General features: G+C 32.2%; 4 protein-coding genes and 1 long non-coding RNA gene across 6 annotated transcripts; 1 reads left to right on the top strand and 4 right to left on the bottom strand.

Moving 5' to 3' along the window:
• The first annotated feature begins 14,536 nt into the window (after positions 1–14,536).
• LOC134725169 (uncharacterized) lies at positions 14,537–47,884 on the top strand. Of its 2 annotated transcripts, none has more exons than XM_063588776.1 (2): positions 14,537–14,610; positions 45,274–47,884. In XM_063588776.1, exon 2 carries the CDS (start codon positions 46,527–46,529, stop codon positions 47,820–47,822), a length of 1,296 nt encoding a protein of 431 aa, XP_063444846.1. In that variant the 5' UTR covers positions 14,537–14,610; positions 45,274–46,526; the 3' UTR covers positions 47,823–47,884. The 2 variants fall into 2 exon arrangements, with proteins under 2 accessions (XP_063444846.1, XP_063444845.1); XM_063588775.1 differs by lacking the exon at positions 14,537–14,610 and adding an exon at positions 15,909–16,030.
• Positions 19,722–33,114, bottom strand: LOC134725170 (uncharacterized). Its single transcript, XR_010108522.1, has 6 exons — positions 31,090–33,114; positions 27,436–28,280; positions 24,960–25,019; positions 23,988–24,044; positions 21,793–22,468; positions 19,722–20,397 (listed from the first exon to the last, which is right to left on the bottom strand). It is a non-coding gene; the product is annotated as an uncharacterized LOC134725170 (long non-coding RNA).
• On the bottom strand, positions 34,610–35,647 carry LOC134726438 (uncharacterized). The gene has a single exon (XM_063590840.1). It carries the CDS (start codon positions 35,645–35,647, stop codon positions 34,610–34,612), a length of 1,038 nt encoding a protein of 345 aa, XP_063446910.1.
• Positions 36,170–41,541, bottom strand: LOC134726439 (uncharacterized). Its single transcript, XM_063590842.1, has 3 exons — positions 41,131–41,541; positions 40,337–40,465; positions 36,170–36,793 (listed from the first exon to the last, which is right to left on the bottom strand). The coding sequence occupies exons 1-3, from the start codon at positions 41,386–41,388 to the stop codon at positions 36,170–36,172; spliced, it is 1,011 nt and encodes a 336-aa protein (XP_063446912.1). The 5' UTR covers positions 41,389–41,541.
• A 10,609-nt stretch (positions 47,885–58,493) lies between the features above and the next one.
• Positions 58,494–59,282, bottom strand: LOC134726440 (beta-1,3-galactosyl-O-glycosyl-glycoprotein beta-1,6-N-acetylglucosaminyltransferase-like; the record flags this gene model as incomplete). The annotated part of the gene is given in 1 exon segment (XM_063590843.1): positions 58,494–59,282. A coding segment is annotated over 1 exon segment (789 nt), but the record flags the coding sequence as incomplete, so codon positions are not given.
• Between the last annotated feature and the right edge of the window lie 12,807 nt (positions 59,283–72,089).

Raw genomic sequence — 72,089 nt, forward strand, 5'->3', positions numbered from 1 at the left:
TTTCTTATTACAGCTTGCATTAAATAATGCTTTGCAGCTCAGACAACACTTTTTGTTTATTTAATTTAGTCATTTACCCAATTTTATTTTAATAAATCAATATTGAAATTACTTTTAAATTTGAATTTTTATATCCAAAATAATAGTATATCCTGCTGTTTCATATTATTTAAAATTATAATTTGTTTTGAAAAAGTTATCAAAATTTTAATCATGATAATTTGTGAAGATTATCATAAAATTATATCATTATACCAATGACAGATTAAATATCATCCCCAGGGCAATAAACTATTGTGTCTTAATTTGTATATTAGCTACATCATGTATATAATAATTTCTTATTAATATATATATACCTATCAGATATCCAGTGTTAACATCCTGATTATTACCTATTTTAATGTCACATTTGCATGGTCATATTCAGTAAATACAAATATTTTATTTGTTTATGTTTTTTTAAATATTTTGAGCTTCATAAAATACTTTAAAAAGGTTTATCATTTATGCCATGTTAACATAAAAAAAAATGCATACAGACATGACAGATAGATTGTTTTGTTATGTTTTCCTGACATATTGAATTTTAACATAAAATAATTATCATGTTTATGTAGAAAATGCAAAAAATCAGCAATCGTTTGTGAATGCACATAATCAAAGGAGGTGTGGGATATATCAATGATGCATCAACCCAACAGTTAGGCAACTATAAAGTAACCAAAACACAATTGAATGCGTGTCAAAAAATATGACTCATGATTAGAAGGTCCTTAATAATTGTGGGAATAATAAAAAGACCATTGAATGTTACTACTTGTAAGTTACATAGATATAGGAAGATGTGGTGTGAGTGCCAATGAGACAACTCTCCATCCAAATAACAATTTAAAAATTAAACCATTAAAGGTTAAAGTACGGCCTTCAACACGGAGCCTTGGCTCACACCGAACAACAAGCATGTATTGCACAAATGAATTTTTAAAAACAATGCTAACAGGGCACAGTTTATATAAAAATATCACATGAAAATATATAGTTTAGGTTCAAAGTATTAACAAATTATAGTGATTCAATATAAATTCTATGTTAAATCTAAAAAGAATAAAATTATGATGCTAGCTTTGCTCTTTTAATATTTGCTTTTTAAACAATGCAGTACATGATAAAACAATTACTAATTGAATTAGCACAATTTGTTAAATCAACAGTGTTTAAATGGCAACTGTTTATGACTCTGTGCCTTAAGCTTGTTTCAGGAACATTAATTTAATAATATTGTTTTATTTTGATGATTAATGCTATTTTAAACCATTTCTGAAATACCTATTCACTGTCAATGCCTGCTATCATGTATTATCAAAAATATATATTAATGTTTTGTTGTCCATGATTAGAGAATTATTTAAAATCTAAATGAAAGTGGACACTTGCTAAATAAGTCACTATTTAATCTTAAAGTTAATAGTTTTCATAACATTTTATGATCAAATCATATGTTTTTGTACTATGCATGTTTTTTTTATGGAAATTGTGACATCACAATGCATTCCTAATTGAACAAAAACTATCAGCTGATAAAGCAAAATCAGGGAAATACTAGTAATCCTGCATAAGCATGATAAGAAACACATTTATATGGATACGTACATGTAAAGATCGGTTGGTTGTTGGTTATAAAATGTCCAGTGACAAGTATTTCATGCAAATTTATGACCCGAGTTAGCAATACTTTAACATTCAATATGTACGATACATGATGTATAGGTCAGTGGCACATCCAGAACTTTTCATAAGGGACAGGGTTGCTGACTGCCCTTAGGGGCACAGATCCAGTCATGCTTGAGTGATTCCCTATATAATCAACCAAATTTTTCCCACAAAAAAGGGGAAGATATAGAGTAACCTTTTTCTGTATTCCACTCAGGGTGATGTATGCAAAATAATTAAGGTAATAAATGGCATACTGTTCACACATGATAATAGGGGGAGGGGAACGGTGTCCTTTATGACTTTCAATGATTTATTATGATGCTCAACTTTAACATTGAAGCTCAAAGCCTATATTTTCCCTGGAATATGCAACTTTGCACGAGTGTGTTAATATAGAACATTGATTCATAGCTATAGCCTATCGGAGTATCTAAATACATAGATTCCGTAGGATCAGTTGCGGATCCAGACATTTTAAAAAGGGGGGGGGGGGGGGGGGGGGTCCAACTCAGGACAAAATAGTGGGGGTCCAAATATATGCCCCCATTCAAATGCATTGAGCGGCCAAAAAAAAGGAATGGGTTCGAACCCTCTCCCCCCCCCCCCCCTTTTGATCCGCCAATGGGAACAAATTGTAAGGTCTGTAAGCCCACAGGAGGTTGAAATCCTATCAATGAGGGTCTATAAATATGTCAACTCGACTATCACAGTAGAGCTTCTCTCGTAGAGAGGAGCGACAGGAATGCAACGCGTTTTTCAATTTTTTTTAACTTTTTTGAATCTGGGACTTTTTGATCGGAATAAACGCTATGCGTCAACTAATAAACATATTGTTACTTCAATTAACCACTTAAACTACTTTGCAGGTCACTAATTATTAATTTACAGCTTCTTTTTACGTCCTGACAGAATCCTTGTCATTATTTTTGGCCATGGCAGGAAGTCGAGGAAATTCCAATCAGCAGTGAATATATGTAAATGAGGTATAGTATTTAATTAAACAAACAGTCGAAATAAATCATACAAATTTATCAAGTACTTTCTCATAATTATTCCTAAAGTATTATGATGTCAAACTATTAAAAAATCCGTCCCTTCATTAAATTTAATTGTTCGCTTGGAAGTTCAAGGGAAACAACTCTTCTGTGTAAAAAGTTTACATGCGGGAAATTTAAATTTCACAATAATCTGACAGCCTACCAGTGAAGGGAACAAAGTCAAATGCATTGAAAGTGCTGAAATCTACTTATAGGGATGCCTTTCTGACTTCACTACCAGTCGTTGAGGATGACATTCAGAGTACTGTTATTCTTGAAGGAATGTTTCTTATCAACACCATTCCGTTATCATCACATAGAACATTCATTGATTATGCAGAATTTCTGTTTACCAGATGGATAGTAAAAACACATATTCAGTTTAAAGCTCAGGAGATACATGTAGTATTCGATCACCCAAATAGAAATGGTGAAAGTCCCAAGGATATTGAAAGATCAAGGCGCACAAAAGAATTCAACCAAGAGAATATTACCTACAATACTGTGTCATCAGATTTGCTTCTGCCAAACAACTGGAGAAATTTCCTAAATGTCCGTGACCATAAAAGAAAGTTTGTAAACTACCTCAGTTCTCAGTTGATATATTTCGCATTACAGAGATTTCAAGACCATGAGTGCACTGTCGTAACAGCTGGAGGTTTATATGAGGATCTGTATGTGGATAAGGCTTTAGGTGCTGGTGATGGAGAGATTAGTGAATTCTCTGATTTTAATAGTAATCATGAAGAGGGTGATACAAGAGTTTGGTTGCATGCGATACAGTCTAAATCACAAAGAATCATCATCTACAGTCCCGATACAGACACATTCTTTGTTGGGCTACCGTTCATTAATTGTTTAGCTGACAAGACCATATACTTACAGCTGAAAGATTCCGCATTTGATCAACAATTTGTAGATATGCACAGGTTTTCATTGCAAATGTCAAATGATATATGTTTAAAAGAGCTAGGAAACTCAGGGAATTGTTTACAGATGGTGTACATAGCAAGTGGATGTGATTTTGTGTCCTTTTTTCATGGATATGGCAAAAAAACCTTTTTAGACATATTTCGTCTTAATGCCAACTTCATATCAAGTGATCTTTCAATTTGCAATAAGGATAACATCAAAGGATTATGTGCTTTTTTCCGCCTCATTCTCTGTGTGTATTTTTCAAAACACCGTGCAGCATTCCAGCCTGCCTATTCAGTGAAGGAAATGTATGACAACACATTATGTGAAAGTGACTTAGATAAACACCTAGCACTTATTAAGAAATTCCGTGAGAATATGTGGGAACGTGTTGTATCAGAAGTTGAAATGATTCCTAATGCAGAGGCATTAAAATTGCATTGGTTAAGATGCTGCTGGGTTATGCAGTATTGGAAACAGAGCAGCACTAATTTTATGTCACTTCCAGATATTAAATGTTTTGGATGGAATATGATAAATGGGGATGTTACAGTTGTTTGGGACTCTGAAGTGAATGTGCAAAAAGTGAATGATACCATACAGTGGTATACCAAAGGTTGCTCTTGTAAAAGTGGGTGTACAACATTGAGGTGTAGTTGTAAGAAATCAGCCAACAAATTCTGCTCACCGGGTTGCAAGTGTGTCAACTGTGTAAATCTGCCAAATAATGTGCATCAGAATATTGCAGATGATCCAGATTCTGATTTCGAGGATAGTGAACCTGATGAGAAAATTTCCTATGATTCTGGTTCAGAAATTGACCATAATGAAATTCCAATGGATACATCTGAAAATTCAGCCACTAACTACACTAACTACTGGGACACTTTTGAGAATTACATTTTTGCCTTACCTACAGACTGATGTGTTTTTTAATATTTCAAACATTTACTGTATTAATTTTTCATATTATCAAGAAACTTGATTGTCATATAACCTGTTATATATTTTTCCTGATTTGAATCAATAGAATTGTAATAATTTTTAAATTCTTGAAAAGTGGGGTTTCTTTTACCATAAAAATTATTTGAATTTGTCTTTAAATTACTGGGGGCACCCACTGTTTGACTATAAATACATTTAAGAGTAAAGGCTGTCGCGAAGTAGATCCTATTTTTTTTTTTTTTATTAAAAATACATATCATTATAATTTGTAATGATCAAATATGTAAACCTCCTTTCTTGGATCATATGAAGAATCATATTAAAAAAACTAGTATTTCTAAACATAAAACAGTTAAAAATCAGAACAAAATTTGTTTTCTTACATTAAATTTCAGTTTTGAGAATCTAGAAAAAGTTTATCATCCCCCCTTTTAGCCTCTTCTGTTCTGATTATATTTCTTTGCAAAAAATATTGTTTAAGATTAAATAGGCTTTTATTTTTTATTGGATATTTACAAAGATTTTATTTATTAATGGCAGCATATGCATGAAGATATCTAACTTGTATTAACCATCTAATTGGGGGAAAAAATATTATAATATTCTTTATATTATGTATACATACATGTACCATAGTTTTTGAGTCCCCTACCAGTGAATTTTGAATGGACTTTAGGTTTGCACTCTTAAGTCTCTGTCTGTCAGTCTATCTGTCAATCCGTCCATCCTGCAAATCAGCTAAACATATTGTTTTTGGTTATGCTTGAAGATATTGGGTTTGATATTTGGTATATATATTATAGTATGAACATGACAAGTTAAAGATCAAGTTATAATTTTGTTCTGGTTTGACTAGCTTTTATCAGAATTATTACCCTTGTCTTAGAAAAATCACATTTTATTATAAGTAATCCATTTTCTGCCCTTTTTCCCCATTATGTTTGAAGATATTGGCTTCATATTTGTCATATAACTTTATATTTGAAAGTTACAGATCAAGTTTCAATTTTCTTCTGGTTGATGATATTTTGCAGAGATACATGTATATGATACTCAGCCCTTGGTGTTTTACTACGGTTTCAGAAAAGGGAAAAGGTTTGGTACAATTAAAACTTTAATCCCGCTGCAAATGTTTGCACCTGTCCCAAGTCAGGAATCTGATGTTCAGTAGTTGTTGTCTGTTAATGTAGTTCATATGTTTTTCTCAATTTCATTTAGATTACAATGTTGGTTTTCCCTTTTGAATGATTTTAAAATTGTTATTATTTGGGCCCTTTATAGCTTTCTATTCGGTGAGAGCCAAGGCTCTGTGTTGAAGGCCATACCTTGACCTATAATGGTTTACTTTTATAAATTGATATTTGGATGGAGAGTTGTCTCATTGGCACTCATACCACATCTTCCTAGATCAAGCACTAGAAAAATCACACAACAAATCAATTTTCTGCATTTCTACTTTTAGTCATGCCAGACTACCATTATACTGATTTGATATTTGGTATATAGTTTTCACATGACAATTTACATATCAAGTTCAAATTTGTTTTTTATCAGGAACAATAAATTTCAACTGGTAGGGGATGACAATATTCTCAGAATGTTGGTTACTATCCATGATGGTCTGTGTCCACACCTGTTAACCATTCTAATAATTAATACATTGTACTATATATATGCTGTTTCCTCGCTTTCAACTTTTATTCTGTTTGTATGTACATTGGAATTTGAAGATGTTGAATACATGTATACAATGTATAATATTCTGTAATAGTCTGTATTTTATTGTGAATTTCCAGTTCGTTAAAACATATATAAAAATGTTTACAGCTTCATAATATGGCCACTGAAATGTCAATTTTATTGTGAAATTTTCTGTGATTTCTGTCAACAAGGAGTGTCCAAAATTTACTAAAATTTTCATTAATAATATGGGAGGTTACTCTGGTTGCCTTAAATAAAGAGCTGAAATTTAAGTAAATAAGTGCACTAAGGAAGACAACTCTTACATTTTTTAAAGTTTCATTTTTAACAGTTTCCTGGGGATTTGAATCAATTTTAATTAAATTTGAATATTAATTTTTAAATCTTTTCTTTTGTAACAGCACTGTAAGTTTCAAATTAAAAAAATAGGAAATTAAGTATTAAAACTAAGCTCCTGCTGCTGGACAGGAGCAAATGTGTATCAAGTACTAGGACTAGGATTGTTAACTTCTTTAAAGAAAATTCCCCCCCACCCCCCACCAAACCCTCACACCCCTTTTCCATATCAGTCATACAAAATCTATGGCTTTGCATTTGTTCCCCAAATTTAATTAATAAGATACTTTTTTTACCAGAAGTAAAGAAACAGATCACTTCAATTTGTTGCTTTTCTTTTAATTGCACTTCAGGTTTCTAAAAAGAATGGAAATTTATTATGAGCCTATACTGCTTGAACAGGTCAAATTTCAGCTGGACAGACAATACATAAAAACACACTTTTCAACCAGAAGCAGTAAGGAAAACTGTTACTTAATTTGTCAGTTTTATTTTAATTGAATTTCAGATTCCAAAACCTTTGCAAATTTGTATTAGCTTTCAATGTTTTCTTAAACAGGTCAAAGCTATATTAAACTAGACAGAAAAAGAACACTTTTTGTCCAGAAGCAGTAAGGAAACAGATCACTAACTTTTTTTTTTTTTTAATTTACACTTCAGGTTATTCAAAACACAAATAAGAAGCTGAGACCTACATAATATAGCCACTCAAAAGTATATTTCATGATATGTTTTGTGAACTTCGCCAATAGGGATTGTTTAATTAAATTTTCATTACTTATATGGGAGGTTACTCTGGTTGCCTTAAATGAGAAGCTGTAAAATCAGATTTTAAGTGCACTAAGGAAGACAACTCTTACATTTTTTTAAGACTTAGTTTGAACCCAATTTTTTGGGGCAATTTATAGAAAAGTTATAGCTAATTGAAAGATTTTAAACAGTATGTATCCATTCAATTTAAGATAACTTATATTTAAATATTCAGTTCTATTTATTCTTCTAATTGCAATTTCATGTTTTCAAAAAGTTAAATATTCTGTTCTATTTATTCTTTTAATTGCAATTTAATTTTTTCAAATTCTAAAATTCAGGAAATTAAGAACGAGTTCAGTTGTTTTTCTTAAACAAGTCAAGGCTAATTTGATACGTGACATGACAAAATCATCCTAATTGTGTTTTTTTTTAATCAGGTTATCAAGTAGCAGGTTGTAACCCCCCCTTTTATTTCCTATATCAGTCCCCAACTGAAATAGTCAATGGCTTTCCAAACTACATTTACCAGAAATTATCAATGTACTGAATTCATCTGTCACATTTCCCAAAATATATTTTAACAGGAGGAATATTGAAACAGATTCATATTTATCTTGATGATCAGAGAGGAGTGTACAACTGATTTTTGAATTATTTAATCAATTACAAGAAAGCTGAAATGAATTGAAATTTGTTATTTCTTGCAGATTTACCAAAAAAACCAAGTCCCAGTGAGTAACATGTCTAATCGTACAATGGTGTTGATTTTAGGGCATAGTTTTATTCATCGTTTGTCTTATAAAATTACAAACACATGGGATAGGATACTTGTCCAGAACCTCAATTTGAGGGAGGCAGGTGTGAGAACACATTTTTTAGGTTTTGGGGGTGGTAACATTGATACTCTACTGAAAGATAAAAAGGGTAGCATTCGTTACGAATGCCTGGAATTTCCTCCAGATATTGTAGTTTTGCAAATAGGTGGCAATGACCTAGACAACAAGCCTTTTGATATGCATGTTTATGTAAGGAAAGTGGTTTCCTTTATAAATATTTTGCAGCAGACATATGGAGTTAAAAAGGTAGTTGTATGTGAAATATTTGGTAGGAGGAGTTTGTCACTGCCAACCCAGGTTTACCACTATGGCAAACAATACATAGACCAGTATTTATATTTGGAATTTAAAGACAACCCTACAGTCAACTTTTGGTTCCATGGATCCCGCCTTGTAGCTCAGGACAAGTTGTTCATATGGGATGGAACGCACCTTAATTTAGAAGGAACTCGAAGATTTTTTAAAAGTCTTCGAGGTGCTGTACTGAATGCTATGAAGTAAATGTTGAAAATTTAGAATTTTAAAGCCACACACATTTTCAGTACAGCATCTACAATAAATATAATACTGACGATCTTCAACAATGATCCAATCAGATATGATTAAAAAATTTAAGAAAAAAAGTATGGTACCACAAATACTTAAAATTGTTAGTCAATGGTTTTAAAATATTGAAAAGCCAGCTGAAGGACGCCTCCGGGTGCGGGAATTTCTCGCTACATTGAAGACCTGTTGGTGACCTTCTGCTGTTTTTTTGTTTTTTTTGGTCGGGTTGTTGTCTCTTTGACACATTCCCCATTTCCATTCTCAATTTTAATAAATAACATGAAAAAAGGCGTCTGAATCATAAACAAATATTTTTTTGGTGTTTTTGCAAGCCTAGGTCATTGCCATCTATCAAATAGGAAACATGGCATTATTTTATAGAATCTAATCCTCCAAATTTTGTTATATAGATATTCTTTTTGCATTCTCTTCTTGGACAGTAGTCTATAAGTTTGGCTTATGTTGGTATATATATACATACTTTCTTGCAGTCTCTTCATGGACCATCAATAAGTTAGGTTGATATTGGTATAAATAGAGACACTATTTACATTTGTAATTCTTAATAGTTCCAATTTTTTTGTTTTGTTATCACATTCACAAGCTGATGAAAAAACATGGACAAAAAGTAAACCCAGTTAGCTTGTTTATCTGTTTCAAATTATTTCAGTGTAAAACCTAAGCAGTAGTGATACAATTGCATACGCTTATTTCTATGGGGTAAAAATCCTCTGAGGGGTTTAGGTATATTATATGTCCATGTTGTTATTTTTTTTCATTGCTTAAAACTATTTCACTTTTTTCTGTGATATAATTGCTCTGGTATTGAGGATGAATTAGGTGCTCATTGGCAAGCAGTTGCTGTTAATATTGTTTTACCCAGTAAATTAAATAAGATGTAAGGAGTTCATAGAGTTGGAGGATTTGAATCTAAAAAATTATTTTGTGGATCCTATGTGAACATTTTATTCTTTAAAGTTTTGAAATGGAATAGAACTTGGGTAAATTGCCAATGGTAAGATTTAATGATTCATACAAATGCAATTTGGTGGTATAAATTAATGAGATAACAAACCAATAGCAAACCCATTTTAAAAATTAGGCTTTCAGTTGTTTATTGAATAGCTGCATAATTGTACAATGGTGTTGGTCATTATAATTTGGTATATTACTTAACTACAAAGCAATGTTTTTCTGTTACCTGGAAATAAGTGTTATTCAAATTTGTCTATATTTTTTTCTAGTATTCCTGAAGATTTTTTAGCCAATACAGTATGACTGGTTTATGAGATAAAACCATATAGTTCCTAAAGGACTATAACTATTTTCTATTTCCCTTAAGTGTTTAAAGGTCAATGCAATATGATGATTCTGTTATACTTTTTCAGCATTTTGCTCATTGCTAAATGAAATAAATAAAGAGATGTGGTATGGGTGAAAATGAGACATCTCCCCATCCAAGTCACAATGTAAAGTTAGCAATTTATATAGGTCAAATTACAGTCCTAACAGTTAGAACATTGTTGCATTATTATTAAAAAACTGGGTGGAAAAAATATTTGAAAACCTAATGATTAAGCCAAGAGTGTTATATACATGTGTTCTGAAAGTTTAACCATCTTGAAAATATAAATATGATAAAGATATAAAACAACTTGCAGACACAATTTCTTTGGGGCTGGAAAGCAATTTTATACTTATATGTATTGATTTATTCATTCATTTACTGTGAATGTTACTACATTTAAGATTATTCTATTGTATCTGATGATATGCATATTTTTTTAACCAAACTTGTAACAGTGAACTTATAAATCTGAATGAAATTGATTTATGGCTTAATCAGTTAAAAGGGAAACATTTTGATTAAATTTAGGGTATTTGGTAAGCAGTTGTATAGTCATTTATAAATCTCATTTCCAAGAGTTTTTTGGGCCTCTTCTTGGTTGTTAAGTTTAAAGTCATTAATTAGTATTGAAATAAGATGTGATTGCTAGTGAGACTATCCATCCATGTCAGTTTTAAGGGAACCAGTAATTGTCACTTGTTTCATATTTGTTATGAAGTTGTATAAGCATTTTTTCCTTTAATTTTATAAGAAGTCTATGATATTTGGTATGTCTTTTACATGGAGGATTTTGAAGTTATATCTTTAGTCATGGTTAATTGATTTTGAAAGTTTTGCATAGCTTATATGGTTGTCATACAACTTTACAAATTTAAGACATACATGTATCTCTGTGTCAAACAGTTTATTAAATACTTAGTCCCCTTCACAAACACCATTCAGATAGAACTACTATCCACTTTACAACTAAGATTTGTAATAAATATATATATAACATGCTTCAATGTTTATTCAACTTTACAAATTTATTATTGGTATGCAGTTGAATATAAGTTAAACCAACTAGTACTAAAAAAAAGTATACATAGTATATAAAGGATTTAATAATTTTTTATTTCAAAACTTCACTTTTATTCTTTAGATGAATTTGATAAGTCTGATGATATTGAACCAAACAGGCATCATAAAACGTTGTCCATAGGGTTGGACACTGACGTTTATGGTGATGTCAGCCATTGGTTTAATAAATTTTTATATAAAAAATCATACTTTTTGGTAAGACGATTGTTCATTAACTGCTAATGATACAGATGAGTTTAGTTGATAACATGCATGAAGTAAATTGATGTTCCATGTGGTCATTCATTTGTATATTTTACTCATTGTAGCTATGAAATATAATGAAAACTGTGTAAAGCAACAATTGATCTCGTCCTAGGTCCTACCACACACATATGGCATTAGATAGAGTTCACTGACTGACATATACTGTCCAATATCATAAAGTATATCAATTCCAATCAAGTTCTTCCTGGAAATAAATTTTGAGCAACTGCACACAGGGGCAAATCCAGCCATTTCAAAAAGGGGAGGTTTCCAAACCAGGCCAAAGAGGGGGGGGGGGTCCAACTGTATGTCCCCATTCAAATGCATTGATCAACCAAAAAAAAGGGGGTGTTCTTATTTTGTCAATAAATGTGAATGTTCTGAAAAATAAATGTCACATAAACTGGATTTTTTTTTTTCATACTTTCTCCTGATAGAAAATGATTAGAATGGGTTCTAAAACATTTAAAAATATTTATAAATATTAAAATTTATTGTAACATAAAATGATAATTGACATGATGGGGATGGGGCTCTAGTAAATTTACACCATTACAAGTAGGTTGCAAGGTCTATATCTTTTTAAGGTCATGGGTCACAGCTCCATTTAAATGTAGGTCACTATGTTTTCCATGTCATAGGTTGCATTTTGTCATATTGTACATTTGCACCTTTACAATTGTATTTGATATCAAGATTCCATGTTGAAGATATCAGATTTCATGTTGTATGTATGTTAAGTTGTGTGGTAAAATGGCTTGCCTATTTGCAACGCTAAGTTCACAGGGCGAGATAATTGAATGCTATTAAGGTCATCACATAATACTTGCTGGCTTTTTACTTATTAATTCACTTTTGTTGTTTTTATATTTATTATTAATTATTTATTATAGTTTTATTTATTTAATATGATTTATATTATTTTGGTTTCATTTCCTTTATTTATATTTTTACTTATTTACAACATTATCTTTTGTTTTATAGTACAATAAAACTGGTCACATACCATTTCATGGTTAATTATAAAACTTACAATTATGAAATTTCAGATTACCAAGCATTTGTAAGTTTCCCTCTTTTTGAGGTTGGTTATATTATGCTGATTTAATAGTAGGTGGAGGTGATACTAATATTTCTTTTTTTTTAATGTTATGTAGCCTTACAGTTCATTATAATGCTTTCTTTAAAAAAAAAAGGTAAAATTTCAAAGTTTACTTCTAATTTATTTCTTTTAAAAAAGAATGAAAAGTATAATTTTAAAAAGACACAATCAGTTAAAATCTATAGAGTCCTATTAGAAAAGAACCAAAATAGCAAGACCAACTTTTTTTCAAAGAACTGGTTAACTTTAAAAGGTAACCTTTTTATAGATAAATTAGCTCAGACTTCTCTTTAAAATAATTTCTTAACATAAGGTTAACCTAATTTCAATAATTGGTGGGTAAAGTGTAAAAATACTGTCAGGTTGAATGTAAGTATGTTTACATTGTTTGTAGGTTGTTTTGTTTATTGTTTGTTTATTGTTTATAAATAGTTTGCAAATACCCCTTTCTGGCTTTGCTGGTTGTTATGTTTTAAATATGTTAAAGCCAGGAGTAGAACTCTGTGTACTGCTAAACACAGCAATCATGTTTCTATTCTAAAAATGGGATGTAAATCTTCAACATGAAATTCAGAATATATTTGTTGATAAATTATTAAATGAAAATTGTATTTTTTTCTTAATCAAAATCTTTAAATCCTTATTAATAAATGTCTTTATTTGGTTTAAAAATAATGTTTTTATACATACCGGTTATATACATTTTTTAAACTGTTAGGAACCAAACTTGTGAATAGTAGGTATTTTTTCCATTTTTCTTTGTCTTGTTTCAAAGTATAAAATAAAAGACTTTGTGTCCCCAAATTACTTATTTCAGTTAAAAGGGTCCGAAATAAATGATAAATAATTTGTTTGCATTCAAAATTATATAGATTTTAATACTATTCATATTATTTTGGCATTTTCTAAATTTATTCCTGTAAGTACTTTAATAATAAATTAATTTCTATTCATTTGAATTTTAGTTAAGTTTTTTAACTATTGAAATGTATTGTATTTCCTTTTTTGATTTATTTAAAATTGTGATTCAGCTGTGAAACCAATAATCAAAAACAAATCTTCATTTTTCTAATGTATTTTTTTTCTTTTGATAATTGAATAAGGGTTTTTAAATTATTAATAAAGGGGTAATGAACACGAGTTCTGCTCATAATTCAGTTCAAAGGTAATGATTATTTTATATTGAAAAAATTTAACATAAAATTTACAAAATGCACTTCTGTAGATAGCCTACCAGATATAATCTAGTAACTTCAATTTATTTCATCTGGATTTTTTTTTAATGAAGATGAAGATTAATATACTTTTTAAATTATTTTTTTATTGTTTAATTGTTCTTTGAACTGGATTGCTAGAGGGCCTCTAGATATTGTTAGAACAGTATGGACAAAAATATATTTCTGTGGTCTCATTTTTTGTTAAAAAGAAATAAATATTAAAACATTTTGTTTCTGTCATTGGCAATATTTACAAACAATTATTTACCTAAAATATGTGGTTTAATATGTCTCTGATTAATTTAATTATCAACTATGAGCTGTTCTTTTCTTCAGAAATAATAGGGATGACATTTTTTATGGCAGCTGAATAACTGAAATGAAACCATGAAATATTTTTCAATACATTCTTACAATTATCAGGAGTGTATCCACCAATAAAACCGGTGGACGTGTTATATTCAAATACTCAGTCTCTGGAGACCACTATTTACTTTTTTTTTTAAATAACAGAGGATGGGCAAAACTGATCTATTAATCTCCTTACAGTTGCAGGACAGGACACTGACAGGCAGACCTGGTATTTAACAAATTTACCGTTTTTTTCAATGCTAATTTTAGGAACTGAAACTCACATTTTTAATAATCTCAAATTTGTGCTTAGTAACACTGCTTTACAAATCAATAATAAGGGGCAAACATTTGTTCAGTCATAATATGATCACCGTCGTGTTGTTGTTGTTTAGGGATCGAGTTATTCCCCTTTGAACGTCCCATTTTTCGACTTGTTGAATCGTCACACAGCTGGTTTACCTTCCGAGTTTTTCTATCAGTGAGCTTTTCTTCAACAAAATATTAATAGTTATCATCTCATCTATAGGAATATACGTTACTATTTGGTGTGTCATTTCAATCTTAATATATTTATTTTCAAGTGTCACTTCCGCGGCCCGTATTTTCATCTTTCACCATCTAATTTGCAATGAAATATTGTGTTTTCAGCCGTTTAATAACAACGTAGTGAAAGTCTGGATCATGCCGCATCTAACCGTATACTTGGTTACGAATGAGAAAAAAGTTAAATGTATTTACGCAGCCTTTTTCGGGACGTCATGGCCGTTTTTAAAAAATGCCATTTTTTGAATCGAAAATCACGTGTAAATTACAACTGGCACACGTTATGTAAATAAAAATTCCAATGGACGAACACACGGCTTTAAATTACATATTTGGTGCATGGGGTAGCAATACTATTATTTTTATTTTATAAATAAAACAGTTTAAGATATATAAATTAATGCAGTATAAGCAAGTTGAATTAGTTTGAATAATTTCACCGGGCAATCTTCTTTTTCTCTTTAGGTTTAGGATTCATCATCAACAAGGTATTTTGTATTCAAATATGTTCCTGTATAAATATAAAGTCATTCTTTCTCTTCAATGGACACTTGTCTAAAATTAAAACAAATAGAAAAGACAATGCTGTGCGAGTTTAAATACATCTACCCCTATGATCCTGTTATTCATGTCTTTTATTTCCCCGACAAGGTCCGAATTTTGTAGCTCAACCATTATATTTTCGATAAAATTCTTTATCATTTTAATGATAAATTATACCTTTCCTATAACAAAATTCATACTTCAAGGAGATTGATTGAAAACAGTTAAAGATTTTGAATAAATTTGACCACAGTCTTTTCAAGCAAATTTATGTTATTTAATTTTCCGTTCAGGTCCGAGTTTTCACACCCCAACGATATTTTTCATATCTTTTTTTTTTATTTTATCTTTATACTGAATTTTTAGTTTCACAAAATCTAAAGTTGAAAGATAACCATTCAATATTAAAAAAGTTATTGAAGTTAGAACTAGTCCGAACATAGATTTTCAGGTCCCTTCAGGTCTTTTAATTTCTCCCTTCAGGTCCAACTTTTGGCATCAAAATTTTGTTTTTAATTCAAAAAATTTAAATTTCAATGAAATGTGGATATTGACAACTAATAAAATTCCAACTTGACGAAATTCCATTCAATAATAAAAAAGTTATTGCAATTTGAATAATTTTAGTTGTATATTTTCAGGTCTTTTCAGGTCTTTTCAGGTCTTTTCAGGTCCACTTTCAGGTCTTTAGTGTAACCCACCTTTGTCGCATTTTCGACGCCATTATGAGAATTGCTTCCCGGCTGTGAAGAATTCTTCTTTCTATTACTGTTTCAAGTGATCATGTCAAAGCAAATAGATACAGTTATATGGTAATACATGTTTTCATCAGTACCTTAAACCTGTAACCTGCCCAATTATATCCTTAATTAGAATTTCTAAGTGAAAACAAAAAAGGGGGAGCACAGACCAAAATAAGAAATTTGTAATTTTTTATTTATGTTCAGTATCAGTTCCAGCAGTGGATAGCTTGATTTGCACTTTTAAAAAAATGAAGGGGTCCTTATGTTAGAAATATTTGTAGAAAGGGGATGTAAACTAAATGATTATTTGGAAAAATATATTAGTACTTTGGAAAAAAATATGCCCAGGTTCTTGAAATTTTATCAATGGATGTGTCAAAAAAAATTGAAAAGATTTCAACAACTAATGATTTATGGTTTTAGAAAAATAATTAATAATTAATTAAATACATATTACAGATGGTGCAATAATAATCATTCATTTTGGTTAGGACAAATAAAAATCATACATGTGATGGACTGTGAAACTCAGATCAGGAGATTTGGAAATTTTGGTCAGGAGATTAGGACTCAGATCAGGAGGTTTTTTATCGACATAAATTTTGTCGTAAATGTAACGGTATGATGTAGAAATGGTGTTTTTCTTCAAATTTCCATCAAATTGTAATATGTTTATAGTACCCTTATTGCCTTTCTATTTGAATGAAAATAAAATATTATAAAGAATCTGTTTCTTGTTTGGTTTTGTTTTTGATAATTAACTGAATTAATTAAATGTTATATACTAGTTATATGGGACTTTTATTCAATTTAAATTAAAATGTACTTGTCATAATTTTCTTTTACAAAACTTGTAGAGAGACTTTTAATATAAACTTTAATTTAATTCTTGAAAAGAAGTTTAGATTGCTAAAATAATTTATAAATTTATATTTTTTCATTTGTCCCAAAACATTTAAATTCATTTAATTTCCATCCTTTTATGATAATTTGATTAAAATATTATTCATCTATAGTCTTTTTAAAATTTACACTTTTAAGAGCAAAATAACTTAAAACAGGATAATTCAAAGGGAAGTAACAATTTTTTTTTTAATACACAAAGTTTTTATTACATAACGGCAGTTAGCCAGAGGTAGCAGTATGTTTGACACCCAAGCTGTCAAGTGAAGCCATATAATTATATATCTTCTATGATTTACAGGTGAAATTTAACACAGGTGTCAATTACACCGTACGTAGTAGGAAATTATCAAATATAGCGTCCAAAAATTTTCATTCATGAAATATTTCATACACGGGAGTTTTTTCTCCTAAACGGGAGGACGGGAGGAGACCCCTGAAAACGGGATTATTGTACTCCCGTCGGGAGGTTCACATGTATGAAAAATATATGGGGTGAGTTTTCAGTTACCCTATACTTTTTAGTCTTAAAATTACTAATTGCCTACCCTACAGATTTTTCTGTCATTTTTCATTAAGCACCGTTAAAGTAAGAATGTTGTTCTTATAGACCCAATGTAAAAAAGGCTTTAAAAATTCTCTTCATGTAACTTTCTTTTTTTAGATGTAACTGAATGCACACATAAATTTTATTTTGCCTTATTTCATTAGTTCATGAAGTCTAATCAAATTTATATTTATGTCTGTTAAATCTTGAAATGATGGATCATTCCTGTTAGTGTATTCTTTAATTTTTTCACACATCAAACTTTATTTGTATAAAAACAATGGCTATTATGTAATAATTACTTGCTTACTGTTGTCTGGAAATTGCTTTCAGATATACTTTTGACTGTTCTGTAATATTTGCAGGTATTTTTTTTTATTCTAGCCCCCACTCCTTATTCTCCATTCTGTAAACCCCACCCACATCTGAGTGGATATGTACTTATGTACTTTCACCTTACCTACTTTTGCTTTTTTATTGACAAATAACCTTAGGTTATGAATTTGCAAGTTAGTCATTTCATCTTATGGAAAAAAAACCATACTTTGAATCAAATAAATTAAGGATACCTCTTGTTTGCATAGAAACAGAATTTCATTTTTTTTATAAACTATTTCTATATATTAATAATAAGGAAGCAATAGTAAAAATATTTGATCTTCTACCCACCTACCCTATTATTTGGTATGTAGCAGTAAACTCAATTTTTGGTCTAGATACTTGGCAGTTTTTAGCAGTTTCTTTTGACATACCACCACATGCATGAATGCTTGGTCATAACATAAACAGATATATTGTAGTGTGCTTGCTCGTCAACAATTTTAAATATTGTAGGACGACTGTCTTCCATAATAATCTGTAATAGACTAGTGATAAGAAGATGGGCCTGTCCATGATCATTCAAAACTTTTTAACTAATCACCAGATTAGATTTTTATTGGGTATTCTGTTTACTAGTTTAAATTACCAGTTTATAAATATAATTAACAGCTGCAAGTATACAAGATATCTTTCGGGTAAACTCAACTCAAACCAATGTATTAGATTAAATAATCTGCCTTTTGACCACAATTGTAGCTTAGTTCTCGTATGAAGCATGCATGCAACAATTCTTGTGAACTATACAAATAGTCAAAACATACAATATTTCTGCGACCGTGTTAGAAGACCAAACCTTTGAATTACTTACCAGATTATATTTATTCACCAAGATATAAAGCATAATATAAATAAAATGTTGACATATATGTCTATGACCATGTATGCAGAATGACTTTCATAAAGTATCACACCATTCATGTAACAATATATGGTGTACACTACAAATCAAGGGTTGACCTATCAGTGGCAGATCTAGAACTTTTCATAAGGGGGGGGGGGCCCGCTGACTGACCTAAGGGGGAGCCCGCTCCAGTCATGCTTCAGTGATTCCCTATATAATCAACCAAATTTTTCCCACGAAAGGGGGGGCCCCCCTGGATCCGCCTATGCCTATGACCTTGTATATAGACCAACTTTTTAATTATGAGGCTTTCTATACCAATATCAAAATAGAATAAGATTTGAAAGCCTATAAATATAAATAGCACCACTGGTATAAGAGTCAATGCAAATTATCTACATGTCTCTCATTAATAGCATACCACAAAAATAATCTTGAGAGTATAATCTGTAAGTTTTTTAAACCAAAACCAATATGAATCTCCTGCAACTCTGTTACAAGCAAGATTTAGAAAAGGCCACTATTGAAAATGGACCAAATCTTAAATTCTGTAGTCTCAACACTGAAAATGGTCAACAGACAGACTGACCACTGCAATAACCAGAGAACTTGTTTCAATTCAAATAGAGGACACATTTAATTGAATTATTAATCTCTGTATGGAATAAGCTTATATGCAAAGGGTCTGTAAGCAGAAAAAAAATGAAATACATATCTATCCATGTTTATGTAAGTTTCCTTTCTACATTCAAGTTTGATTGTCCCTTTCAAGTCGGTTTTACCTTTCTTTTATCATTATAAAATTATCATGATTATGTACTTAATATCAATTGAAAACTGCATGAAACTGAAAAAAATAACTCTATTTTCATCATGTTGGTTGATGGCGTCATGGGAATAATTTTAACAGAAACTTAACTCTGTGGTGAAGGCTGAAGGCTGTACTTTGACCTATAATTATCAACTTTTTATATATTGTGACTTTGATGGAGTGTTGTCTCATTGGCACTCATACCACATCTTCTTATTTATACGATTAGATGTTCTAAATACGATTCTGATCAGTCTATATAGAAGGGAAGATTTTTAAAGCAACTTATGTGGATAGCAATATGTCAGTCAAAATGGTTGTCTGTTTTCAATTACAAACTACACTACAATTACACTACAGTGGAAGGAAATTACAGTAGCAGTTAAATTAAGGGTTACCAGCAATCAAACAATAAGTAATTGATGGATGGATGGATGGATGGTTGTTTAAAGTCCAGTGGCAAGTCAGATGCATATTCAGGATGAGAACATGATAATGATTAATGAATATTAACCCTGCTTTGTACTCGACCGACACACTGACCTGGATTTTTAACATGCTAGCTCACAAGGTAACAGTTCGCAGGAATATATGTCACTTACCCAGACACATTATTCTGACTGAACAGTCCGGGCCGAACAGTCTTTGCTCTAACTCCTTATTGCCGCGTGCTTGGCGAAGAAGCAGCAAATACCAATTTTCAAGTCTTTGGTTTGACCCCGCCGAGGGTGGAACCCACAACCTACCGCACTCGAGGCGACCACACTAACCATTACATCACCGAGGCGGTGTAAAGAATTGAATATAAATCTTCTCATTCTAAAGGTCAAATACAAAAGCTTGAAATGAAATTGGAAGCAATTTTTTTTTATTTAGAATATCAATAAACTGCATGTCCCACTTGTTTCTATAGATGTCCCAGTGTTCATGTGATGAAATATTGAAACGTCTCACTGAAATAATAAGAAAACTATATATTGTCAAATGAATAATTAGAAAAAAAATTGTAAAACTGTTTGCTTTTATCATTTAAAACTATAACAGCTACGTATGATGAATAATGCAGATCCGGAAATTTATAATTAATTTACTGTGTGGACACAGACATGCATGGATAGTATCCAGCATTCAAGACCAATACTGGTCTGGACCTGCGTCACTGCATATATTTGCTCTACAGAAAATCTAAAACAATTCCTTCAATAGAAACCAAAAAATTTTGTCTAAAAATTTTCCTTGTACAATAAGTGGCTAAATTTCAAACTTTCGGCAAACAGGAAGTGGCTGCACCACAGATCTTTAAATTTCTTACACCCTACAACTCAACATAGTCAAGCTCTGTTCCAAATATAAAATCATTCCCTTTCATAGAAGCCAAGAAAACTTTGACGAAAAATTTTCCTTGTACATTGAGTAGCTAAATTTCAAACTATCGGCAAACAGGAAGTGGCTGCACCGCAAATCTTAAAATTGCTTACACACTACAACTCAACATGATCAAGCTCTGGACCAAATATAAAATCATTCCCTTTCATAGAAGCCAAGAAAACTTTGACGAAAAATTTTCCTTGTACACTGAGTAGCTAAATTTCAAACTATCAGCAAACAGGAAGTGGCTGCATCGCAGATCTAAAAATTGCTAACACTTTACAACTCAACATGATCAAGCTCTGGACCAAATATAAAATCATTCCCTTTCATAGAAGCCAAGAAATCTTTGACTAAAGTTGATATGCAAGTCTTTCGGACGGACGGAATGACGGACGGAGTCGAGCAGTTACTAGACCTGCTTTCACCGTTGGTGACGCAGGTAAAAAAAACACCCCTTTTAATCCAAATAATTACATTACAGTACTAGTATATTTCAACATATAAATCTGTTATTTTGATTGGCTAACAACAATCTCACGTCATTCTTCATAGCACAATGATATGTAACACCCATGATAGCACATGCTTTATATGTACAGGTAAATATATACAAAAAAATGATAGAGATTGTTTTTTCCTTCATCCTAGCAAAAATATGTAATTATAAGAATTGAATGGTCTTTGAGCAATATAATAGGCTTGTCAAACCGTTGATCGTGCACGCAATCTAAGAATGGCTTCATACAAAATGTATAGCTTTGTCATCATGTCTCAATTGTTTTTTTTTTAATGTTTTTATCACTATTTTTTTTTTAAAGGTGACTTTTTCAATAAAAGTTTGATGAAAGTATTCAAATATAAATAAGATGTGGTATGCGTGCCAATGAGACACTTCTCCATCCAAATCACAATGTATAAAAAGTTAACATGCAAAAAAATACATGAACAAGATCACTTTTATCTAGTTAAATTGTTACCTGTTGCTTTAAACTATTTTTTTCAGCCAAGGATGTTTCCATTTATCTTCCAGAATATGACATGATTCTTCCATGTTCAGTCTTCTTTGCTTTACATCCTCTATTTGTCTGTTTTTTTCTCTTTCAATTTCTGACATTTTCACACTATACTCTTCCCTAAAATTAATGAGTTCATAGTCCCAAGCACTTTTACTGGTTTTTAGAGAAGTTTCATAGCTTGTTCTTTTTTCACGAAGAGCAGACTGAAGCTCATTGACTCTTTATTTCTTTATTTTGTTTTAATTCATTCATTAAATCATTCTGATTTGCCATTTCTTTCTTCAGTATGGATTCTATATTAGCAAGCTTTTGTTTGTAATCTGCTCCCATCTTTTCTTTGTCCTCATTCATTTCTTCAGTCAATGTCTGTATTTCAGTCTGTCTTTGAGTCAGTATATTTTCCAGGTAATTTAGTAGCCCAGCTCAAAATCTAGGGGCCATGTGCGACTGGGCCTTTTGCTAGATTTTATCCCTGTTTTCCATTCTACTAATAATGATTCCAATATCAGCTCTTGAAGGTGTGATAGACATGTTTGTTTGGACAGAACATTCCATTCTTGAAATGCTTGAACTTTTTTGCTGCTGTTGGTGGTGTTGCTATGGAAAGAATCAATAAATGTCCAGTGCTCCTGTGCTCCTGTAATGAAATAAACAAATATTTCACTGAAATAATAAAAGTACTACAATGTATTGACTGTAAAATGCAATTCTTAATGATGTAAAACTTAATGTCCTGAAAGTTGGACGTGTGTACCTTACAATCATTCCAAACGACAAATATAAAAGATCTATTCTTATTAGCTTATTATTATTACCATAGAAATGGCAAAAAACTCGAAAATTTTCAAAATTCTCCAAATTTTATGAAACTTTATAGACAGTTGATTTAGCATATAAAGATATGTTTTTTGACTTTTGGAAATTTCAAAATGGCTGCCGTTGTCATGGAAACGGCCAGATGGCCTGGCAATGGGGGAACGGGGTGACATCTGCTATTGCTCGCAATGGCAAGTCTAGTTCTTATTGTATCTGGAATATTGACTTTACCACGAAAAAATCATTTATTGGTCATCAGTTTTTCCTGTTTTGTATGTGTTGGTTTTCCTTTTAAATTGTTTTACACTGGCAATGCCTTGGCCATTATAGCTTGCTCTTTGGAGTGAGTCAATACCTGTGTCATAAATTACATAACTATTACATTGTCTTATTGGCACTTATATCAAATATCATTTTGTCTTATGCTCTAGATTTTTTTTTTGCCTAACTAATATTTCGATTTGAGTCACTGAAATGTGTTGATTACACAAAACAGGTGTCTGGTTAACATTAAAAGCCTGGTACGTTTGATATTATTTAAAACATTGAATTTATTGACTAAACATTAAACAGTCAGGGGTACTACTTAAACAAGTGATTTCAGGATCACCTATTAAAGTGATTGCGCTATTGAAAAATGAAAAATGTTTATAAAATTAGAAACACTTTTTAAAATCACTTGCATAAGTGATTTGAGATGTAAACATTAAATCACTTATTATAACATTTTCTCAATAATTTACCCACAATCTAGATTTACATAGGGTTAAAAAAACTATTCTATTGAAAATACAACTGAACACATGCAAAAATGCTCTTTTGCTAAATTATTTTGTCAGTTTTTAAAATTTATTTGGATTATGCTTAAACTGGGATAATTTGTAGATACGGTCAAAACCTTGAAGTAAATCATACTAATTATAAAGAAAACAAAGCAGATTACATAAATGTGTTGACCTTTATGTTATTGGTAGAGTAGTAAACTCTAGAAATATAGTATATAGAAGACAGAAATAGTCCCAAGGGTTCTTTTAAAAGCTTCAGCGCACTAACTTGCTGCCCAAGCGCACTGATAAAATTGATATATCAAGATAAAGAGATAATTGATCTATGTAGACAAATTTCAGAAAAAATTGCCATTTCATGGAAAATTAGTGAAATCAGCATTTGAAGATCAAAGAAAACACCAAAATCACTTAAATAGGTGATTACTGAAATTTGAAAATCACTGAAATAAGCGATAATGAAATCACTTGTTTGAGTCATACCCCTGACTGTTAAATCTGGGGCATTTTTGATTTTCTATTTTAGTTACTGATTAATATATATATATACTTAACTGAAAAAAAATCCAGTTAACATCCTGTGTTCTTGTGATGAAAATATTTCACTTCTTCCTGTAATAGTTTATATTTTATAGTTTTTGGATAGTTTTTCAGTGTACTGTAAATGATACCAAGGTTTTTGTTGATATCCCTGGACGTTGTCTTGTGAGGTTGTCCATGGGTTTTCAAACAATACTGATTTTTATAGTTCGTTCGTATGTTGTACTGTTACCACTGTCTCAAGTTAGGGGAGGGTTAGGATGCTGCTAACATGGTTAAGCCGCCACATTATGTATGTTTGTGCCTGTCCCAAGTTAGGAGCCTGTAATTCGTTGTTGAGTTACATATTTGTTTTTTGTTAATTTTTTTGTAAATTAATCAGGCCATTATTTTTTGTGTCATTTGGTCTCTGGTGAAGAGTTGTCTCATTGGCAATCACACCACATCCTCTTTTTTATACATACATAAATTTGCAGTGACATCACAACTTATAACTGACCAATCAATGATTAGCATTTTTGCTCGGGCATTTTTGTTATGTAAACAATGTTGAGAGATGAAACTAATAGGAATCCTCTAGACTTTTCATAGACTTCAATGCAAATGAATTTAATTGATATGTATCGACACCAGTTAAATATCACAATTTTACTCTTTTAATGTTGTTAAAGACACTTTATAATATCTCCATTTTGATTTTTTTCATACTATATCCATCGGTTAAAAAATAATCAGCAATAAAAATATTCAGTCATTACCTTCAAATAGAGGAAAAATCTAGAGGATTCCTATTGGCATCACCACCTGAAAAATTGAAATGCCAGGATGTCCGAATTTATGTATACGTTATATTTAAATTTTAATAATCAACTTCAGGCATACTGAATTCGGACCCAAAAAAATAAAAAAAATAAAAAAGTCTGGGATGACATAATGATGGAGAAGGAGACATTAGCCTGACTCAAATATGTGAAGATTTAGATTTACCTGTATATAGGAAAAGATCCAATCCTTGACAATGACAATTACAAGGACTTTCACGAATTGCTGCAAACGTAAAAATAACATTACATGGACAATTTTAAGAATGAATGTTTAAAGATGGTTTTTGTCCAGCTATAATTTTGTTGCAATGGAGATTCAGGATGAATTGCATGGACGAAACGACACAAAGATGTGAAAGCTGATGATGGACAAGAATCGATTTAAAAAAATTTTAATGAGGGAGAGCAGCAAGGACACATGTCAGAAGAAATAGAATCTTGTCAACGGGGAATCAGAAGATTAAAGCTGATGATGAGTTTACAGCTTTTGCTGAAAAGGCTCTTTTCAGAGCCAAAAAGATATTTCAAAAAGAATTCAAATTGTTGTGACATCATAAAACTATGGTATAATTGTGGTCAAGGTCGCTTTTAAATAGAACAATTGCTAAAAATAAACCATGGTATAACTAAATAATATCATAGTTTGCTATGGTATAATCTTAAGAAAATGGGATTTGCTCATTGTTGAAGGCTATACGGTGACCTATATTTGGTAATTTCTGTGTCATTTGGTCTCTTGTGAAGAGTTGTCTCATTAGCAATCACACCACATCATCTTTTTTAGCTCACCTGGCCCAAAGGGCCAAGTGAGCTTTTCTCATCACTTGGCGTCCGGCGTCCGGCGTCGTCCGTCGTCGTCGTCGTCGTCCGTCGTCGTCCTGCGTCCGGCGTTAACTTTTACAAAAATCTTCTCCTCTGAAACTACTAGGCCAAATTTAACCAAACTTGGCCACAATCATCATTGGGGTATCTAGTTTAAAAATTGTGTCCGGTGACCCCGCCAACTAACCAAGATGGCCGCCATGGCTATAAATAGAACATAGGGGTAAAATACAGTTTTTGGCTTATAACTCAAAAACCAAAGCATTTAGAGCAAATCTGACATGGGGTAATATTGTTAATCAGGTGAAGATCTATCTGCCCTGAAATTTTCAGATGAATTGGACAACCTGTTTTGGGGTTGCGGCCCCTGAATTGGTAATTTTAAGGAAATTTTGCTGTTTTTGGTTATTATATTGAATATTATTTTAGATATAGGTAAACTGTAAACAGCAATAATGTTCAGCAAAGTAAGATCTACAAATAAGTCACCATGACCAAAATGATCAGTTGACCACTTTAGGAGTTATTGCCCTTTATAGTCAATTTTTAACCATTTTTCGTAAATCTTAGTAATCTTTTAGAAAAATCTTCTCCTCTGAAACTGCTGGTCCAAATTATTTGAAACTTGGCCACAATCATCATTAGGGTATCTAGTTTAAAAATTGTGTCCGATGACCCCGCCAACTAACCAAGATGGCCGCCATGGGTATAAATAGAACATAGGGGTAAAATGCAGTTTATGGCTTATAACTCAAAAACCAAAGCATTTAGAGCAAATCTGACACGGGGTAATATTGTTAATCAGGTGAAGATCTATCTGCCCTGAAATTTTCAGATGAATTGGACAACCTGTTTTGGGGTTGCGGCCCCTGAATTGGTAATTTTAAGGAAATTTTGCTGTTTTTGGTTATTATATTGAATATTATTTTAGATATAGGTAAACTGTAAACAGCAATAATGTTCAGCATAGTAAGATCTACAAATAAGTTAACTTGACCAAAATGATCAGTTGACCACTTTAGGAGTTATTGCCCTTTATAGTCAATTTTTAACCATTTTTCGTAAATCTTAGTAATCTTTTAGAAAAATCTTCTCCTCTGAAATTGCTGGGCCAAATTATTTAAAACTTGGCCACAATCATCATTGGGGTATCTAGTTTAAAAATTGTGTCCGGTGACCCCGCCAACGAACCAAGATGGCCGCCATGGCTATAAATAGAACATAGGGGTAAAATGCAGTTTTTGGCTTATAACTCAAAAACCAAAGCATTTAGAGCAAATCTGACATGGGGTAATATTGTTAATCAGGTGAAGATCTATCTGCCCTGAAATTTTCAGATGAATTGGACAACCTGTTTTGGGGTTGAGGCCCCTAAATATGTAATTTTAAGGAAATTTTGCTGTTTTTGGTTATTATATTGAATATTATTATAGATATAGGTAAACTGTTAACAGCAATAATGTTCAGCAAAGTAAGATCTACAAATAAGTCAACATGAATGAAATGGTCAATTGACCCCTGTAGGAGTTATTGGCCTTTCTAGTCAATTTTCAATCTGCTTCCTTTGTTTAATATTTACATAGACCAAGGTGAGCGATACAGGCTCTTTAGAGCCTCTAGTTATATTCATGTTGTCTTTGGTATTCATGGTATAAAATCAAGTTCTATCAACAAATATAAAAGAAAAAAATCCCCAAAAGAAGTTGAAAATGACCTCAAACCTTAGATTTGATTTTATAGAACTATAATTTACTGCTTGGTTTTGATTGATATTGTGTAATAAAGAATCAAATAAAAAAAAATATGGCTTAACATACCTTCCTCTCATCACTCATTTTAATCTGTAATGTCCAATAATGTGGCAACTGCAAGTCCCAGTTTTCTTGTGATGAAATATCCAAACATTTTGCTGAACTTAATGTGGCAATGGCAAGTCCCAGTTTTCTTGTGATGAAATATCCAAACATTTTGATGAACTTAATGTGGCAATGGCAAGTCCCAGTTTTCTTGTGATGAAATATCCAAACATTTTGCTGAACTTAATGTGGCAGTGGCAAGTCCCAGTTTTCTTGTGATGAAATATCCAAACATTTTGCTGAACTTGATGTGGCAGTGGCAAGTCCTAGTTTTTTTTGTGATGAAATATCCAAACATTTTGATGAACTTAATGTGACAATGGCAAGTTCCAGTTTTCTTGTGATGAAATATCCAAACATTTTGATGAATTTAATGTGGCAATGGAATGTCCCAGTTTTCTTGTGATGAAATATCCAAACATTTTGCTGAACTTGATGTGGCAGTGGCAAGTCCTAGTTTTTTTTGTGATGAAATATCCAAACATTTTGATGAACTTAATGTGACAATGGCAAGTTCCAGTTTTCTTGTGATGAAATATCCAAACATTTTGATGAATTTAATGTGGCAATGGAATGTCCCAGTTTTCTTGTGATGAAATAACCAAACATTTTGCTGAATTTAACATGGTTGCAATGGCATACATGTCCCAGTTTTCTTGTGATGAAATATCCAAACATTTTGCTGAATTTTATGTGGCAATGGCATGTCCCGCTTTTCTTGTGATGAAATAACCAAACATTTTGCTGAATTTTATGTGGCAATGTCATGTCCCAGTTTTCTTGTGATGAAACTATTTTATATCCTCCTGTAATAGTTACATATGGGCTATTTAAAAAAAAATGATGCCAAAGTGTGACAAACATGGTAAAAAATTAAGTCATTGCTAATCTTTTTTCTATCATTTTTCTTTAATCCAGAGACATTCAAGTTTACAAAACTACCAAGGGTTAATGCAAAATAATAAAAACAAAAATTTTAACAACATTTTACTCATAAGAATTCATCCACTTTTCAAAGGAAACAACATAATAATAATATCAACTGACAAACATAAATCAGAATATAAATATCAATGTAATTTTTTTGTTTGTTGCAATAAAGGTACTAAATGATTTTCCTGCATTTTTTTTTTACTTATAAACAGTTTTTTTTTTTTTAAATATGTAAATTTCACCAATTTTTAGTGTATTCTTTAATATCTTATTTCAAAAGTTTTTATATCTCTTTGCAAAAGCTTTAATTTTATATAAAAAGTATAAGGAAGCAAACATATATGATCTAATTACATCCTCTGAAAATTTCACAACAATTGCTTCAGTCAATTCTAAGTTTTCTTCATTTAAAAAATACAAACATGTGTTTTTTATCCTTTTGTTACACTCCTGACATATTTTTTCAGTAACTGTAAGACTGTTTTTTAATGGAATGTTTAGAAAATCAGTAATGATATCTATTTTAAATTTACAATCTCACAAATAAATAAATTTATTAGATATTTGATTACATATTTTTTTAATTTCTGAGCAAAGATCAAACTTTTAACATGTTTAATGAGAAATACACTTTAATTTTTAAGAATCTTTGGTGAATAGTGTGCAGAAAAATCAATTTTACAAGACAGATCAGCTTTCTCATAACATTGTAAAGATGTTACAATTATTTTAATTAAGAATCATGTTGAATTTTGTTATAGATAAGCTACATCAGAAACTTGTCAGGAGCGTAACAAATGTTACACTCCTGACCATAATTTATTGCTACAATATTTTAACCTGAAACTGACCTGAAATCATGTAGAGTCTTTATATTTCACATATTATTTTAGTGCAAATTAAGAACAGGTTAAAAAAAATTATATACTTCTTACATATTTACAAATTTTGCTAATTGTCTATTTAAAAAAAAAGATGGCTTTCCTTTAAACCTTGTTCAGTCTCTTGTTTGATACTATATATATGCTCTTTTTATGTCAGATAATGTATCATGATAAGTTTGTTCGTTCTACCAAAGATGGTAGCAGTATGTGCTCTGTATATTAAAAATTGTCCAAAAATGTACCCAAAAATGTCAGGAGTGTAACGCTTTAAAATGTTTAAGTGTAACACTCATGTTATTTTTTATAGAAACAATGTTGTTATTATTGGTTTTCCTTTCTGGAATTTGAGTGTGAACACCATCTGTTGCATATTTTCAGTAACAAACATGCCATTATTATGGCCTTTATTGCTTGTTTATGCTCAATACTTGTATGTCAGGACTGTAACACATTTAAACAAGCTAGTTCAATTGCAATTTTAGTTCAAAAATTTCAAAAGTAATGATGTAGACTTGTATTCTGTGTTAAGCTGAGGTGTAGTAATGTCATTTTATAATAATTGTCAGCTTGTTTTTCTTCCAATAACTTACCTTTGCTAATAAGATTGAAATAAGGCATTTTTTTGTGTTACACTCCTGACATTGAAGTATTGAGCATACAAAAGCAATGAAGGCCATAATAATGGCATGTTTGTTACTGATAAACTGTAACAGGTAATGTTCACTGAAATTCAAGAAAAAACAACAACTATAACAACATTAATGTTTCTAAAAAAAATACATCTTAACCCAGTTGTTACACTCCTGACAGACCTGGGTAGTCCTCTTATTGTAACCATAATATTCCAGTAGTAGAACTTCAGGGTCAACTGGATGCACCTGTGCCAAGCTATGATACTTACCAAAAAAAACAAACCGTGCAAGATGTACAGAAACATGTTATTTCACCTACAAAGACATTTTCTGGCAGCATATTGACTTTTACTAACATTTTTTTTTTAACACAAACTTATTTGACTTACCTTATGAGGCTCATAAAAATGTAAATATATGGAAGAATTAAACAAGAAATCATAGTCAAGATATAATAGTTGGATGAAAGATATTGTTTGGTATTGTATCTGCCCTTATGTATTCTATATCATCAATGAATGCACATGCTTTCTTCTAAATGTCACACTAAAAGCGTTACACTCCTGACATTTTGAGGTACAATTTTGGACAATATTTTTTAAACAGAGCACATACTGCTATTATCTTTGGTAGTTAGGACCAACTAATCATAATACATTATCTGACCTAAAAACATTACAGATATAGTATCATACAAGAGACTGACAAAGGTTTAAAGGAAAGGCATCATTTTTTTTGAAATAGCCCATATAAATTGTGAAATTAATAATGTTTCATATTCAAAATATTAACTAATCCCCCCCCCCCCCTGGTTGTGGCTTGTTGCTGTGTCCATATTTGTTTTTTCGTTCATTTTTTTTACATTAATTAGGCCTTGTTTTCTGGGTTGAATTGTTTTACATTTGTCATTTTAGTGCCTTTTATAGCTTATTCTGCAGTATGGGCTTTACTCATTGTCGAAGGCAGTACAGTGACCTGTAGTTGTTTAACTTCTGTGTCATTTGGTCTCTTGTGAAGATTTGTATCATTGGCAATCACACAACTTCTTTTTTTTATATTCATGTTTTCTTTGGTTATACATCAGGTTCTATTATTAGTGGGGAAATCTCAAAAAGAAGTTGAAATTAACCTCAAATAACAAAATTATGTGGCTTAATAAAACATACCTTTCTACTAACTTCCTTTTCGCCAGTTATGTCCCAGAATGTGGCAACTGCATGTCCCAGATTCTTGTGATGAAATAACCAAACATTTTGCTGAATAAAATGATCAAGTGCATAGGCCTGTCCCAGTTTTTTGTGATGAAATAACCAAACATTTTGCTGAATTGAATGTACCAAGGTGAAAAGCTTGTCCCAGTTTTCTCGTGATGAAATAACCAAACATTTTGCTGAATTAAATGATCAAGTGCATAGGCCTGTCCCAGTTTTTTGTGATGAAATAACCAAACATTTTGCTGAATTGAATGTACCAAGTTGAAAAGGCTTGTCCCAGTTTTCTTGTGATGAAATAACGAAACAATTTGCTGAATTGAATGTACCAAGTTGAAAAGGCTTGTCCCATTTTTTTCGTGATGAAATAACCAAACATTTTGCTGAATTGAATGTACCAAGTTGAAAAGGCTTGTCCCATTTTTTTCGTGATGAAATAACCAAACATTTTGCTGAATTGAATGTTCCAGTGGCAAAGGTTCGTCCCAGTTTCTTGTGATGAAATAACCAAACATTTTGCTGAAATGAATGTTCCAGTGGCAAAGGTTCGTCCCAGTGTTCTTGTGATGAAATAACCAAACATTTCGCTGAATATACCAAGTGGCAAATGGATATCCTACTTTTCCTGTAATGAAAGAACTAAATGTCTTGCTGAAACAGATGACTTACTCCTAAGTATATTGGCAAATGCATAAATGTCCTACTTTTGCTGTGATGAAATAACTAAATGTGTTGCTGAAACAGATGACACACTCCTAAGTATATTGGCAAATGCATAGATGTCCTACTTTTGCTGTGATGAAATAACTAAATGTCTTGCTGAAACAGACGACTTACTCCTAAGTATATTGGCAAATGCATAGATGTCCTACTTTTGCTGTGATGAAATAACTAAATGTCTTGCTGAAACAGATGACTTACTCCTAAGTATATTGGCAAATGCATAGATGTCCTACTTTTGCTGTGATGAAATAGCCAAATGTCTTGCTGAACCAGATTAATGAAAACATGTCCCACTTTTGCTGTGATGAAATAACCAAACGTCTTACTGAACCAGATTAATGCATACATGACCCCATTTTGCTGTGATGAAATAACCAAACGTCTTGCTGAACCAGATAAATGTATACATGTCCCAGTTTTGCTGTGATGAAATAACCAAATGTCTTGCTGAACCAGATTAATGTATACATGTCCCAGTTTTGCTGTGAGGAAATAACCAAACATCTTGCTGAACCAGATTAATGCATACATGTCCCAGTTTTACTGTGATGAAATAACCAAACGTCTTGCTGAACCAGATTAATGCATACATGTCCCCGTTTTGCTGTGATGAAATAACCAAACGTCTTGCTGAACCAGATTAATGCATACATGTCCCAGTTTTGCTGTGATGAAATAACCAAACGTCTTGCTGAAACAGTTCAACGCATACATGGATGACTTTTGCTGTGATGAAATAACCAAACGTTTTGCTGAAACAGTTTAATGCATACACAGATGACTTTTGCTGTGATGAAATAACCAAACGTTTTGCTGAAACAGTTTAACGCATACATGGATGACTTTTGCTGTGATGAAATAACCAAACGTTTTGCTGAAACAGTTTAAGCATACATGGATGACTTTTGCTGTGATGAAATAACCAAACGTTTTGCTGAAACAGTTTAACGCATACATGGATGACTTTTGCTGTGATGAAATAACCAAACGTTTTGCTGAAACAGTTTAACGCATACATGGATGACTTTTGCTGTGATGAAATAACCAAACATTTTGCTGAAACAGTTTAAAGCATACATGGATGACTTTTGCTGTGATGAAATAACCAAATGTTTCGCTGAAACAGTTTAATGCATACGCAGATGACTTTTGCTGTGATGAAATAACCAAACGTCTTGCTGAAACAGTTTAATGCATACATGGATGACTTTTGCTGTGATGAAATAACCAAACGTTTTGCTGAAACAGTTTAATGCATACATGGATGACTTTTGCTGTGATGAAATAACCAACTGTTTACTACATTTATTCTTCCTTTTAGGACTAACAACCTTCGAAGTAGAAGGGGTTTGCCTATCGCCCAAGGCTTGTATTTTTGTCCTTCTCCACATCACACCCCCCCCCCCCCCCCCCCCCCCCAACCCTGGTTGTGGCTTGTTGCTGTGTCCATATTTGTTTTTTCGTTCATTTTTTTTACATTAATTAGGCCTTGTTTTCTGGGTTGAATTGTTTTACATTTGTCATTTTAGTGCCTTTTATAGCTTATTCTGCAGTATGGGCTTTACTCATTGTTGAAGGCAGTACAGTGACCTGTAGTTGTTTAACTTCTGTGTCATTTGGTCTCTTGTGAAGATTTGTATCATTGGCAATCACACAACTTCTTTTTTTTATATTCATGTTTTCTTTGGTTATACATCAGGTTCTATTATTAGTGGGGAAATCTCAAAAAGAAGTTGAAATTAACCTCAAATAACAAAATTATGTGGCTTAATAAAACATACCTTTCTACTAACTTCTTTTTCGCCAGTTATGTCCCAGAATGTGGCAACTGCATGTCCCAGATTCTTGTGATGAAATAACCAAACATTTTGCTGAATAAAATGATCAAGTGCATAGGCCTGTCCCAGTTTTTTGTGATGAAATAACCAAACATTTTGCTGAATTGAATGTACCAAGGTGAAAAGCTTGTCCCAGTTTTCTCGTGATGAAATAACCAAACATTTTGCTGAAACAGTTTAAAGCATACATGGATGACTTTTGCTGTGATGAAATAACCAAATGTTTCGCTGAAACAGTTTAATGCATACGCAGATGACTTTTGCTGTGATGAAATAACCAAACGTCTTGCTGAAACAGTTTAATGCATACATGGATGACTTTTGCTGTGATGAAATAACCAAACGTTTTGCTGAAACAGTTTAATGCATACATGGATGACTTTTGCTGTGATGAAATAACCAAACGTTTTGCTGAAACAGTTTAATGCATACATAGATGACTCTTGCTGTGATGAAATAACTAAATGTCTTGCTGAAACAGTTAAATGCATACATGGATGACTTTTGCTGTGATGAAATAACTAAATGTCTTGCTGAAACAGTTAAATGCATACATGGATGACTTTTGCTGTGATGAAATAACCAAACATCTTGCTGAAAGTTAAATGCATACATGGCTGACTTTTGCTGTGATGAAATAACCAAACATTTCACTGATTGCGATTTCTTTTGGCACATGAATGGTTCTGTAAACGTGCGATTGACTCAAAACATATCTTGCTGCAATGTTCCATTTGATTTGTGATGAAATAACCAAACATTTCACTGAATTGAATAATTTTCTATGCAATGTTCCATTTGATTTGTGATGAAATAATGAAGCATTTCACTGAATTGATAAATTTTCCATATATATGTATGTATATGAAAATTGACATCATATTATATTTTTTTTAAATTAAAGTCTAGATTAATCAAGTGGATTTTCCTCTACCACGACCTTTTCCCTTTCCTTTACCTTTTCTGCTGCAATTAGGACAGAACCAATTATTCTGGTCTTTCTTCAAAAATTTCTCTGTTCCTTTGATATTTACACATTTGTAATGGAACCAGCAGTTGCATTTGTCACATGCAATACTTTCAAATTGCATTTCTGCTGGTTCCCAATCGCATTCCAACATACATAAGGAACAAATATATATTTCACTTTCAGACCATTCATGTGCCAAGTTTTTCTTTTTTGAAAGAGATAAGTGTTCATCATCTTTACTACATTTATTCTTCCTTTTAGGACTAACAACCTTCGAAGTAGAAGGGGTTTGCCTATCGCCCAAGGCTTGTATTTTTGTCCTTAATGCCTGTTTTTTTTCCCTTGGAATGGTTCTTTTGAAATATTTTAAAGAATCAACAAAAGAAATTCTAATAAAATGTTCAGTTACATCCCGATATAATTCCATAATAAGTGTTAAAAATAGTTCATCTTCAATTTTACCATCATCCTGAATATCAAATAATGAAATCCATTTGCCAATTATTACATCATCATTATCAACAGCATTCCTACAATGGTTATGCAAGTCTTCCAAATATAAATGCATTTGTTTCAGACTTAATTTATGTTGTAATACACTATGTAAAGACAGGAAAAAGTTAAATACACTGTCATTTGGTATTGTTAAACCCCTCGATGGTCCTTGCTTAAAATCAATTTCAACCATACTTTCATCATTGTCAGCAACATCTAATTCACTAATGCGAAACTGCTTCAGCAAACACTGTTTTTTATAGTCCATCCTCATAGCCAGCTTGCTTTTTTTGGTGCTCTGACCCATTTTTCTTAATACAGACTCTTTTAAACGTTTAGTAATTTTTTGGACACAGGCTCCAGTCAAATACCTAATTTTGCTTTTTCCTGCTGAGGACAATTCTTCCTCTATGCTTGTTTCAGCCTCAATGTCAGTTATCTGTTTAGCAGTTACAGCTTTAGCTTTTTTTTCTATTTCTTTATTCATTAATCAAAATACTATTTTGGTGGACAATTTATTCTGATATTTATTTATATTGTTCACTTTAAATAGTTTCTGAATAGACAATATATGTTTATCAGATAACACAAATTCATTCAACTTGGTGTATGCATTAATCCAATTATCAGAATTATCCAATTTCGCACTAACAATGGCATCAACATTATAATATAGATAATTCACATGGTCTTCCAAAGGTAATGATACGAAGAAATCAGGAGATATATCCGACATAAATGGCGCAGATTTATTTTCTGTTTGAAATTCAAAAATATCCCATGGTGAAGCTAAAACTGGCAGTTCATCCATGTCCATACAAATATAAGTATCATCTGGATCCTGATCAGTTGGGTCATCTGGCGGGGGACATTCGACAGATGGCATAACAAATGTATCCTTACAACAGGATAAATCATCTAAAAAATCATTAAAAACTCTGTCATAAAATTCATAAACAATATCTGGATGTTTCTTATTAGCAGCTGAACTGTTATAATTAACCAGCCTTTAACCGTCAATGCTGACTGCACACCCAACTGCAACACCCATCTGTCCTGGAGCAAAAAATGAAAAAGAATCAACTTCCACATTTTGCAGTGTCTGTCCTTGTGCTCTATGTACAGTAAGTGCAAATGCCAATATTACAGGAAACTGTTTCCTGCTAGCCAAATTCTTCTGTTGTTTCAGATCAAAAACATCAAAGGAAGCTCTTTCAAGAGTAACTAACTTTCCATTAAAGTTGATAATCATGATAATAGGAAGACTATCCTTTGCCACATGGTGTACAACTCCCTGCATGCCATTACAAAGTCCCTGAGTAATATTTTTGACTAAAATGACTTTGGCACCTTTCTTCAACAGTAGGCTTTTGGGAGCCACACAGTCTCTCAAAATACGTACATTCCCTTCATCTTCAGCCTTGTAAACCACCAAGTCTTCATCTATTTCTTCCAACATTTCATGATTAATAAACTGAGCATCAAAATTGGTTCCAAATAATTTTGTGACTTCATGATTTGGTACATTCAATGGACGATCCAGTTGTTTTAGGAAAGAAACAGTTTGTTCATCTGGCACAACACAAAGCTGGTTTACTGCTTTAATGAGCATAACCTCATGCTGCCTGACAACCTGAAAAAAAAGTGAATCAAAATACTTTAAGTGGCTAATGTTTTACAAGAAGTGTGAAGCAGCAAGATTTTAAATTAACTAAAATTTTGCATGATTTTTTTTAATAGTCGTTTTTGGCTTTGAACTAGCTGTCAGTAACTGCGAGTACTTTCAGATCAGTACTAATAGTCATTCTGTTGTTGGGATGTTTAAGTGCTGAGCCACTCTGTTTTTGTTAGATGTATTTCTATCCATCTGATGAGTTGAGCCTTTTTCAACTGATTTTTATAGTTCGTTCCTATATGTTGTACTGTTACACCACTGTCCAAGGTTAGGGGGAGGGTTAGGATCTGGCTAACATGTTTAACCCCGCCACATTATTTAAGTATGTGCCTGTCCCAAGTCAGGAGCCTGTAATTCAATGGTTGTCGTTTGTTGCTGTGTTACATATTTGTTTTTCGTTCTTTTATTTATACATTAATTTGGCCGTTAGTTTTCTTGTTTGAATTGTTTTACATTTGTTATTTCGGGGCCTTTTAAAGCTGACTATGCGGTATTGGCTTTGCTCATTGTTGAAGGGGGTACAGTGACCTATAGTCGTTAATTTCTTTGTCATTTAATTTGGTCTCTTGTTTAGAGTTGTCTCATTGGCAATTACACCAAATCTTTTTTTTTATATAGACATCAAAGAGATAGAAGCCATCACTGTGGGCCCCGCTGTAAATAACAAGACATTATCTTTACCATATGACATTTGAATCTCAACTGTTAACTAAGCTTTTGACTTTGATCTTTTTATACGACCGCAAATTTTGAAAAAATTTTCGTCGTATATTGCTATCACGTTGGCGTCGTCGTCGTCGTCGTCCGAATACTTTTAGTTTTCGCACTCTAACTTTAGTAAAAGTGAATAGAAATCTATGAAATTTTAACACAAGGTTTATGACCATAAAAGGAAGGCTGGTATTGATTTTGGGAGTTTTGGTCCCAATATTTTAGGAATTAGGGGCCAAAAAGGGCCCAAATAAGCATTTTCTTGGTTTTCGCACTATAACTTTAGTTTAAGTTAATAGAAATCTATGAAATTTTGACACAAGGTTTATGACGACAAAAGAAAGGTTGGGATTGATTTTGGGAGTTTTGGTTTCAACAGTTTAGGAATTAGGGGTCAAAAAAGGGCCCAAATAAGCATTATTCTTGGTTTTCGCACAATAACTTTAATTAAAGTAAATAGAAATCAGTGAAATTTAAACACAATGTTTATGACCACAAAAGGAAGGTTGGTATTGATTTTGGGAGCTTCGGTCCCAACAGTTTAGGAATTAGGGGCCAAAAAGGGACCCAAATAAGCATTTTTCTTGGTGTTCCCACCATAGCGTTAGTATAAGTGAATAGAAATCTATGAAATTTAAACACAAGGTTTATGACTATAAAAGGAAGGTTGGTATTGATTTATGGAGTTTTGGTCCCAACAGTTAAGGAAAAAGGGGCCCAAAGGGTCCAAAATTAAACTTTGTTTGATTTCATCAAAAATTGAATAATTGGGGTTCTTTAATATGTCGAATCTAACTGTGTATGTAGATTCTTAATTTTTGGTCCCGTTTTCAAATTGGTCTACATTAAGGTCCAAAGGGTCCAAAATTAAACTTAGTTTGATTTTAACAAAAATTGAAACCTTGGGGTTCTTTGATATGCTGAATCTAAAAATGTACTTAGATTTTTGATTATTGGCCCAGTTTTCAAGTTGGCCCAAATCGAGGTCCAAAATTAAACATTGTTTGATTTCATCAAAAATTTAATAATTGGGGTTCTTTGATATGCCAAATCTAACTGTGTATGTAGATTCTTAATTTTTGGTCCAGTTTTAAAATTGGTCTAAATTAAAGTGCAAAGGGTCCAAAATTAAACTAAGTTTGATTTTAACAAAAATCAAATTCTTGGGCCTCTTTGATATGCTGAATCTAAACATGTACTTAGATTTTTGATTATGGGCCCAGTTTTCAAGTTGGTCTAAATCAGGATCTAAAATTATTATATTAATTATTGTGCAATATCAAGTCTTTTCAATTGCACAGTATTGTGCAATGGCAAGAAATATCTAATTTCACAATATTGTGAAATAGCAATTTTTTTTTTAATTAAGAGTTATCTTTCTTTGTCCAGTAAAGTAAGCAAGAAATATCTGCAAGATTTTTTTTAATTGGAGTTATCTTTCTTTGTCCAGAATCAACTGAAATCTTTGTTATATACAATATACAATGTATATTCACTTTTTAATACCAACTGATAAATTTAAATAATCTTTACCATTCAGTGATAACAAGCAGTTTTTTTACATCTTAATATTTTATGATGTATTTAAATGAGTAGTAATTGTTGCAAACTCCATTAGAATATTTTAATTGAAATTAGTTTTGGAATAAGGGAAAGGGGGATGTGATTAAAAAATTGGGTTCAATTTTTCTCATTTGAAATTTCATAAATAAAAAGAAAATTTCTTCAAACATTTTTTTGAGAGGATTAATATTCAACAGCATAGTGAATTGCTCTAAGAGAAAACAAAAATTTTAAGTTCATTTGAATACATTCATTCTGTGTCAGAAACCTATGCTGTGTCAACTATTTAATCACAATCCAAATTTAGAGCGGAATCCAGCTTGAATGTTGTGTCCATACTTGCCCCAACTGTTCAGGGTTCAACCTCTGCGGTCGTATAAAGCTACGCCCTGCGGAGCATTTGGTTACATATAAAAGGACACACCCTCTGATGTCAATTGATATACATGTCAAGTAAGAACTTTGAAATCATAATGTTTTTTAAGATATAGAGCCGACACAATCTTTTCAATAGACCATGGCCATGGGGTTCTATACTGAAACCTAAGTTTTTTACCTAGAACTTTGACCTACAAAATTTTGAAATGATAATGGTTCTCAAGATATAGAGCAGACACAGTTTGTTACAGACGGACAGACTGTTCATATATATGTCGACCTGCCACTAGACAGGGCCCTAATTATATACTACTTTGAAGGACAAATAAAAGCTTTTACAATATACTAATTTTTTCCTTGTTTAAATATACAGTTTTCCATGGGTACAAGATTTATTTCAATCAAGTAATAGATACTCAAGATATCATCAGGAAATCAATGACCAAGGAACAAACAGGCATAGCAATAAATGTTTGCTCCCTATATTTTATGAGTCTTGTCCTCAGTCATGCTAATGTATCAAATTTGTGCCTCTTGCACTATCATATGTTCAGTGGACCTTGAAATTGGGTTAAAAACTATAATTTGGCATTAAAATGGAAATATCATATCATAGGGAACATGTGTACTGAGTTTCAAGTTGATTGGACTTCAACTTCATCAAAAACTACCCTGACCGGTCATGGGACAGACAGACCAGAAAACATAATGCCCCTCTACTATCGTAGGTGGGGCATAATTAAAATAGCATACACAATAACCTGAATAAAAGGGAGAAAAATCTGATCCAAAAATATGTACCGGTATATATACTTGATAGGGTTTTAGCATGAATTGAACATATTTTACCTCTATTAAATTGATGTGATGAGGAAATGACAAATTGAATTTATCACTTTCAAAGCAGTATGCACCGTGATCATCATATCGGCGATTTGGTACTGGTGGCAACTGTTTAAAATCACCACATCCTATCACCTGTGGGAAAAAAACATGAATTACATTTTCTATGATCTTGGTGATATATAAATCAATAATTTATGCGACAAAAATTTCATGGGACGGACTGAGTGATGGACAGACATTTGTAAAAAAGTACACCCCCTTTTTTAAAGTGGGAGTATAATAAACCTAAATTGCTGCCCTTTATAGCTTACTATTCAATATGAACTAATGTTCCATGTTGAAGGCTGTACTTTGACCTATAATTGTTGAACTTTTTATACATTGTGACTTGGATAGAGTTATCTCATTGACACTCATATCACATGTTATCATTTGTAATTATTTGGTTTCTAAGTTATGAAGACACAGATAGAATTTTTATATTAATATAAATAATTATGAATTTAATTGCACAAATCCATTTTAAATCATGCATGAAAGACCATAATTCTTTAACTCATATAGAACAAGACAATTAAGAAAAATCATAGTGAGCTGAACATCTAAATAGTGGTATATATTTGTATCTATTGTTTGGCTGATGTTCTTAAAAAGTTAAATGTCCTTAATTTAGCTACTTTATTCTGAAAAATTAAAGAAATATATACATGTATAATTGTTTGCTTTGTGCATAGCTGATGTACCTTTGTCAGTCATTTCATACACATTATCAAACACATTATAATAGCAAATAATACCTGTATACCACCAAAAATTTTGGTATTCTTTTTGACATGCCTGCACACAAATTCAACCATTTCAAACACTTTTAATGACAGCATTGATATTTCATCAATTATCAGTGTATCAGCTTCTTCAATTCTCTTCTTGGCATTAGAAAACTGGTCATCATTGTCAAATAATTCTGCCAACTTTTCATATGTATGACGACCATCAAGTATCCCGGCCCAATGGTGCAAAGTAGTTGCACCATGGCCAATCTGCAGACTTGCCATTCCAGTAGTTGCAGTAACTGCCACATTAAGATTTAATTTTAACGATTGCACAATTTTTCTATAAAGAAAATATTACAATTAGTTCTGAAATATAAACCAATTCTTAGAGCTAATTAAAAAGCATCATGTTGTCAATATTTGTATGTAAGCTTATCTAATCTGATCATTCTTATATATAATATATATAAACTCAAGACTTGACTATACTTTTAAAAATTAATTCTTAGTCTGTATTTTTTTTGTGTGTCATATTGTTACACCACTTCTCTTATATATAAATAAAAAGGAAAGGGTTGTTGAACATGTTGATTTTTTTGATTTTTTGGTGATAGTCCTTAGTTTTGCTTTTTTTATCAGTTGGTTTTCTTGCTATATCTTTAATTTTTGCACTGGTAAATTTGGGGTTCATTTATACTGTAAACAGTTTGGTCTGAGCCATGGCTCTTAGTTGAAGGCCATACTGTAAGCTATATGGCTCTACATTTTAGGCCCTACTTTAAGCTATACTGTATACATGGCTCTATGTTATAGGCCCTACATTAAGCTATACATGGCTCTATGTTGAAGGCCCTACTTTAAGCTATACATGGTTCTATGTTATAGGCCCTACATTAAGCTATACATGGCTCTACATTGAAGGCCCTACTGTAAGCTATACCCCAGTCAACAGACTAACAGTGGGCCAACGTTGGCAAATTGTCGGCCCGTTGGTCGACCGTTGGTGTTGGCTTCACAACATTGGCCCAACGTTGGCAAATAGTCGGTCCGTTGGTCGCAAGTTTATGTTGGCTGCACAACATTGACCCAACGTTGGCAAATTGTCGGTACATTGGTTGCAAGTTTATGTTGGCTTCACAACATTGGCCCAACGTTGGCAAATTGTCGGTCCGTTGATCGCAAGTTTATGTTGGCTTCACAGCATTGGTCAAACGTTGGCAAATTGTCGGTACATTGGTCGCACGTTGGTGTTGGCTGCACAACATTGGCCCACCGTTGGTTCTGTTGTTGTAAATTCATATTATTATCTCATGTTGGTTATAAATAATCGGGCAACTGTTGGCATTATGTTAGTAGCAACATAGGGCCGATATGAAATTTTGTTAATATAATTGATTATATAATATTTTACGCTTTATTTCTCTTGGGAGGCGGATAATTTCGATTGCAGCAGGCTTTATGAAAAGTTAATGTTATACCGAAAGTGTTTATCAACTGAAATTACATTTACAACTCTATGTTGGGCCAATGCTGGGCCAACGTTGATCATATATTATACTCCATATATAAGTCAGGTAAAATTTATACTGGAATATCACTACTGTAATAAAAAAAATGTATATCGTAAACATAGATTGCCTGGTTAAAAAATAAAATTAATTGCAATCATTATTTATAATAACTTTATTCATTAAACCAAGGATTTGTATAGTTAAATATACAAATCCTTGATTAAACTTTGTGAAACATAATAATAGCAATTATATGCAGAGTGATATTTGATACAGCCAGTCTGTTAATCAAGCCCATTCTGATAAGGTTGACCATATGTTCGACAAATTTCAAAGATAGTTGCTATGGTAATTAAGTTTATAGGAAATCTGAATGTAATGGGATGGTCACTTTTGTGATTATTTCCTGTTGTGTATTTGTAAGAAAGCAGTGATACGAAGAAAACAAAAAGAGAAAATCATGTCATCTGAGATTCAAAGAGAAAGACACATGTAAGTTGTAATTTTAAAAAATCTGATATATATATATACGATTCAGAATGACAAATACAATTTGACTTTTTAATCTGAGGGTTGTTGTTAAAAATCAAAACATATATATTAATTTCTATCATTTTATAATGCTGATCTTGAAGTTTATACGTTTCGGGCGAAATATTTTCTAGATTTTAAATCATTTCAATCCTATTAATTATCATGAAATATTTGCCACTGAACATTAGTATCTTCAAACAAATTGTAAATTACCAATATTTAAAAAAAAAAATATAAAATCTATAACGACAAAATGTATAATCATTACTGAAGTTAATGGAATAAAATTGTCTTAAGATGTACCTTATTCCGTAATGTTTCAAAAATGTGTTATAATGATTTCTACTGCATAAAAATATAAATGAATTTGTTAGTTTTATTGTTTTATTGTGAAACCTGATCATATACACACTTGCATGTGTGACAGTGTTTTATATATATCAAATATTTAATGTTCATTTATACACATCTAAATTATTCTTTATATATCATGTATATTACGAATATATAAATATGATACCGAATTCTGAAATAATAATAATAAGGGTTTAATATACCCACAAATCCTAATACTAATGAATTTCTGACCATTAGACAAATAACCAATATTAAAAAAAAAATGGGTTATTTAAGATTTTATTTTGTATTAAATAGTGTTTAAAATATTTAGAATATACATTAATTTATATTCCATATCTAGAAGGGAGATTACGCATGCATGCATTAGGCAAATACACAATTCAAGTTTACTTATAACTTTATTACAGAGTCGGTCAGAAAAAAAACATAGCTGTAAAGAGTCTTCGGATAAGGAGATAGATGATGCAGCTAAAGATTGGCTGCTTTTAAGCCTTGACAGAGAAGGTGACAAGAAACAGAGAAGGGAAAACAGAATAACATATATAAATAATAATGACACTGTTGAAGTTCAAATTGAGGAGGACACTCCTCGTGGTGACGACCAATGATATCAAGTTTAAAATAAATACAGTTTCATCTTCTGAATTATTTAATTTTCTTTCTTGATCTGGAACCAATACAACTAAAATTACATCTCCGAAAAAACTATTTGTACGATCGCCTAACCATAAGCCGTACGTCATTTGTTCTGTTAAAAGAATAAACGAAATTGATATGAAAAAAGAAGATGTGGTATGATTGCTAATGAGACAACTCTTTACAAGACACCAAATGACACAGAGTTTATCTGGTCGATCCATCAAACATTGCCAAAGAAATATCTTAGCGTCACACAATAAATTAAATTAAAGAGGCAAAGTTCAAGAAAAAAACAAGGACAGTAACAACAATGGGTAATACAAAAATACAGAATTGTTACCTTAAACTTTGGCAGTTTCGAACACATAAAAAAATCAAATGTGCTCCGGAGTATTTATCATATCCAGCTTCTCATGCAGCATCCATTGTAATTTTGTTGATACAATAGACCAACGTATTGCCAACAAAAAAATGAGAAATATCTACCTTGGACCAACATAGTGCCAACATAAGAAAAGATATTTCTACGTTGGTCCAACGTTGTGCCAACATGGATTTCGTTTTTCATACAATGGGCCAACGTTGGCCCTATGTATTGCATATAACCGTACAACGTTGGGCCAACATAAAGCCATCATGTTGGGCCAACGTAGGCCCACTTTGCACTTATACGTTGGGCCAACGTTAAAATACAACGATGGGCCAATGCAATGATATACGTTGTGCCAATGTTGGGCCAACATACTCATGTTGTCTGGGACATGGCTCTATGTTAAAGGCCCTACATAAAGCTATACATGGCTCTATGTTGAAGGCCCTACTTTAAGTTATACATGGTTCTAAGTTGAAGGCCCTACTTTCAGCTATACCGATCTACGTTGAAGGCCCTACTGAAAGCTATATGGCTCTACTTAAGGTCCTATTGTAAGCTATAAGTGCGAAAATATAATTTATAAAACTACATTGTGTCTTTGATAGTATTGTCTGGTTGGCACTCATACCACATTAACACATCATCTTATTTTTATACTGTAAAAATATATCATAATTAAAACCATATATTTTATTTGGGTTATATTGCTAGATGTTAACATGAGCACTTACATTATTTTTTATATTGCAGGTTGGCAGTTAATTATGTAAATGTAGAGGAGGAGGAGTGCGAGACAAAATTGCTGGACATATATGAAGCTTGCTTGGCATTCTACTCATTGAAGAAACAAGCACCTCCTAGTAAAGACTTAGTAGGTAAGCTGATACCAAGAATTTTTGGTGTCAGTTCTACCAATAAATTCTTTAAAAGTGATTACAAAAAAAAAATTGTATACGAACAGTTAAAATTGAGGCCTCAGAATAGCAGCCCTGTAGTTATTCCAGCTTATTGTTCAGCTCTTGAGGAAGAAAATCATTATAAAATAAGATGTCCTTTACCAACTCTGGTTAATAATGAACAACAATTTTGTGATGTAACATTTGGCAAAGATGACACATGGCTGACACTGAATAATACAAATTTCAAAAGTGGATTTCCACTGCAGATAAACCAGGCAAATGTGGATGGTATGCTTAATGTTATATGTTCCCTTAAACTTTGTAGTGGGATAAAAACTCATGCTGAAGTCAATTCAAGTGCATTTCATAAGGAAACTTGTTGTTTGTTGAATGACCCTGAAAATAGTTATGAAACACTGAAATCAAAATCCTGTCAAATTATGTTAAACTGGATCGGAAAAAGTGTAACCTGCATGAGATGTGTAGATTCATATTCTAAAACACAATCCAAGAATAAAAGCAAGAAACGGCTTAATGAAAATGAAAATTTATCCCAACTGAACGTTAAAAAAAAATGTGTCGATGAAAGACCAGCTTTAAAAGAAATGAAAAATAGTATGAATTGTATTGAACCAGAATCTTTGAAACCTTTGCCTGAAAATAAAATTATAACCACTCAAATTAATGAATATCAAGCTATTTCTATTCCCGATGAAACTGTGAAAAATCCAATCGATGAAAATCAACCTATTTCTATTCCTGATGAAACTGTGAAAAATTCAATCCAACTTTCAGAGAAGGATCATGATGATCTAGAAGAAATTTTGAAGTTAGTTTTAAAAACGGATGTCTCAGAAAATTTTGTACTTCTATTGATATCGCAGCTGAATAACTGCAAAAAAGGTTTAGATGTTCATCAGAGAAGGTGGGACCCTAAAATAATTAGTTTGTGCCTAACTCTTTTTATAAGGTCTCCACAAACATATAATGACCTTAAACAATCTGGATTTCTTGAATTGCCATCAAAACGGTTATTGCAGTACTATAAAAATTCTGTAAAACAAACTCCTGGTTTTAACTAAGGTAATATTACTTGGATGACTAATGAAATGGAAAAACAAAAAATTTCTGAATTTGGAAAACATGGACGAAATGTCTATTCAGGATGACCTAATTATCACAAAATCTGGTGATTCCTGGAATATTGTTGGCTTTGTTGATATGGACACCACTAACAATAATATTGATATAATTTGTAAAGGAAAAAAAACTGTGGCGCTTGCCACTCATGCTCTCCAGTTTGTTTTCCATGGACTTACTGGCTTCAGATGGCCTATTGCATATTTTGGATCTTATCCGGCAACAGCACATCAACTTTACACAACATTTTGGAAGTGTGTTGATATAATGGATGATCATGGCTTTACTATTGATTATGTTATGGCTGATGGAGCCTCAACCAATCGCACTTTCACAAATATGTTATTTAACAAATGTAATCCCAGGGAACATGATTTTGTGTTTCGTGATGTTTTTTGTAAAAGTCACAAAATGTTTGCTATTCAGGATATAATGCATGTCATTAAAAAAATTAGAAATAATACAGAGTCTAGTAAACAGGAACACAAAACAAAAGCTGGAAGATATCTCATTATTAATGATAAACCAATAATATGGGAGCACTGGATTGAAGCATTTAAATTCAATTTTCAAAATGGCTTTGCAATACATCATAAGCTTACAGAGGAACATATATATCTGACACCTGCATCAAAAATGCGCAATCAATTGGCAATTCATGTATTAAACAAGGACATGCTTTATCTCATGAAATCGTATCAGGCAACTTTACCCAGGCCTGAGATGTTGGCATCAACTGTAGAGCTACTTGAACATACCTCCCAGTTGGTAGAAATATTTTGTACCCAGAATCAGACAGTTTCATCAATGGATAATCCAAAGTTTGCAAAACTAATGAACATTCTTAACTTTTTTAATTCGTGGGAAGAGACTGTAAAAAAATCTGTTATGATGGTAGACTCCAAAAATTTAATAACCAGAGAAACCCGAGAAGACATTAATTCGTCAATAATGGGATTTATTTCATTTTGTCAAGTTATGCTTAAGAATGGTAATAGCATTAACCCTGGGTATCTTAATTCCGATTTAGTGGAAAACTTGTTTGGCCAACAAAGAGGAATAAGGAATGGTGCCAACACAAACTCAACTTTAGCACAGTATGGGCCTGCAAATACGGCTATAATTCTTGGGCAATGCACTGTCTCCAATAAATCGAATTCTGGAAAAACAGCCTCCTTTTTCACAGCAACAACACCATGTCCTTTGAACCCAGCTAGAAATAAGTCCAATGTTGCTATGAAGAGAGGAATTCGACTTTAATGTCACAATAATCAATCACATTTTATATAAAAAATTAACCTTTTAAAGATTTTAAGCTTTTAGTAAGATTTTATTTTGGTCTTAACATAGAAATTTATTCTCAGACAATAAAAGGCTTTGAGAAATGGGAGTAAATGTTTCAGCGAAACATTTCATTATTTCATCACATGGACTCTGTGACATCCATAAAGCATCATAAAGGGCCAAAAAGAAATAGCGTGTCTAATTTGACCAAGAGCTCTACTGTGATAGTCGAGTTGACATATTTATAGACCCTCATTGATAGGATTTCAACCTCCTGTGGTAAGCTAGTCTAGTCAAAATATGTGAAAAATGTGGCCAACCTCAAAAAAATTGCAACAGAATTATTTTTGGAATTTTTCAATTCTAAAAGGCTTCCTCTGTAACATACTAAAAGTCTACCAAAATATCTGAGTGGGAAAATGGATTTTTTTGGGTGAAAAATAGCAAAATTTGACAAAAATAGCGAAAAACTGGGAAAAACTTGTTAAGCATTCATTATTGATGATAATCATTTCAAATAAAGAGTTTTACAACAGGTTAAACAGTGTCGATAAAATTAAATTATAAAAAAATAGTTTTTTTTTGTATAAGCATGAAATTTTAGGTGAAAACATCCGATTTTTGTTGGAATTTGAGATTTACAATGCGAAAATTGATTAAGAACAGGACAGCAAACATATAATAATTGGTAAAAGAGGTTCATTTGATAGTTTAAAAATGACAAAAACCTTTATTCTAACCATTCCAAACCTTTACAGCAATACTTTATTTGGGAAATGGTAATTTTGGGTAAAATATAGCAAAATCATCAAAAAATCGTTAAAAAATGGAAAAACACCAATTTGGAATTTTAACTGTTTTTAAATCACTCTAAAAATAGAAAAATTCAAATCTTAATAGAATACTAATCAGATCAAACAAAATTCATAGTTTAACAAATTTGAAAATAGCTGATTTTGGGTGAAAAAAGCTAAATTTGGCCCAAAATTGTCAAAAACTGGAAAAAAACTGATACAATTCAAAGTTTTTCAGAAATAAATTAAGATGTTAGTGAAAATTAATTTATATTCTTTATATGAAAAAGTGCAATGCTTAATTCATACTATGGTAACCAACAAGTGATTTTAAGAAAGTTTGCTAGTCATGTTTTGGAAATTTTGTCAGATTTCGAAATACTCTGGTTTTATCCATTTGAATGCCTTAATAAAATTGCCCATCAACCCCCATCTTTCTTTTTATAAATCATTGACATGCATAATTATAAACCATTTGTAAAAGTCTTATAAAATCTTATTTATTTTTTAATGGTTTTTGAGAACTTTAACTGGTCAATGATAAAGCTATGAAAAATCAAGAGAGAACATTTTCCCGCCAAAATTCTAATGGCTGATATCCCCAAAACAACCACATTGACCCCTATTTTAATTTTTGCTATATTGATTCCTCAATAAATCCCCTATCACTAGTGTTATTGAAAGCTATTTATTTTGAAACTGAGCAGCGTGTTGACCATGCATAATGAGAGGTAAAAAATCTCATTGACCAAAACTGATCATGATTTAAAAGTAAATGACAAGATACATGGAAAAGATTATTTCATAGTTTTCTGTATACAACAAATATCTGTTCATTAGTAAAGTCAGATTCAACAATGGGAACAGAATTAAAACGATTTAAACCACAACATTCATTGCATCCTACTGAATCTTATAATGGTAAAACTTTTATCAGGTGCAGGAGGAAGTTCCATCAAAATTGGATGAAGTTTTCCACGTGAAATTCCCCAACCATAGTCTGCATGGTCTGTAGGATCTATGTCAACTTCTTATTACATCCATTTTTGGCACCGATTATAAACTCAAACTTAAAGACTATGAAATTGCCTTGAATCGGATACTTCTTCTCCTGCTTTGATGGTATCTGCTTTAATGAAGCCTTATTCATGAAAACTTGATCTTGTTGGTTAAGTTTTTTTTATGAAAGTCCTTTGCCTATTCCAAAAAGCCTAGATGATGAGTTACAACCTGTTATAGAATGCAAAAAGAGCAACAAATTACAAACACCCTCCCAAAGAAATCCTTTAGACTGTTCTGTGTTCTATATTTCTATTTTTTCAGATTTAAAAATAACCTGTTTGCACTGTTGATTAACGATGAATAAGTACTGTAGCACGAATAGATCTGGATCTTCACCATTTACTATGACTACTAAAGACAAAGCACAATCCAAAGATCTGCATCATGAGTAATGTTATTATCCTGTAGCTTGTCACAAAGCACCTTAATAAGATAGATATAGGAAGATGTGGTTTGTTCAAACTGTTTGACATGAAAAGTTCTGTTTAAGTTTTGCAAGTCATAGATGAGGTGAAATTGATGTTCTTCCAAATAATGCCTTTTGTTCTACGCAATTACAGGATCTTCAAAAAGTCTTGATTGCGTAATGTCTCCAAAGGATATAACATGTGTCCAATAAAGTCGTTGCAATATGCATCCACCATCAAGGACATACTGAAGACCCTTACCATCTATTTATATATGTTTTAGAAAGTCTGAATCTGACTTTGACTTAGCTTTGGTTGCCAATGTTGTTGATTGATTTGACTTCTTGAAGCTTTCACTCTAATTTTTTTCGCATTTCATCGATTCTAACGTTTTATTTCAAAAAAGTTAATAGCAGGCTCTGCCTTAACACCTGTATCAATATTTCTAAGTGAAACATAATTAGTAAAATGATTTCTTTCACTAAGGTACTCAAGAATTGCAAGAGTGTCTACCCTGTTTCGTTCTTTCCTTGAACGGTTAGCTTCTTCGTGCTGATCACTAGTCCAGTATGCAACACCAGTGAGATCTTGCATGGCACTGTTTTAGTCTACACAAGCTGGCATTGATAGTATTCATTGTGATCATTCATCCATTCCTCTGCCTCAGGTTAGACCTCCATAAGAGTTGACACTTCTCATCCAGACCTGTTCTATAGTCAGATCTGAAGAAAACAGTCTGTACATGTATGTACTATGTAGTATTGATGAAGAAGATAATCTATTACCCAAAGGAACTTTTCATGTCAAACAGTTAAAACAAACAAGTTCTTATTTACGTGCTTTGTGACAAGCTAAATCATAACAACATTTAATGTAAGAATGCAATTGATAATACAGATCTTCTTATTGTGCAAACAGCATTGTCTTTAGAAGTCATAGTAAATGGTGAAGATAAGGATCTAGTGCTACTGTACTTATTCATCGTATGGTCCGAGACCACAATTATTTCGTAGTGCATTTCTTTTAGAACGTGTGTTGTACTACTTTTGAGACAAATTTTATCAAAATTATAGAAAACTTCATCTGTTCTAACTCAAAATATGGACAATTTTATATTTAGGGCGTCAAGAAATATTTTGACAGCTTCCAAGTGCTAAATTTTAACCTTTTTCAGCTAGACCAATTCGCTACTTTCACCAATTAACTACTTTCCTTGAAAATTCTGGACCCAATTTTTTTTACAGTGACTGTGTAATTTCAACCCCTACTTGCAATATGAGGCATTAAACATGGATAAATAAATTTAGAAGGGGTATAAAACAAATTGGCAAGTAACCACTGTCAACACTGTCTTGGACCATGTTAATCAACAGTGCGAACAGGCTAGGTATTTTTAAATATGAAATAATAATCATCTAGGCTTTTTGGAAATAGGCAAAGGACTTCCATTAAAAAAACTAAATCCCAAATATCAAGATCAAGGCTTCATTAAAGCAGATACCATCTAAGCAGGAGAAGAAGCGCTAACATGTTTATATGAAGGAATTGACATGTTTGTCTGGAGAAAAAATCCATAGTAATTGCTGGAAACACATTGGTTCAGGTAAAAAGTTTACCACCAACATCAGATACAGGGCAATTTTATAGTCTTCGAGTGTATTATCAGAAGAAGTTGACATACATCCTACAGATTATGGTTGGGAAATCAAAAATGGAAAACTTTATCCAATTTTAATGGCACTTCCACTGACCTGTTAAGCTTCTTAAAATTAGTATATGCAACTATAAACAAAACTATGACACCAAAAATGAGTCTGTTGAAAAAATGGTTTCTGAAAAATATGAATAGTAGTTTTTTCCTGTTTTTGACGATTTTAGACAAATTTAGCTGTTTTCACCTAAAATCAGTAATTAAACTATTTGTTTTACAATGCATTTTGTTTGATCTAATTATAATTATATCAAGATTTTCATTTTTCTATTTTGGAGTTATTCAAAAGCAGTTTAAACTCCAAATTTGTGTATTTCCATTTTTTTACGATTTTTTATTGATTTTGCTATATTTTACCCAAAATCATCATTTTCACAATAAGGAATTGCTGTTAAGTTTTGAATGATTAAAATAATGGTGTGTGTCTTTATTTAAAAAATTAAATGAACTACTTTTACCATTTTTTTTTATCTTTTTCCTGTCTGTTTTGGTAATCAATTCACGCTATGTGAATCTCAAACTCCAACAAAAATCGGATGTTTTCACCTAAAATTCCATGTTTATTAAAAAAAACACCTTTTTTATTATTTTATTCCATAAAAACTGTATAATTTCTTGTGAAACTTTTGATTTGAAATGATTATCATAAAAAATGAATGTTTAACAAGCTTTCCCCAGTTTTTAGCTATTTTTTACAAATTTTGCTATTTTCCACCCAAAACAATCCATGTTCCCACTTAAATATCTTGGTAGACTTTTAATATGTTACAAAGGAAGCCATTTGGAATCGAAAAATACAAAAACAAATTCTGTTGCAATTTTTTTGAGGTCAAATGCTATTTTGACTAGACTAAGCCGACAAATGTGCACATTTTCCCCTCAAAATTATGAATCCATGATTATTCGATAGACATGCTATAAAATATTGATAATTTCTACTCACCGATTGTAATTTCCAGCTAAGATTATTGAACATGTGGTCTAACATCTGTAGTTACCTGTGTAAAAATATAGTTTGCCGACCTGAGGTCAAAGGTTTTTTGCCGACAAAAAATTAAAGAGGGTAAATCGTTTACGGTGAAGAATTGTTTTCCGTTTTTAATGAAACTTGACAGATTTTGCTAATTATTTTTTTAATCATCGGAAATGTCCTTCTTGGTGAAATTCGAATTAAAGCTGTTTTATTATGCTGTACAATATTGGTAACTGAGTCATAATCTTTAAATTTATTTCAAGTACAAATTATTCTGCGCGATAGAAAAATGTACAAGGGTGTACTTGAAATAAATTTAAAGACTTGTAAATTATAATTTGAATGAATTCATTGTCATCTTCTTATTCTTCTGCAATAATATTAAAACTCTATTTTAAACAAAAGCTGCTGGTTTTTAAAACCAGTTATGAACGAAAATGTTATAAAACAGATATTATAAAATAAAAAGTAAGGATATCAGAAGGATTATTTAAAGTCAAACGCACATGACTGTCAAAAATGAACGGACAATGCTACGGCAATAAATAGAAAACGACAAAAGACAAAAAACGATCGCAAAATAAATGAATAAACAGCAAAACAAGTTTACAATCGCACAATAGACGATAATATTATAAGTAAAGACTATTTCACAACAAAATCAAATCTTGAGAGCCAGGTGCGACGTGATTTTTTTACACTGATGGCCGACTACCGTTACGCTAAAATATTTGTATTAAAACATTTACCGACTGTATCAACCTATGAAGTGTTTGTTTTAAACATTTAACGACTGTGTCAACCTTTTATAAGTTGTTATAAACATTTAATGGCTGTGCCAACCCTTAGAAAGTTGTAACAAACATTTAACGACTGTCCCAACTCTAAAAACGTTGTGACAAACATTTTTTGACTGCATCAACGTCTGAATAGTTGACACAAACAAATTTTAACTGTCTCAACTATGAAAAGGTTGGGACGGACATTATGCAACTGCCACAACTATTAGAAAGACTGTAATAAATAGATTTTGACTGTGACAACACCGTAAACCACTGCAACAGTTCTGAAATGACTGATGGTAGCATTTTTTGACTTTCACAACCCGTAGAAAAGTTGGGACAGACATAAATAAACTGTTGCAACGAAATATGACAGATTTGACAGTCATTGCTGGTCTTTTACAGACTAAAACAGTCGTACACTGACTGTTACTGGTATGGACAGTTGTTTTTTCGTCCAGTAGTGTTATCAAGCTTAAATATGTCATAATGATTTCATATGAACATACCAAGAAGGTTTATAGTTACAAAACTGTTGTCATTAAAGATAGCATATTGATTTACTGATGTTTACATCGGATTCGTCTTATGTGCTTGTATTTTTACATTGTCCAGAGGTATAGGGGAGGGTTGAGATCTCCAAAAACATGTTTAACGCCTATGCACTTTTGCGCCTGTCCCAACTCAGTAACATCTATCCCTTGTTAATCGTGTTTGATTTTTAATTTTAGTTTCTTTTATCATGTAGGACTTTGAACCGCGATGGTACACCGAACCGCGATGGTTTGACGCTGAAGTGCGTTTTTAATCCCGCCGAAGTACGATGGTGTCATTGTGACGTTATCTTGTTGATAGCTATGCCGAAGTGCGTTGGTGTTAACTCTGAAGTGCAATGGTCTACACAAAGGCGATTTGCTAAGCTTTTTTTTATCGATGTATTAGTCAATGAAAAAAATAAAATCACAAAAATACTGAACTAAGAGGAAATCAAATCTGAAAGTCCATAATCACATGGCAAAATCAAATAACAAAACGCATCAAAAACCAATGGTCAAGTGTCATATTCCAGACTTGGTACAGGCATTTACAAATGTAGAAAATGGTGGATTAAACCTGGTTTTATAGGGCTAACGCTCTCACTCACTTTGATGACAGTCTCATCAAAATAGAGACTGAAACTTGGAATAGGTCAAAGAGACAAGAACTCGACCAAAGAGTATAAAATCAACCGCAGTACACCAAATGGCTTTAAGTAAGTAAGTAAGTAAGTAAGTAAGAAAGTATATCATTTATTATAGTGACATGTGTAGTATATATAATATTACATAATAAGAATACAGTAGTTAAATAAATTTACACCCGGCCCATTGGACCTATAAGTCACTTTAAACCTAATGTTCAAATTTGTAATACGCAATGTGATTGTTACTTATAAAGAAGTTCCTTTCTTTTACAGAAAAATAAATTTAAATATATAGCAGTATGCTTTGATGAAGTGTCATTAAATTAGCAAATGTTCTATTATCAATAAAATGTCTATCAAGGTTCACTGATTCAAAAAATAATTGTCTTAAATCATGGTATGCTTTACAGTACAACAAGAAATGTTTTTCATCTTCAACATATCCGTCATCACAGAAAGTGCAAAGTCGTTCATCCGGAGCCTCATTTCTAAATCGTCCAGTTTCAATGCGTAAGGGTAGAATACCACAGCGAAATTGTGCCATAACTGATCGTTCTTGTTTCTTAATGTTCATTTTGACGTAAAGTTCAGTCTCGTACTTCTTTTTAATAGTAATGTAAGTCCTTAATTTGGAAAGAGAAGTGATTTACCAGTCCAATCGTTTTCACAGTATTCCATAATCTTTGTTTGAAAAAGTTCAATGTTGCACAAATTAACATATTCATGATAGCAACTGTCCATGTCCACTTTGTGAAAAATTTCTTTCATCTGAGAGCACCACTGGCCCGATTTATGATAGTTCCAAAGAAAAAGCTTTTTCGTTAGTCTATCATTGTCCATTTTAACAAGCCGATTCCATCTTCTAACCATAGAAATCCACCGTCTTAAAGTTGGCTGTAACCATCCTAGTTCACTGTTTAGAGAAACTACTGGTGCAAATCTGTGTAATCCCCAAAAATATCTAATAGCACGGTTTTGTACAGTTTCAATGGAGTGGTATGTTTTATATCCCCAAACACCTGCACAATAATCAATGACTGGTTCAACACACGACTCGAAAAGGGTTTCAAATGTTTTAAACGCAACGTCCTTAAAATTGTGAATCTCTGATATCATCCCTCCTAGTGCCCGTCCTCCAGCTTTACATTATGTTTCGGTGGCAATACTAAAATCCATTTTATCATTGAAAATAATGCCAAGATATTTGTATTGACTGACATATTGTAAATTGTTTGGTCCAATCTTGAAATTAAAGTTGCTTCGTGGGACACGCTGTTTTCTAAAATGCATGACATTTGATTTTGAACAATTCACACTAAGTCTCCATCGTTGGCACCAACTGTATAACACATCTAAGCAACGTTGCATATCATTTTCGGTCTCTGTTAGAATAACAATGTCGTCAGCATATAATAGAAGACGGATTTTCTCATTAGCACACAGTATTCCAGTTTCAAGATCTTTAATTTCAGTAGCTAAATCGTTGACAAATAAAGCGAACAATGTAGGCAATAAATTGTCCCCTTGACGGACCCCGTTTGAACATTGGAACCAATTTGTACGATGATCATTTACGCAGACACATGATTCTGTGTCAATGTATAAGCTAGAAATGGCGTTATACATGTTTCCGTCAATACCGTTTAATTGCAGTTTGTATTGTAATAAATCCCTATCTACATAATCAAATGCTTTTTGCAGGTCCACAAAGGTAGCAAATGTTGATTTCCTATCCTGAATGAGGCAATTCAAAGAAAACACATGATCCTCACATGACCTATCTCTTCTGAAACCGTTTTGTTCATTAACAATTAATCCGTTGTCTTCTAAAAAATTTTGCACTCGGTTATTTAAAGTAGAACTGTAACATTTCGCATTTACCGAGAGTAAACTAATCCCTCTGTAATTCAGTGGAATTCTCGTGTCAATAGCAGAACCTTTCGGAATTGGTCGAATTAGTGCTTTCCTCCATAGCGACGGAACTTTTCCTGTGTCGAAACAGAACTGAAATAACACCTGCAATAGTTTAATAATTCAATTTGGTTTATTTTTTAAGCACTTCATTATAAATTCCATCTATCCCAGGAGCTTTTTTCTCTTTCAAATGTAGAACAACTTTTTGTATTTCGTCTATATGAATGTTCTGATTTAGTATATCATTTGGTATTTACAACGGATCAAGCATATCTTCTAGAAGTCTTTTATGTCGTAATGCGTTTTCATAAAATTCATCATCGTAATCGTCATTGTTGTTCATGTATAAATTTTTAAAATCGGATTCCCATTTGTTAATCACTGTTTTCTCATCGAATGACGTAGAACCATCGTCATAAACACATTCCATCGGGATAGCATTCTTCTTCTTAGGACCAAGTTTTTGTAATTCTGCCCAAAATTTTTTCGGATCTTCTGTATTCAGAGTTTCTATTTGTAAAGTTAAGTCCTGTTTGTATTTCCGTTCATGAAATCGTAAACGCTTATCGAATTTCTTTTGCGCCATAACAAATTTGTTCCGTTTTTCACGTTTCCCTTTACTGGTTTTAGATTTCTTAAATTGTTTTTCACAACTGTGCATAGTTACCCATAAATCACTTTAAACAGAGCGAAAAAATAAAAACCACACGGAGGCGGGCTTCAGCTGGTCCCTAACTGAAATATGTACTAGTTCAATGAAATTGAACGTAATACTTAACTCCTTAATATAAAATGAACTAAACTTTGAAAACACACAATACAAAAAAACTAAGGCCAGATGCTTCTGACTTAGGACGGACGGACGCAAAATTGATAATTAAGGAATTAACCCCTATCACCCTATACCTCTAGTCAATGTAGATTAAATGAAAGACACCAAAACACACAGCAAAACTCAGTTTAAGAGAAATTAGTCCGATGTACGAATAGGTAACAAAAGTAACTAATAGTATAAGCAAAATGACAATGAAAAACTAAAAAAAAAAGGACTACTAACAGTTACTGACATGATAAGGGTCTTATAAACTTTAAATACTACGCGAAACGGGGAGGATTTTTAGGTGGATAGAGGAAATCTGCAAAAGGTCCTGTTTAATGTTCGATGATGCGTGACATTCTCTCAATTCATTTGGGTCTGCTGACAAACTCTTTTCATTAAAACGTTATAAACGAGGCACTTATGAGAGTTACAACGTATAAGCCTAGAAACAATGATAATCCAGGATTATGTCCGCAAGAGGCAATCGAAGAGTACGACCTCACAGTTAGTATGGAACTGATTTAAGCACAGCCATACACAATAATGAATGTAAATAAAAAAAATAAAATATTGAAAAATCTTATAATGATAAGTGAACGTCTGTAGAGAGGAGGTTAAACTAGCGATCATGCGTCAGATAGACCATCGCACATCAGCGTACGGACCATTGGACTTCGGCGGGATCATCAGACATCAGCACCCTAATCGCACCTCCGAGTCCTACATATATATTTCGGAGTTTTGTAGGACGTTCATTATCACTGAATTAGTGCATATTTTGTTGATGGGCCAGATGAAGCACGCCCTTTGATGCGGGATTTTCGCGCTATATTAAACATCCGTGTGTGGCCTTCGGCTGTTTTCTGCTCTTTGGTAGGGTTGCCTCTTTGACACATTCCCCATTTCCATCCTCAATTTTATTAGTTATTAATTTTTGCCAATCTGCATTAGTCATTAGCTATGCCCAGATCAATGTGGCTGCTTTAAATAATTTCATAGGCTTATTGGTATATGTAAGCCAAAAATACTACAAAGTTGGTTATCTCACCTGTGAAGCACCCATCAGCTTTTAAATTCTCGTTGTGGTTCAATGTTGCCCAGAAATATTCATCGGGACTCTCAATGTCCTCCATATACTGTAAAACGGCGTTAGCTTTTTTGTCGTATATCACATATTTGACAAATTCACGACTAAATATACCGTATGCACTGCCTTTTACAATATTTGCATTGTATGGTAACTTGCCATTCTTCGGACCTATTTGCTCCAAAGTATTATTGATATATTTATAACTGTATGTAAAGCGATAGGATAGTAGCCTGAGACTGTTTGTAATCCCTTCAATATCATTTGCACCGTTGTAAATTTTCAGTATTTTTACCATTTCTAAATTTGTTTTCAAAGGAAATTGTTGATGAGGTAAATTAATGAAATATTTCCATTTTTTTTACTTTGACAAGAGATCAGTCATACAATTAATATCTGCTCTCAGCCTCGATACATGGTTGTAAATCACGTCTCCCGTCTTCGAAACAATGAAAACATTGTTTAAACAATTACCTATCTTCCTCAAGGCTTCATGCAAATCTTCTGAAGAGCTGTTGTCTATGTGTATACAATAGAAATTATGGGGGCGATAGATTGAACGAAGCAAACGTTCAGTTTGATCAACATCTTTAAATGTCAAAATACTAAATGCTATCGGAAACTCTTTTTCTTCTTTAATCACTGTGTAGGCATCGTATCGAAAACGATTAACGAAATTATTACAGTTATTAGTTTCAGCAATTTATTCCTCTTCTGTTATTTTCTTCGGCTGATTGAATTTCATATATCTATTGGCTTTTGCTATTTCTTCTTCGTCGCCTTCAACAAGGGGTACAATCAAAATCACGTGATGGATATACACACACCGGAAGTAACAGTCGAGCAGACCGCTTGAAAGGTAAGAAGTCCTATTTACTTGTTTATTTAAATAAAATTTAACAAATAAGGTAGTGCACCGAATGTCGGATACTATCTAGTTTTGAAATACACAATTATCCTTGCTGGAAAGCGTGCAGTTAAGGTGGCACGGTAGTATTTGCTTTCCAGAATTTAGGTTGCTCTTTTGTGTACCCTACTTAGGTAAATGTATCTAAACAGTGTGATAGGACAAAAAATACAGTATCAACTGAACATACTTTCCCAAACTGAGTGATGAATCAGGTGTAGAAAAATATGAAATAATTTTATATACAGATGAAAATGAATTTTTGAGATTTTTTTTAAATTTTGCATTCACTGCACCATAAAAGACCTAAAAGTACTAGTGGCCTTAGGATTTTAAAAATAGCAAAAAAAGTAAACGGTCATGGTACATATCCAAATTCATTTCTGAATGGTAAAATGAAAGTACTTCAGTTAACTGTGAATGTAGAATTTTTTGCAGTGTTAGAAAGTGGTGAAAATTCTAAAAAGGCTATCATTATCCCTTATGGCCAGGGAATACTACCGTGCCACCTTAAGGGGGATATTTATGTTTACACTAAATCAATAAAGGAACTTTTCTTACCTATGCAATTTGTAAGTTTATCAATACAAAGTTGATTAAGGGCAACTATAATAAAAACAAGCCTTAAATTCCACCCCTGAGAGTAAAAATTGCTGATTCAGCAAATTTTGCATGATCTGTAGGTAATAATGTAAAAATTTACCTAGAAAGTAGAAATTCATTATTTTTATGTAACTTGCACTACATTTTTAATTATAAATGCTCGCTTTGACTTTTCCCAGTGTCTGACACATGTGCAACCACTGAAATTTGAGACGCGACATTCTTCGGTTGCATGTACATCCTATTATTTTCAACGAAATAAATAAATTGCATAATTTCTTATTTTTTTCAACACAATTACATCTATACTAGTTTTCTTCAGGTTTAATTTGTAGTTCTGGTGTAACATGACACCAGATGGAGCTTTTGGGGAACTAGTAAGTGATTAAGGGGTCCTTACTTATTCATTAAGCTCTCATACTGGTCTGAAATAGAGATAGAAATAGGGGTTCCTTTACATTGAATAGACCTTATTTTTGACAAAGAATGTATTTATGATGTTATATCAGCAAGATTAAATGATTTATTCATTTTCCATGCAAATACCATTAGTTGTTAAGATTTTCTGACAGTGAAAAGCACAATAAAGGCAAATTGATTATGTAAGGGGACATAATTTAACTTAATGCATACATGAGAAATAGACAAACAGTCAACTTAGAGATGTGTTCTAGTACATGTATTGTCAAACAGATTTTGGAATAATAGTTAACTGCAATCTTAAGACTCTTGTTGTACTATTCTCATAATCTGAAAATGTTTAAAGTAATATAAGGAATGCTGTAAAATGTGGAATGGACTTTAATACCAGTTTTCATGATTTGGTGCTAAAACTGTTTCTTTCAGTCAGATTAACCATAAACAGAGTTGGCAATCCACTAATTCCTCCTGAATCATCATGTTTGACTTCTGTGTTGATTTGAAACATCATATATTTGGGTTTTGTTCACTCCTTAAGTAAAAATGGTAAGATGAAAAAAAAGTGAAAATCTGCCAGATGGGGTAGGGATGTAATGTTTCATTTTTTTTTGGTAAGAAATGAGTGCAGACAAGTATTCTTTATTGTAATATGTTCCAAAATAAGAAGTCTATGCATCATAGGTGTCATGACTGGTTTCAAGTTTGTTATGTCTTGGTTAAGGTGGCACGGTAGTATTTGCTTTCCAGAATTTAGGTTGCTCTTTTGTGTACCCTACTTAGGTAAATGTATCTAAACAGTGTGATAGGACAAAAAATACAGTATCAACTGAACATACTTTCCCAAACTGAGTGATGAATCAGGTGTAGAAAAATATGAAATAATTTTATATACAGATGAAAATGAATTTTTGAGAATTTTTTTAAATTTTGCATTCACTGCACCATAAAAGACCTAAAAGTACTAGTGGCCTTAGGATTTTAAAAATAGCAAAAAAAGTAAACGGTCATGGTACATATCCAAATTCATTTCTGAATGGTAAAATGAAAGTACTTCAGTTAACTGTGAATGTAGAATTTTTTGCAGTGTTAGAAAGTGGTGAAAATTCTAAAAAGGCTATCATTATCCCTTATGGCCAGGGAATACTACCGTGCCACCTTAATGCTAACACTTCGACACAGTTCCAAAATTTCACCAGATAAGTGTTTGCAATAACTGCACGCTTTCTAGCAACAACAATTGTGTATTTTAAAGCTACAAACTATCCGACATTCGGTGTGCCAACTTATTAATCAAAATTTAATTGATATAAACAAGAAAATGCAACTACTAACCTTTCAAGTGGTGAGTTCGACTGTAACTTCCGGTGTGTGTATATCCATCACGTGATTTTGATTGTACCCCTTGTTCAATAATATTACGACAATTCACTGTTCTGTTTATTCGCAAAAAATGGCGGGGATTGATAATCTGTCATATGCTTATCAAAACCTCGATCAAAACGAGTTATATTAGCATGTATTTGTCTCGTAAATGTCTCCATATTATGTGGATTGAATCTTTTGACTTTTGTTAATCTAATACTGGTGTATATATTTCCAAATGATTCCTGAATTGCTCTATGGAAACTAAAGAACACAGTTATGCAAATTATGAGTGGAAGCTATTTATTTCTCCTCATATTTATGTTATAGTGTTGCCTTCTATTAACAACTAAAGTTGCATCCAAATTTTGGCAATTGTCATGAAAAGTGTAAAAGAAAAATAGTTTGTGTAAGCAGCAAGAATATGTAGCAAGATGAAATCTATAAATAAGTGTAACTGTCTCGAAATAAAGAGTAATGGACTTTTACTTATCATTTTCTTTTGTAATTTTGTATTTCTTGAAAACACCCAAAACATGTCATGTCATTTTATGCATTTTGGTTATATTGTTTGAAACCTTAAAGAAAAGAGGGAAACTAAAAACACAAATTGACGAGCAAGAAAGATCAAAATTTGTCTGTTGGCTATCTTTATACATTAATATCAAAATGCAAAGTACGCGATTAAGATTTTAGTTTACTTGATATCGCTGGATAAACTATGTCTGTTTAAAATGCATGTTGTCTCTATGACATATTACAGTGTATGTAATGTTCAAATTCTTAAATGTCATTTTCTACGTATCTATAATGAATTTCTTGTGTAGAATGAAGAAAAAACAAACGACAAAATTTTGATTTTTGTATGAAATAAGAAATAATATGTACTGTTTTTATAAATTCATAAAAAATGTATTTAATGCGAACGGGTTTTAATTGCGCCTACATCCATCCAGGTTTACTTTTTTACATTGGCTAGAGGTATAGGGGGAGGGTTGAGATCTCATAAACATGTTTAACCCCGCCGCAATTTTGCGCCTGTCCCAAGTCAGGAGCCTCTGGTCTTTGTTAGTCTTGTATTATTTCAATTTAGGTTTCTTGTGTACTATTTGGATATTATGCAGCAACCATTTGATTTTCTGGGAGGGGGGGGGGGGGGGGGGGGGGCTATGTTTTTTTTTTGGAAAAAAAAGTTTGTTTCCAGTTTTTGGAGAAAAAAATAATTTGTTTCGAATTCTGAAAAAAAAAATGTTTGTTACACCCTCAGCTGCCACTATATGTAATGCTAAAATTGAAAGAAAAAAATTGTTTTCGACTTGTCGCGAAAAAAATAGATTGTTTTTAAAAAAATAAGTTTGTATAGAAAAAAAAACCCATAGCCCCCCAGAAAATCAAATGGTTGCTGCCTTAGTATGGCGTTCATTATCACCGAACTATTATATATTTGTTTAGGGGCCAGCTGAAGGACGCCTCCGGGTGCGGGATTTTCTCGGTACATTGAAGACCTGTTGGTGACCTTCTTCTGTTGTTTTTTCTAAGGTCGGGCTGTTGTAGCTTTAATAAATTCCCCATTTCCATTCTCAATTCTATTAAAACTGTTAGCAGTTAGGTTTCACATGCAAAGAGTTTTAACAGAAGTGTATTTTATACTCGTAATAAGTGTATATAATGTTGTTGGTTTTCTTTTGTATGATTGTTTTAATAGTATGGTGTTTAATGCTAAGATATAGTGATATATATTACACTGGTGGTAAGCGGATGGTCGTAACTAAAAAAACTAAAAGTTACGACCATCCCGATATGGGAAACAACTTTAGGAATAAGTTTTTTTTTATCCGATTTTTCACGCAGTAAAAGGTTTGTTTGAGCCAAACCGCTTGTCCCATACATACTATTCGGCAGTTCGGAGATAGTGCAACCAAATTTGATGCATTAAAACATTCCAATTTTCGTAAAATAGTTATTCAGAAATTCGAGCATGATGGTCGTAACTAAAAAAACAAAAATGTTAAGTATGGTTGTAACGTAAATTTGTGTTGGTCGTAACTCTTTTTTTAAATAAGACGTAATAAGGCAGGTCAAGAGTTTAAAACGTGTCTTTTCTTATATGCACTATATTATACGATGCATTTCTGAAGATTGTTTTTATTTTTACATACAACTTATAATAAAGCAATTTTAATCCGGGTCACAATTTTATAAACTTTTCAAATATTAGTTTTGGGTGAATTTTGATTTAAAATTCATTTTTTTAAAAATGTTTTGGACCGAACAAGGCAAGTCAAGAGTTTTAAATATTTCTTTTGTTATATGAATATATTATATTATATATTTGAGAAGTTGTTTTTACAAAATAATAAAAACTAAAAGGGGCGAAGAGAGGGGTACATTTATCTGTAAAGTGCAAAACGGAAGAAAATTGGAACGAATGGAACGAAACAATATAAAATGAAATGAAATGAACTGTCATATATACTGAAAATATAAAGTATGTATCGAATCATTTTTTAGTTACAAAATAAATGATCTTAAGAAAAGGCATTTTTTTTCACTAAAAATTGGACATCACATGAATAACAGTATCCTGTTTTTTGTTGTTTTCTTCTTTAGATTTTGCATTTACTGAAAAGATAAACGGTTTTAAAACATTTTAAGGATGTAGTTACAGGGTGTTTTTTTTTTAAATCTACAATTTAAAATTGATAACTTGAGTAGAAAATTTATTAGTAAGGAGTCAAAATAAGCTAAAAATATTGATAGGTTATGACGGTCGTTATCGAGACTAGACCATACCCACGAATTCGGAGATCCATACTTGATTTAAAGAACAAACGCTTTATTTTTAGCTTGGATTTTTAGAAAATCATATTGTTGTTTGGTGAAATCAAGCTGATAATAAGGTGCACATTTATGTCCAATGATAAATTCCATGAGTAGCTTGTAGCCATTCATACAATATCAACATATAACATACACATAATTTTCAACCTGCATACCGGGGTATGTATGTGATAGTTGCCGCAGTACATTTAGTTCTACCTAAGTCCTTGTAATATTATCCTTGCTACAAGCTAAAGCCTGGCTACAAACAAGTATATTGTTTTACTCTAAAATTCTAAGCGTGTAACAGTGTAAAATATATATCAACAATTTTCCTACGTTAGATTATACATATGCATTCTTAGTGCGTGAAAGTTATAGGTAATATATTAATCCATTCCGTAAAAATGGCATTTATTGCTTATATTGTCAATTCTAATTCCTCTGTATTTTTTTAGACCAACATCTACAGGAAGGATTAAATGTATACTTTCCTATGATATGCCATTAATCTATACAATGTTTCTTGGACAGTTAAACATCCACGTCACCGAAAGCAGTTTTCGATTTCGATCTAAATATACAGCACATACTTATAAAACCTCATAAAGGCTTTTAGTTTAAAGGTGTAGTTGGCTTGCTTGCTTTGTTTGCAGAAATGTTTGCTTAAGCAGTGTGAATAAGATTGAACAAATATTTATACTAAAAAAGCAACCAGGACTGTTCGGTGTGCCTATCAATATGATGAAAATATGTACGAAACTTCGTTAAAACTTTTCAAAGCTTTTTAAAGCGTTTACTTGTTTTGTATATTTTCAAGAAACGTTAATTCATGGATGTTCTGCTCTTGTAAATTTTCGGATCTATGACACACTAGTAGCAAACTAAAATATACATGCATGATATGAACGTGTACATCTCCTTAAGGCGACGTGACGTATATCACTTGACATCAAATGTTGAATTACTAAAAAAACAAGTTGCCTTGTTTAAAAAAAGAAAAGCAATACATGAACCTAAGACCGCTGACTGCCGGGTCACCAAAAGATTGTTGCTGAATTTGTGTTTGCTTTTGAATTAAAATAATTGACTGTGAATATAAGAAGCCAGTTGAAAGTATATATTTCCTCTTCTATCTGAATAGTTATTTTAAAGCTCGACTATTTTATCTATTACTTGGGAATGTACATAATTTTTCCGATTATAACCCTTTGGCAAATCCTAATTTCTACTAACCGGATGACTTATGCAAATTGCACAAACCTACTCAGTTTGCTTTGTAAATGTAAACATGTGGAATTCTAGATGCATTTATTTTATCTATCATATTTTTATATTTTGTTTCCTACATCAATGCCTTTTAATTCTCAACTCGTATTTGAAGCTGTCTTTACTCATGGTAGATGTTGTATGCGGTGAAACCTGTGGCATGCAATTGATTGGGACCTCTTATGAAGAGACATATTTTGGTCTCATAAAACATCTAAAATTTTAAGGATTTCCTGATTTTACTTAAATCGATTCAAACATTTTACAGGGAAACTTAATTTTGCCAAGAAATTTCTTAATTCAGAAGTTTATGAATTCCTGTACACACTTTCAAAATAATCAATTTATATAAAAAGGTATGTAGACTTAAAAAGATACCAGAATTAAAATGATGTACGCCAGACACGAGTTCAGTAGATACAAAAAAAAAAGCATCAGTGACGCTCGAATGAAAAAAGTAAAAAGGCTAAATACATTACAAAGTTAAGGAATCTGTTCCTTGGGTAGACAGTCCTTAGCCTTTTCGAAAAGGTCAAAGTAAATAATAGGACAGTGACAAAAAATAAAAAAGAAACAACTCGAGGTCAGAATACCGTAAGAAATGATGACCATTTTGAAAGTCACATGTGAAGCTCTCTCTGCCGTGTCCTGAATTTAGATACCAAACAGAAAATAAGCTTTCACGAGTGAATTAATAGTATTGCATGCGAGTAGTATCTTAGCTCACAAAATAGAAAATAGAAAGCATCTCACCGATACTCAGGAAAAGAATACGCATTTTCATCATCACATAACTTAATCTAATAGTTGAATTCGAATGTCAAACAGCCTACATAAAATGTTGTGACTCCTGATTCATTGACATTTTATCCGGAATTTTTAAGAACGCAAACTGATAGTCATCTTCGCTAGCCAAGGGTTACAATCCACTCCCGCTCTCTTCGCCCTTGACGGATTGAGCCAACATTTGTAAAAACAATGTTGCGGCATCTGTCGGAAGATTTATGTAACGCCAATTCCGAATACATTATTCCTGACCAATGGTAGCACTTGAACTCTTCAATTTGGAGGTAAAAACACAGTGGTGTCTAGATTCTACACACTTGTTAAGGCCGGAAACGAAAATATACGTCAACATTCATGCATTTGTGCATGAAACATACAAAGGAACTGCTATTACTTGATTAAAAACATCCAAGTTGTCACTAAATATAGTCGAAAGTTTAGGGATGTAAAGATTTGTTACACAATAAACACGTGGCAATTGTTTACAAACACTTTCTGCATTTACACGTGATCATGTTAAAGGCGCTTTTTGATTGGATGCAGCGAGTTCCGACTGCAACCAATAAAAATCCTTACCCTGTGTCTCCGAAATTGTATCTCAATCCGCCAAGGGTGAAGAGAGCGGGAGTGGATCGTAACCCTTGGCTTGCGAAGATGACTGATAGTGTGCTATTGAAATGTGATCTATAATGTAAATGAATCACGCGGTGTTGGATAGTTGGTCAACACAATGAATGCAATTTTCAAAACCGTACCATATATAGTACAAATATGTAGATGCTATACGGTTAAACTATACACATGGAAAAAGTATTGCAACACCAAATTGAAATTGAAATTACAAAAACACTCTTAACTTTTAGTGATATAAATTGGTCAAATAGAACTAGTTAAACATTAATTAAGCATCAACTGAGTTTAATCAATAAATATCGACTCCATAAGTTTTTATCTGCACATGCAGCTACTGTACCTGTAAACAACAAGATAGATGTTTTTATCCCCATTGTTTTCAACACTTTAAATAACCAAGTTTTTAAAGTTATGTGATTGACACCTTGTAATGGGTCCTAGACAACTCTTAACTGCAGCAAGATGGCAGATTATCAGCATAAGAGAAGCAGGGATGTCGCTGTAACAACTGCACGTATTGTTGGTCATCACCATTCCATTACTAAGTTAGTCGTTTTGAGAATAAAACAGTTATCAAAGGTACCAGGATAATAATTAAAAATCAGGCAATAAACGCTGTAAAAGACCTTCCGAGATAATGAAGACCCCCTATACCATTTTCTAGGGGAAATCAAGCATTATGAAGGTTGGTCACAAGGAAACCCATTGCATACAAGACAATCTTAAAAAGAGAGTGGTGGCCATACAGAAGCCTTTTAACAAGAACTGTTCAAGATCGACTCATCGCTACTGGTTATCGTGCGATAAGACCATTTCGGAGACCTTTGTTAACGAACAGACACACAATTTTCCGTATCTAATGTAGTGCAGAGCTCGCCAAAGTTGGAAATTAGCATCGTGGAGGAAGATCCAGTGTTCAAATGGAATTTGGTTCATCTTCCTTGGCCCGATCGTTGCCCGGATCTGAACCATATCGAGCATATTTGGGACACTTTTCGGCGGAAAGTGCGCGAAAGGACACCCAGTTCAAACACATCATGAAATAAACAATGCCCTTCATCAGAAATGGTTGCTGCTACCTTAGCAACAAATTAGTTGATTTATGGCAGGAATCAGAAGACGTTTAGATGCGGTTACCGTTTGAATGGAGGCTGCGCACAAAGAACTAATTCTTTGGCGTATAACGATCAACCATGATGTGAACAGTCATCTGAAGAATAATTTTGAAATGTCTGACATTGTAAAGTTCGACTACAGTAAAAGTTGTAAAATGCATTTTTTTGTACAAAAAACACTTCATTTTGTTATTAAAATTGTGGTTATATAAATCTTTTTTTTTTAAACATTTTTTGTTCGTTTCAATACCAATGTTATCATAAACTATGTTTCAATAATATTCTAAACTTATTTTATTATATTTCATCCAAAAAAGAGGCTGATTTTTCAATTTATAAAAAATTAAGGTGTTGCAATACTTTTGTCCATGTGTATATTAAAACAAGCAAACAAAAAATGAATTTAAATTTTATAAAAAACCAACGTTCCTGTTAGTATTTTTTTCAATTTTTTTTGAATATATATAATATCAATAAAACGAACGTCAAGTATTTACATTCATTTATTGATATTATCTAACCTTTAAATTCTAACAATCCACTATGTGAATATATTACTTTACAAAATATAAGCGAAGACTTCTATTCATACTAAACGGTATAAAATAATCAACATTATGGTTGTAATTAAATTTTGTTGTGATTGTTCTAAAGTTATGAGTTGCAAGGATTTAAAATCAAGTCAAGTATTTTTTATTTACGACTGTTTAAAATTTAAATATTTACTTAATTTATCTTACTTTCCGTTTTATGGATATATTACAATACAAAAAAATAAATAATAATTATTCATAAAACCTAAATATTAAAATGGTATGAATCTTCCAACATACTAGTAATTGATTCGCATGTTATCGAGACAACATACAGTACCACCTTATAATTGACCCAGATACACACAGTGTACAGTGGTCGTTTTAAAACAAACACAATTGCGTCGTCAAGGGACCATACCAAAGACGTAGATAACAACCTGTTAAGACCTGTATAAATCACCGAAAACTTTCGAGATGTTTCGAGAATTTTATTCTGACTTCCGGCCGAGAAATATCGAGTGGCCCATAGACACATCCAAAACTCGCCAATATATAAGCATGAACCCCTCAGGGGGTTTATGCAAAAAGGATTGCAATATGGCGCCGCTCCCGATGAATGGGCTTCTCTAGCTCCAGTAAGTTCCGTTTCACGTCCAAACGCTACAAGATTCAGGTCATTTTGATTTTCGATATAAAAGAGGGACGAGAGATACCAAAGGGACAGTCAAACTCATAATTCTAAAACATACTGACAACGCCATGGCTTAAAATGAAAAAGACAAAAAGACAAACAATATTACACATGACACAACATGTGATGATAGAAACGAAAGAAAATATCAAATAGTTTTAGCAGTTACAAATGCTTGCTAAAAAAGATAGGCATTTAAATAGAAACAGCTAATTATGTTCTCGATGTTTTAATTACAAACGGTACAAAGCTAAGACAAAAAAACACCAAAACAGTACATGATTCAGTGGTTTTCGTTTCTTTATGCGTTACATAATTGTTTTTCGTTCATTTTTGTACTTAAACACATCGTCATTTCGGGGCCCTTTAAAGCTGACTATTGGCTTTGTTCATTGTTGAAGACTGAGCGGTGACCTATATTTTCTGTGTCATTTGGTCTCGTGGAGAGTTTTCTTATTGACAATCATACCACATCTTCTTTTATTTATGTAACAACTCACAATATCCGGAATCAACAATAAGATTGTTATACCCGTGTATATTTAAGTGAGTATCTACGACCAGCCTGCATTGTAAAGATCATCAATTTTAAAGTCATTTTAAGACTTTTTTCAGTTGTTGCATGAACAATAATGAAAATTCATCGCACCTTAAAAAAATTCACATCAGAAACGATTGCACTAACAGTGATAATTCTTTGCATCTTTAGTTTAAATGAATCGCATCCAGTCAACAATATTATCCTCTAATGAAATTGTGTAAAAACATACATTGAAATCAGTTATTTCGTATTTTCAAAAAGTAAACAAAGAAAGTTTTACCCGTCATCCTCTATTCTACAATAGACATACTCGCATACGACAGTGAAAATGAACAAATAGGATTTGCACTTTATTTACACTGTATTACTCATTTTCATTCTCAGTTTTATTGTTTGAACTGCTGTGGATACACATGGTCTTGTTACTATATGGACATACTAGTATGCCACTGTATAAATGTCACAACAACTTTTGTTGAATGTTAGAATACGTTGTTTCTTCGCCACGGTTGCGTTTGATAAGTTCATAGAGCGCTGAATCTTCACCGTGCGTATGTTACAAACATGTCCCGCATACGTCCTAGTAAAAGTCGAACAATCTTGAGGCATATACAATGTGTCCTTAACATGTTTTAAACTTATCTGTAGTGTTTTACAAACGCGCTTTTAACGTATGTAAAAAGTTTGTGTAGCGAACAGGTATAGTAGAGGTAGATGACAATTTGTATGCTGCATAAAACTTCTTGAGTTAAAAAATTCACCAAGCGTATACCTTTGCATTGCGACATACTTTAATTGCTCTGTAGGTACGGTACACGTCTGTCTATACGCTAATGTGTGATGCAAGTATTACTATTTTAATCTGAACATTACTGCAGAGTGTTATGTAGACAAAACGCGTGTCTGGCGTATCAAATTATAGGCCTGGTATCTTTGATAACTAAGTAACCCTTCTTTTGATCATGCACACATATCACACAAAGTAATAGAAATGAATAACAAAATTATTGGAAAGTTACACAGACACCCCCCCCCCCCCCCCCACCAACAACCTCTCTCGTTCTTACTTTCTTAAACTGACAAGTATATATCTATATGCATAGTGGTGGTAAGGAAGTAGTATATACTTTCATTGTTATTTCTTTTACACATGTTACAGACATATGAATTTTTCTCATGGATTTCTTTCAACCATGCATAATGAATACTTTGCAATCTGTGCATCAAAACGAGTTATATTAGCAGGTGTTTGTTACATTAATGTCTCTATATTGTGTCTATTGAGTATTGTTTTTTCAATCTAATACTAGTATACAATGGAAACTACAGTTTTGCAAATTATAAATAGAAGCCTTTATTTTGTCTCATATATATGAAATAGTATTGCCCTCTATTAACAACTGAAGTGAGATTGTATTTACAGTAGTTTTACATTGTTTAAATATGTTTGAAGGATGATACAAAGAAAATTATCTGTGTTTTTTTTTTCAAATTGTGATCTAATATTACAAAAACCATTTTTTTTTGGCCTTCAAATCAAAAAGGTGGTGTCAATCAGATGCGAGTTTTTAAAATCTTTTGTATCCCAAGTCCAAAATAACAATCTTTGAAATGTTGAAGAAATATTCATACTTTTTATTTTTTCTAGTGCTCTACACTACTATTCCAAAACTTCAATCCAAGATTTTTTTCGCAACGTCTCGTAACAATAGTCGTAGATATTAACTCCTTAAGAGATAGAAAAAAGTAGTTGGACTGTGAGTGGCTGAACCAGAGAAAGAGAAGAAAAAGTAGTGAGATTGTGAGTCAGTGAGTGTGACACGAATG

Source organism: Mytilus trossulus, chromosome 7 (assembly GCF_036588685.1).
Source record: "Mytilus trossulus isolate FHL-02 chromosome 7, PNRI_Mtr1.1.1.hap1, whole genome shotgun sequence".
Classification (NCBI taxonomy): Eukaryota; Metazoa; Mollusca; class Bivalvia; order Mytilida; family Mytilidae; genus Mytilus; species Mytilus trossulus.

Bases quoted from the DNA above. Each gene is read 5' to 3' on its own strand.
- LOC134725169 (XM_063588776.1), top strand. From the start codon at position 46,527: ATGAAATGGAAAAACAAAAAATTTCTGAATTTGGAAAACATGGACGAA.
- LOC134726438 (XM_063590840.1), bottom strand. From the start codon at position 35,647: ATGAATAAAGAAATAGAAAAAAAAGCTAAAGCTGTAACTGCTAAACAG.
- LOC134726439 (XM_063590842.1), bottom strand. From the start codon at position 41,388: ATGGCAAGTCTGCAGATTGGCCATGGTGCAACTACTTTGCACCATTGG. The intron at 40,466-41,130 runs GTATTATTTGCT...TTTTTCCCACAG, and splicing joins AAATTTTTGGTGGTATACAG to GTGATAGGATGTGGTGATTT. The intron at 36,794-40,336 runs GTAAAATATGTT...CTTTTTTTTCAG, and splicing joins ATCACATCAATTTAATAGAG to GTTGTCAGGCAGCATGAGGT.